The sequence below is a fragment of the Primulina huaijiensis genome, chromosome 4 (assembly GCF_012295235.1).
Source record: "Primulina huaijiensis isolate GDHJ02 chromosome 4, ASM1229523v2, whole genome shotgun sequence".
NCBI lineage: Eukaryota > Viridiplantae > Streptophyta > Magnoliopsida > Lamiales > Gesneriaceae > Primulina > Primulina huaijiensis.
Genome location: NC_133309.1, coordinates 17,630,308 through 17,702,396, shown reverse-complemented (window position 1 = coordinate 17,702,396; position 72,089 = coordinate 17,630,308). Strand labels below are relative to the sequence as shown.

Here is a 72,089-nt window from a genome sequence, read left to right as displayed (position 1 = left end):
CTTCATTCCAAATGAACTTTGAGCTCTTCTGAGTAAGTTTGGTAAGAGGAATGGCAATTGCCAAAAATCCTTCCACGAACTTCCTATAATAGCCAGCTAAACAAAGAAAACTCCTTACTTCAGTTACTGTCTTTGGTTGTGGCCAATCATTGATTGCCTCTACCTTCTTTGGGTCTACTGACACTCTAAGTTCAGAAATTATATGGCCTAGGAATGCCACACTCTTTAACCAAAACTAACTCTTTTTGAATTTGGCATATAGTTCTTTCTCTCGCAATGTCTGCAACGTGAGATGCAAATGTTCTCGATGTTCCTCCTCACTTGGTGAGTATACCAAGATATCATCTATAAAAACAACCACAAACTTGTCGAGATATTGTTTGAACACTCGATTCATCATGTCCATGAATGTTGCAGGAGCATTTGTTAAACCAAAAGGCATTACTGTAAATTCGTAATGTCCATATCTTGTCCTAAAAGAAGTTTTAGGGATATCCTCAGTTTTGACTTTCAGTTGATGATATCCAGATCTTAGATCGAGTTTTGAGAAAACCTTGGCTCCCTTTAGCTGATAAAAAAGATCGTCTAGTCTCGGGAGTGGGTACTTATTCTTTATGGTGATCTTGTTTACCTCCCGGTAGTCAATACATAGCCTCATACTCCCGTCCTTCTACTTGACGAATAGTACTGGGGCTCCCCACGGGGATGAACTGGGGCGGATCTGCTTCTTGTCCAGTAATTCCTGCAGTTGCTCCTTTACCTCCTTTAGTTCCGCTGGAGCCATTCGGTATGGTGCCTTTGAAATGGGTGCAGCACCAGGGACCAAATTTATTTCAAATTCTACTTCTCTATTGGGTATCTCACCCAGTAACTCCTCGGGAAAAACCTCTGGAAATTCCTGAACAATTGGAATATCTTCCAACTTTGGGACTTCTTCTCCCTTGATCTCAGTGATCATTGCCAGATAAATTTCTTCTCCTCCTTTTATGGCCTCCAGGCTTGTGAGGCAGATAGAAGAGATTTCCTTTCTCTAGATGTTCCGTGATATACGACTTCCTCTTGGGCCGGAGTCTAAAGTCTAATTTCTTTCTTTTGACAGTCTACCATGGCATGGTTTTTAGCTAACAGTCCATTCCAAGAATGATGTCAAACTCAACCATATTGAGTTGAATCAATTCCATTTCGAAAGTTTGTTTACTGATGCCAATTTTATAGTTTTGATACACTTTGCGTGTCTCAATTATTTTACTCGTTGGTGTTGCCACTCTTAATGGTTCACTAAGAGTATCATGTTCAAGTTTAAGCTTTTTAGCAAATCTTCTAGACACAAATGAGTGCGTAGCACTACAATCAAACAAGGTATATGCAGGCATTTCATTGAGTAAGATAGTACCTGCTACCACTTCATTGGTGTTATCAGCTTCTTCTTGGGTGATTGCATATACCCGTGCATTGGATTTGTTTTCATTTTGCTTGCTGGGCCCCGTTCTTTTGTCCTTGTTGTCTGGACAATCTTTAATCCTATGACCCATCTTTCCGCATTTAAAACAAGCGCCTGTCTTCCGATAACATTCTCCAACATGCTTCTGTCGACAAGTATCGCACCACTTCCCTTCCTTTTTGCCAGTATTGCAAGAATTTCCTTTGTAATGCCCTCCTGAATAATTTGGCTTCTTAAATTTGGGATCATTCTGAGTGGATTGATTGACCATCGGTCGTTTGTTCTTATTTTCTTCTTCGCGGCGTTTGATATCCGTTTCGGAGCTCATTGCAGCGCCCATCAAATCTGCAAAACTGTTTGGTTTGAACACTGCCAAAGCTGACTGAATTCTGCTGTTGAGTCCCCTTTTAAAACGATGCATTTTTAGCGTTTCATCAGGCATGATCGTTGGGACATAGGTTCCTAGATCATTGAACCGTGAAGTGTATTCCATCACCGTCATGTCCGGTGTCTGTCTGAAGTTTTCGAATTCGCTCAACTTCTGCAGACGAAATTCTGCTGGGTAGTATTGTATCAAAAATTCTCTTTTGAAAATATGCCATGTGATTTCTTCTTCTTCAGCTAGAGGTGGTGACAAAGTTTCCCACCATTTCCTAGCTCGTTCTTCCAAAAATGGTGTTACAAACTCCACTCTCAGCTCCTCGGGTATTTCCAGTAAATGCAGTTGTGTTTCAATATTTTTCAGCCAGTTGTGGCTGACTTCCGGGTCTGGGTTTTCATCGAATGTTGGAACTCGATTTCTTCTCAGAGATTCATAATGGTATTTAATTCCATGAGGTTGTGGTGCTTGGGGTGGTTGGATCACGTTAGGCAATGGGTTTACGAATTCTTGCAATGTCGCGGCTACGATAGTAGCTATTGCCATCATGTCTTCTTGACTGAGATTCACTCGTGGTTGTGGTGGATTTTCATTTTGGTTGGCACCACGAGAGTTACGGTTGTTTCGGGGTGGTCTGCCTGCCATATCCTATAAAAATGTAATTTATTAATTTGTTTGTCAAAATATTTAATCAAAGAAATAATTTCATTAATTTGTAAAAATTTTCATACAACCAAAAGTTTCTAATAAATGATTAATCAGATAGTTCTGGTTACAATTGATATTTAATCTATATTTCTCTTCCCTACTCGTCTATAACTTCAACGTCTCCTTCCGCTTCATTAATTTCTTCTTCCACGGGGTTTTCTTCTAGTTGTTCCATGAGTTCTTCCATGTTGATCATTTCATTTTGTAGGTGTTCGATGTGATTCTGCAATTGAGTGTTGTGGTGGTCGAGGTTGTTTACTTGCTGCTGAAGCTCCTGTATTGTTGATTGGCTTACTTTTTCATCAATTTCTTGCTCTTCAATCCGTTCTTCAAGACGGCGCTGTGTTTTGAGAAGGCTCTCATCCCAGATTTGGAGTATAAGAATCCTATCCTGAGCTTTGTTCAACTCTTTCTTGGTGATCTTGTGTCGACGTTTCGACTCTAGATGATAAGCAGCATAACGTCTAACGTCCTCGTGTAGTCTCTTCTCTTCCTCTCTGGCCTCGCGAAGATCCTCCATCTTGCATACGTTATTCCCATCCAGCTGGTAGTTGTCTCTCTCAAGTTTTTCATTTTTTCCTTTTACTGTTTTAATTTTTGTCTCTTTTTCCTGAAGTTGTTTTTGAAGTTCATTTGTAATGCTTTGAAGATCCATGTTTGTTTTCCTATAAAGATAAAAACACAATTTTATTGATAGTATACTCATCAAATTTTAAATATGCAATAAGATAATATGAAGGTTCATTTAAAATAATTTGATACACATAATATTTTCTTAATCGCAATTTTATTACAATCCAGATGCTTTTATCATAATCTTGATACTAATCTAATCTATCATCTCTCCTCCGTCGCTATCACTGTCAGTGTCGTCATCGGCCACCTCCATCGGTGCTTCTTCCTCTTCCTCCATGTTCTCTATTACTAGGTGCAAACAGTTCTGATCTTGAAGTCTGTCCATAGTGCCGTGGAGCTTTGAGATGTACCGCTCTTGCTTGGCGCTGAACTCCTCTTGACGCTGACGAGCCTGAGTAGCGCGCTCTCTATCTGTCCCAACTCTTTTCAGCAGATCCTTGTTTAGTGAGGCTAAGCGCGCAATGCGAGCCGAATCAGTCGGTATCTGTAGAAGTTGGCTCTCAGCCAAGTCCAAGTGATGAGTCAATCGCTGCACGTCAGTGTCCAGTATGAGCCTAATCTCACCAAGCTCCAGCTTCTCCAATCTTTCCTTGGCCAGTTGTTCTTTCAAGGTCTCTATCTCCCTAGCTTGATTATCGATGGTAAGCTGACGCATACGAAGGGCAGACTGTGCGCACGTTCGTGGAGCGGCCATTTCCTAGGATAAAGATCGAGGTAAAGCGTCAGAATCGTATAAAGGATAGAAAGACACAAATAATAGAAACAAAGTTGTCGTGGAAAATTTTCGATACTAAGAGTTTGCGGAACGATTGAAGGAATAGTTTTTGAGTTTCTCAGAAATTTAGGAAACAAATGAAAGTTGGATTCAGATTCGGGATACACTAGGCTTTTGCCAAAATTTGACTTCGCCAAATTTTGTCTATCAAAATCCCAGCGGGATTATGAACCTGGCGGCTCTGATACCACTTAAATGTCACGCCCCGTGTCCGAAGCGATGGTGACATCCGGCATTGTTTAACAATTATATTGAAAATAATAAAGCCTCGTATCAAATCAAACCAGTCTTTTTCATAAATAAAGTATTGTCTTACAATAACAATGAAATAAATACATCAGAGTTGCGAAATGCGGAAAACTAAACAAAAGGAATAAATTAGTTCTTGATCTTGATCATCGTTCACCAACCCCAGAAAGCTTCCTGCTCCTCCTCATTTATTTGTTCTTCATTTTTATCTGAAATTTGTAAGGGGTGAGTGTTTTGGGAAACACTCAGCAAGTGGGGGTCGATGGATTCCAAGATACATATAGAACTTAATCTTTAAAAATTTCCTTTAACATGCTTTCAAAATTTATATTCTTTTCTTAACCAGACGGAAATAAACCGAATAAAAGACGGAACTTATCAAATGATTCAGAACAGAACAGAAACAATTCAGATCATTTCAGAACAGACAAAACACAACACTGTTACTCATCTCATATTCATGGTCAAATTGTCCCCAATATGTTAGTCCTCTAAGGGGTGAGGCCAGAGCATGGTTTTATACCCACCAATGGGGGCCAGAACAGAACATGGTTTTATACCCACCAATGGGGGCCAGAACAGAACTTACAATTCTCGTCCCATTTCAATTTCAAATCGTAACAGTGCAAACCGAATTCGGAAGTCACAGACAGAACTTTTCAGATATTCAGATTTCAGAGTTTTCATACTGACACAGCAGAATCAAGAAGTTCGAAGCACAGAAGAGAACACATAATCGATCGTAATTTTAAATAGAACAGACTATTATTTTCAAAAAAAAGGGACACACCAACATGCATTGTCACGTTATTTATATCAATGTTTAAAAATACAACGAAATACGTAACAAAAGCCCACTTACCGTATCTTGAAGGTAGAACCGGATTTTTCGAAATTTATGTAGCACCTCGACGTATCTTTAACAAATACTGACTTTACTCCAACATCAACTCGGCACATGATGGCAATTCTAGACTGCACAAAATCTTCCCTTTCTTTTCTTCCTTTACTTCGGCCGAATGGTTTAGGGAGAGGGGGAGAGGACCAAAATTTTAGAGGTTTGGTGGTGTGTCATCTCTCAACCAAATGAGTGGTATTTATAGGCACAAAAAAACTCTCCACCTTGCCACCCCCTTGGCCGAATTCTTGGCCATCAAGAAAAGCTTGAATGTGATCAATTGTAGACCAAAATTCCATGTGTTCTCCAAATTCCAAGACTAGTTATAATGGTGGGTTCAAAGTTTCTTGCATTCCTCAAGTTCTAGAATGATCATCCAAACTCCCATGCATTCTTCACGTTCTAGAATGATCATCCAAACTCCCATGCATATTAAGTTTGTCTTAGCTCCTAGCTCCTTCATTGATTATTTCTTGCATACATAATTTGTCCAAACCTTTAGCTCCTCCCTTAGTTCCCTTTTTGGTCTTGTTAGGACAAGCTTGGTTGAGCTTCTTTGAGCTGACAGATCGAGTCGTTGAGCTGGGGTTTTTCTCCTCCCGTGACAATACTTCGATGGATGTGGTTACTTGTAGTTTGGCTTCCTGTTGAGCTAATTCCCGAGCTTTGAAGATGCTTCCTCGAGTTAAGTTAGTTGAAATCTTAAGTTAATATTCAAGTTATTTTGTTGGAATGAAAATTTTCGAGCTTAGTTTGAGTTAAATTTCAAGTTCGTATTACTTACTTGATTTGCTTTGGATCATAAAATCCCGGGTTCTCACACTCGCGACTCAAATAGAAAGAAATGGTACTTTCGTTTCCTTAGGCCACTGGCCATTTGCCGAGAGTTTCGGATTTAATACCAATATTTTAGCAACAAATCTAATAAATCTAAGTGTAGTGATTGGTGTATTGATCTTTTTTGAAAAGGGAGTGTCTGGCGTTCCTCTAGCATTTCGCTTAGACGCTCCGCCAGATAGCCCTCAGGAACCTTGGTGCCTAGGTCCCTTAAGAGTTCCTGAAACGTGTATGCATATTTCGTGACAAACGATGCAACATAAAAAAATATATGCATTCCTCATGCAAACACACACACATCAGCATATAATAGCGTGAATGACGAGAAAAGAGAGATTTATGGTGTGCCTTAGCAATTAAACGCTCGAAACCCTTGAATTATTCGCGTAGAATGTACATTGGAGCGAAGGAGGAGGATTTCTTGGAAAAGCTTGAGAAAATTTCGAATGGCTGTTGTATTTCTTTTGAGAGGTTGCTGCTGCTAAATGAGGGAGGGGGCGGCCAACATGTAAAAATTAGGTTTAGGGTTTTTAGTGTGGTATTAAATCCATATATTAAGTGCTAATGGGCAATTAAATAAAAATAAAGAGGTTCAAAGGATTTTGTGCCCATTAATCAATAAAATAATCCCATAAAGTCCAAGAACACTCCCGAAAAATATTTCTTTTAGATACGTTTTTGAAAATATTGCCCGAACCCTCAAAAAGTCCGACGACTCGCTAAATTTTGCGTACCGATTAAACAAAATGACCCGACGAGTAAAAATACCCCACCAATGCCCAAATTTGAACATCTAACTTATTTATAACATATATTAAATAATTAAAAATAATCACTTAATAAAAATATTATTCCTTAATTATCCCTGGTCTACGTTCCTCGTTCGAGCGCGAAAAACTACTAAAAACCCTTATGCATGAAACTTTAATAAACCATGAAATAAAACACATGTTCATGAAATAATCATGCTATAAGATAATTAAACACATATTGTGTAAAACTCTATATTGCATGCAGTCAGGTTACGTAGATCGAATTTCGTAGACCTTACATGTATTGTATATTCTAAATTTGTTCATAGTCGATTCAACCGTCTAAAATAAGGATAAAAGTCATCCGAGCTTGAAACTAACATATGTGATATTAACAACACGTTTGTTAAGATATTTCATGTTCGCAATCTTGATTTTGATGGTAACAATACTTGTTATTTTGTTTCTAATGATTTACTGTAGTGCGTAGGAAGCTGGAACTGATCATGCTTTGAACTGATCAGTTAATTGAGCCAAACCTGAAGCTATCGAGATGAAACTGAAAGTACCAGCTGATTGCCCAAATTGAATCAGCTCAACTGACATATCAAAGAATATTTCAGCTAATGTCCAGCTGATAGGTGGTTCAGCAGGAGAACTTCAGAAGCACGGCCAGCTGATGAAGAACTCAACTGGTGAAGAGTCCAGCTGATCAATTCAACTGAAAGAGTGAAATCAGTTCAACTAACGAGTAAATTGATTTCACCAGGCCAACTGAAGATCAGTTCAGATGACCAGTTAGGAGCATCAGTTAGGAATTAATCAATTGCGGATCAAGACAAGCTTATCTTTGTGGATTCCATCTACGCACAAGGGTACAAAGCATCTGTACTATTGATAGTACAATATTGGACGTTGCAGCAAAGCTTAAAGCCAAAATGTTCCAAAAGGCAGTCGGGAATGTCGAGACACAAATTCCAAGGAACACGTTCAAAATGCAATGGATACAATTATTGAATCTCACTGTACGATCTGTTTCCCGCCTATAAATAGAAGATCAGTGAAGACCAAAGAACAAGTGAGTAAAAAGAAGAGATTGCACGCTTACTGCTTATCAGCTTACAAGAAGAAATCAGCCAAGAGGGAATACAAAAAGTCATATCAGCTTAATTTAGAAGCTCTTTCCCTAAGTGTGTGAGAACACCTTTCCGGTGTATTCATTGTTCAGTTCTCACACACATTCACTCACCACCACCACTCAAATACAGTTTTGCACCAAGACAATAAACTTGTGTATGTAGTCTTTGACACAAAGATGTTAAACAAGTGTTGGCTTGGAGATGCTGCCTTCAGTGTAGTCTAGGAGTTCAGTTAGGCAGTGGGTAAGTCCTAAGCTGCGTGGATTTGTACAAGGTGTTGTATAAATCAAAATCTTCTAGTGTATCCTACCCGAGGAGGTAGAAGGGGTGACGTAAGAGCAGTAGAACTCTCCGAACATCCATAAACATATCTTGCGTTCTTTAACTGTTTAACTTTGTTTTCAACTGATTTGATCAGTTAGAGCATCCGTCAGTTCAGTTGTCAACATAACTGAACTGATATGTGCCACAATTGATTCCACGATTTTCAGTTATTCAGTTGCACATTATATAAAATTCATCAGTTTTTCTTAACGAAGGATTACTTCGAATGTTTTTCGCTTGATTCTTAATGAAACTCGATTTAATTCATCGGTGTAAACATTCTTAGAACACGAGCTATTGCATCTTTTGAAGAATATTTTGTTTGAAGCACCTAAAGTGCCCAACAAATGATCCTTCAACATTTCATTGGTATGAACATGAAGATGTCCAATAATACAAATGAGTGATCATATGATGATTTCACTGAACAACTCTTTATCAGAATTTTCAAGTGGTTATCACTTATCAAGTTGATTAATCCTTGTTGTAAACCATTATTCATCTGACCCAGTACAACAAACAGGCTCTGGTTACTAGTGCTGCACTCTAACTCGTTTACCGGCTCCGTGAAGGTCAATAGGTGGCGAGATTGAGTGAAATTTCGACATATGTAGGAGCCAATATATTGTATTTGGGGATTCACCGCTCATCTATGGGTATGGACAATGCAAGGAATATCTAGATAGAGTATGAGTTATGCTTTAAAGATAGTGTTTTCTTAGTTGCATAGACGATGCTACACTTATTACTCAAAGATATATCACATCGTTATCGAATTTATTTGCAAATTTCAAAATAATAATGGTTGTAGATTCGATAGTGATATATGATATGAAGGGACCATACTATATGCTAATCATAACTTACTGGTTTTTGTAGGCATATCAGTGATACCTAGGGGATCATAGGGCGATCTTACTAGACACTTTTACCATGATTGATGAGCGCAATCACACTTAGTTATAACATTCTTGATCAAATGATTTATGAAAAGAATTAGGCTAATTATGATAAGTACAAATAAGAACAAATGTTGTCTTGAATCACATGAAGTTGTGAACTCACGGCTAACTGTATCTCTAAACTATTGAGGGTCACACAAATATTGAATTTTGTTTTCCCAATGAGATAGTCTAATTCAAAGAGTTGAATATGATAATTAAATTTAATGGAGATCAAAAAAATAAATTATAAAAGAATTTATAAGCATTTCATATTTGGAAGTTGTTGAAGTTTGCTCGACTGCTAATTCTGTGAGGAGATTGCAATTACTTAATTTAGTGAAGAAGTTCCAAAATAGGCAGCTGCAAAAAATGAGTCAATGAATTTTGATCTTAGAAATTTCACTTTTCATTATGATAATAAAATTTATACCATTGTCACATCGACGATGTCTCATCATCGATCGAGATCATAATGGAGTCACAATTATTTAATTAGTAAATTGAAAATATATTAATTAAATATTAATTAACTAATTTAGAAAACTATGTAAAATTCTCATGAAATATTCTAACAGAGCATAATATTAGTTAATTAAATAATAATTATTTAATTATATCATGTATTATCAAAATTTAAAAATAATGCATCGGATATTTGACAAGAGAGAGACACTTATCTAGAAGAGTTCTAGTTATATCATGACTAAACCATGCATTATCTGATTAATAAGATTGAAGAATACTAATACAATTCTAACTAGTAGGAGTCCTAGTTAGATAATAAAACTTACTGGAGGTTTTTGACAAGGTGAAAAATCTCAAGTAAGAGAGTCTCAGTAGGATTTTAACTTAAGAGTCCTAGTAGGATTCTACTTAATCAATGAAAGTAATAAATACGACAATACATGTCAAATTTACATGCTAGATTTTCCTATCTCTCTCTCATCTCAAAATCGACCACCACCCTTGGAGTTCATCCCCACGGCCGAGGCCACCACAGCACAAACGTGCACCGGAGCTGTCTCATCAGAACGCCGTCGTACCGCCGCGGGAATCTCACAAATTTCTGATGATTGATTCTCAAAGGAAATTGTAAGGTCCAAAATTAAGACGACATAATCCGACTGCATGAAAATCTAGGAAATATGAAAAATGAGTAATTAATTGATTTTAATTGCTAAATTGATTATTTGACATGTTTATGTGATATTTTAGTAGTTTTCTACTTATATGCATGTGATTTTTAAGGGTTATTTAAGTTGCGATCGAGGAACGGAGACCGAGGGCTGAAAAACGTAAAATGTTTTTATTTAATAATTATTTTTAATTGTTTAAAATATGGTTGATGGTTTTTCATATTTTCGAAAATAAGGAGTTTTGATGTGATTTTATACGGCGAGACGTAATTTATATCGGTGTTTGTTTTTCAACAAAAAATACGAACTTTTTGGCAACCCGACTATTAAATTCACAAACTTATTTAAACAAAACTATTTATTATTTTAATTAAATTCTAATTAAGCACTAATGGGCCTAAATTTAGGCTTAATAGGCCTAAGCCTTAATTAGTGAATTAATAAGTATAAAATATGTTAAAACACCCCAAAACCCTACATTAGTCACTCCACTTCCAGAATAATTCTCTCCCAAAACACTCCAACACACGACACAACACATTTAATATTTTGAGAAGATAAATCGAGAATTTGTAAGGGAGTTTCAAGCCTAGGGTCTTGTCATCGTTCTTCACATTCGTCAACGAATAAACGTGCGTTAAATACGCAAAGGCACGCATATTTCCTTCCTTCAACATCTATCACACCATATTAATCACCTAAACGTATTTTTGAAGGAACAACATGACATACAAGTTTTATTTTCATAACTATGTGCATAGGTGTTCCAAACTTTTGTTTTTTATCTCAAAATTCATGTTTGTATGTGTTCAAGAGGGCTGCCATGATTAGGACATAATTAAGCAATGTTTTATACGAGTTTAGAGTCTTAGAACTCATCCAAAACACCACATACGATCATGAACACCAGCTGGAAGCAAGTTGCTATCATGGTGATCATGGGGGTTCAGTTTAAGGGGTTTAGCGGCTGGGCTTTGGTTCGGTTTGACCAGGGCCTGGCTAGGGGTGTGTATGAGTCATGGGTGGAGTCCTAGCCATGCTATGACTCGGACATTGGGTCTGGGAAGGAGTTCTAGCAAGCAAGGACTCCAACCCGAGAAGGCAGCGCCTTTGTGCGCGAGTGCGCAACAGCGCGCAGGGGAAGGGCTCAGCCTTGGGGTTCTGGGCTGAGTCAAGTCAACTCAATAGGGTCCTAGGAGGGTGCACATGCATATGGTTTGGGGGCTGGTCTAGTGGCTAAGTCCTAGAGGCTAGTTCGAAGAGTCCTAAGCTAGGAGGAGTCTCGGCTGGTTTGGTTGTTGGGTTAGGGACTTCGGTTTTGAGTCCTTGTTTGGTTCCTAGGGGTGCTAAGGGTCCAATAAGGTCTAGACGAGGGGTGGCTTGAGTTTGGCTCAGGGTGGTTCGAGCCGGACTAGAGAAAAACCAAAGATGGCTCGTGGGGTTGAAGTATGGCTCGATTAAGGTTTCTAGTTGGTAAATATTTTGAAACACGGCTCACGGGGGACGAGTCGTGGTTTATGAGAGCTAAAATAATATAAAAGTCAAAGTTTTAAATTTAGGAATTTTATATTAAAGTTTGAAATTTTTCGGGATTAAAACGCCATCAAAACGAATAATTACGAATTAATTAAAAAATCTTGTATTTAAGCTAAATAAAATTATGGGAATTTTAAATTAAGCTTAAATATTTATTTGGGACATGTTAGAGTCAAGAAATTAAGAAAAAATAAAAAAACGTGAAATTTTATGTCTAAGGGTAAAACAATGATTTTACACCCGAAAATTAGTAAACATCATGGCAGTGCTCTAATTGCTGATTTATATACTAATATGATTATTTCACATGTTTATGAACTTTTATATGTTAAATTATGATTTTTAATGGTTTATGAATTTTTATGGTTTAATTTGGACATTTAAAAGATATGTTGCATACTTATTTTAAAAGAAAAATGATATTATATGCATGTTTTTATTAAGTGATGGAAATACGACATGTTGAAGGACGTGAAGGGATTGTGACTAAATACGATGATATGTTCGAAATATCGTGAGGGTTATGGTCCCAGTGGGAGCCCGACGATCGTGTTTCCTTGTAAACGGATATGAATACGAATAAGTTAATACGTTGGCCAATTCCAGTTGACCGGTGAGAGAGTTGCTGGTGTCCCTGCCGCCCATTTCTGTGGTTTTCTCTAGATGAATCCATCGCCCAATATGATTAAGAATACAAGTCACAATCACGATCTGAATTCAACAAACACGAATATGAATATTAATATGTTAATATGAATATGGAGATATGAAAATATTTACGAAAATGTTTATGTTTAAAATTATGCATTATTATGAAAATGTTATTTAAGTACAAGTATTTTTCAGTGTTGTATGTGATATGTATATGTATTACTTGTTATCAAGGATATGATGTGTTGAGTCCTTAGACTCACTAGGTGTGATTGATGCATGTGATATTGATAATTATGATGTTGGAGGTCTTTATGGGTGACTTTGCTGGACTGTCGATACACATAACCCGAGGACCAGCGCTTCTATTTTCCGCATTTAAAGTTTATGATTTACGTTAAAGATTTTACGACAATTTATTTATGTTTTTAGAGATTTTTGATAGGTTTAGTATGTGCTAAACTTTATATATTTATTGATTTTTAGCTTTGGTAAAAAGTTTGATGATTTAATGTTTTGACTATTTCCTTTGGATTTTCAAATACTAGTTGGTTGTTTTATTTTAAAAATGGTATAAGGTATTTCTAAAGTAAATATATATTTGTATATTTTCCAATCGGCCAAATTGTGAGAAGTATGAAACAAATTTTTTTTTCTAGTACTTTTTAAGCAAAACGAATAAACAGACGTTTCAGTTGGTATAAGAGCAACGGTCATGTAAAGGGTTGTGCCACCATCAGCGCCGGAAAGGATCAGTCATCAAGCCTCAAATTGTAAGGTTTACATGCTTTATATTACTCAGTATGATGTTACCTGCATGATGACATGAATAAAATGTTTACGATACATGTTTACTAGCTTTTTTAGTATATATGTTTTGCATGCTTAAATTGCTAAATGAGTAAATATATGTCACATGATTAGAAAACTTAGATTTAAAATGCATGTTGGTTACGTTAGAATTTGGAAAAAATTCAGATAAAATGCCCCCTAGACGTGCCCTTGTTAATGAAAATCAAGCCGAGAACAGTGTGAACTATCAAGGGAATGCACCACCCCCACCACCTCCTTCAAGGGATGCTGCTACTCGTGCATTAGAGGGGATGGCTCGTTTCTTCGAGCAACAGTTACAGCAGCAACAGTTACAGCAGCAGCAGTTGCAACAGCAGTTACAGCAGTGCCAACAGGCACCTAGGCCACAGCATGACATATATGATCAGTTCCAGAGGCTAAGGCCGAAGGAATTTTCTGGCACCACCTATCCCTTTGTTGATGAGGCTTGGATTCGTGCACTTGAGGTACACTTTCGTTATCTGAACATGGGGGATGCTGACCGTGTGAGGTGTACCACTTATCTGTTTAGAGATGATGCTTCTTTATGGTCGGAAGGAGCCGAGCATTGTGTCAATCTTTCTAAACTTACTTGGGCTCGATTCAAGGAGATATTCTACGAGAAATATTTTACTGCCGATGTTAGGGGGCGATTGAAGAGGGAATTTATGACTCTCTGTCAGGGAGATGCTTCAGTTGCTGAATTTGTGAAGAAGTTCGATAGGGGTTGTCACTTTGTACCCCTTATTGCGGGGGATGCAGCAGAGAAGCTTAGACACATCATGGATGGCCTACGACCTACCATTCAAAATAACGTGATGATGATGCGTCTTGTGGATTATGCTACTGCCACTACTTATGCATTCCAGTCTGAGCAATCTTTTAAGAACATTGAGTTTGAGTTACAGCGCAAAAGGCAGCAGCATCAGAACAATAATCAACCAAATAAGAAGCCATATACGGGTCCTTCTAGACCTCAAGGGCCTCAAAAGCCCCAAGGTCAAGTAAAGAAACAAGCACCACAAAAGCCACCACCTACAGCACCAAAACCTGCAAAAGTACAACAATGCAAGAAGTGCGATCGAATACACTATGGATCATGCGTGTGGGGCACTACTAAGTGCTTCATATGCAAGGAAGAAGGGCACAAAGCTGTTGATTGCCCAAAGAAGAATGCACCTACTATTGGACGAGCTTACGTTATGAATGCAGAAGAGGCTGAATCCCCGCCAGACACGACTCTTATCATGAGTAACCTAGTCATTTAACATTTTTATATTTCTTATTATTGCATGAAATGTTAAATTTGTTATTAGATTTGAATTGAGAACAAGTTTAACCTAGTGGAAATTAGGTTGCATGTTCTACACTAGTTGGATTTAAGATATGATTCTAGGAACAATAGGAAATGGTATGTTATTTTGCGACTTGAATTATGTGAAGGAAATAAAAAGCTTTTAGGGCCAAAATTAAAGAAAAATCATAATTTAAGGGTGTATAAGGGTTCGAAACTATGGAGGGGCCTAAAATGAAATTTTCGATAATTAAAGGACCAAATTGCAATTGACAAAAAGATAAGGGATTTGAATGTAAATACCGAAAAAATTTAAGGGTCAGATATGTAAAGTTTTGAAAATATAAGGACTAAATTGTAATAAATCGAAAATTGGGTACTAAAATGCAAATTTCGAAAAATTGAAGGGCTAACATGCAATTTTTCAAGAAATGCTTAAGTTCAACACATAAATCTTCACATAACTTTGGGAGAATAAGGATAGAAATTTCCTTAAGCTTCAACCCGAAAAGATTTAAAATACGTTTTCACCGCAGGGAGGATTATCATTCAAGGGGTAGCCACCTATGCACTATTAGGTTTGGGAGCTACACATTCTTTCATCTCTGAAACCTTCATCAAAAGACTGAATATTACTCTTCAAGACATGGGTTTGGATTTCAAAGTTTCCATTCCTTCCGGTGATCAAATGCTCACGTCTAAAATTGTCAAGAATCTGGAGCTTCGATTATTCGAAGATGTGGTTCGGGCAGATCTTATTGTGCTTCATATGCCTGAATTTAATATCATACTCGGTATGGATTGGTTATCCGCGAATGGAGCGTCGATTGATTTTCTTCAGAGATCAGTGTCTATTCGACTGCCTAGTGGTAAATATTTTGTCTTTGAGGCGGCGAGAAACAAGCAATGCCGCACATTATCTCTTGTCTATGTGCGAGGAAACTTTTTAAGCATGGATGCCAAGCTTTTCTAGCTTGTGTCACTATCGAACATGCTCCTATCGGTCAGAAATTAGAAGATGTTGATATTGTCAGAGATTTTCCCAGCGTCTTTCCCGAAGACGTTTCTGGCATTCCACCCGATCGTGAAGTGGAATTCTCTATTGATCTAATGCGGGGCACCGTTCTTATATCTAAAGCCCCTTATCGTCTAGCACCTGCTGAAATGAAAGAATTAAAAGATCAAATCCAAGAATTGCTAGACAATGATTTTATTCACCCTAGTTATTCTCCATGGGACGTACCGGTATTATTTGTGAAGAAGAAAGATGGTAGTATGCGTCTTTGCATTGATTATCGAGAGCTTAATAGGGTCATTATCAAGAATAAGTATCCACTGCCAAGAATTGAAGATTTATTTGATCAGTTGCAAAGAGCATCGATATTTTCTAAGATTGATCTTCGATCTGGGTACCATTAGTTGAAAGTGAAAGAGTTGCATGTTCACAAGACGACATTTCGTACTAGATAAGAGCACTACGAGTTTATGGTCATGCCATTCGGTCTGACTAATGCGCTAGCGATCTTCATGGATCTCATGAATCGCGTATTTCAGTCGTATCTGGATCAGTTTATTATAGTCTTCATTGATGATATATTGATCTATTCGAGGAATAAAGAGGAACATAGTCGTCATTTGAGGACAGCACTACAAGTACTACAAGACAGAAGCTTTATGCAAAATTCAGCAAGTGCGAGTTTTGGCTTAATAGAGAGGCATTCTTAGGTCACATCATTTCTTGTGATGGCGTTGAAGTTGATCCAATCAAAGTTGAGGCAGTAAAAGAGTGGACAGTACCGAGGAGTGTTACCGAGATTCGCAGTTTCTTGGGACTAGCTGGCTATTATCGCAAGTTTATTCAGGGGTTCTCATCTATAGCGGTAACCATGACCGCCTTGACAAAGAAAAATGCAAAGTTTGTATGGGGACCTGATATGAATCCTTGTACGAACGAAAAACAAACACGATTTAATTGGAATCGCGCCCTCGATTCAATAATGATCAAGGATCGATGTTGTCCCGATCTTTTGATTCAAGCAATACGCGACCTTCACCCCTAAACTACGTGGTTTAGTAATAAACGATCACAAAGAAACAACCGGACTCAATCGAACCTTCAAAAAACTCGCCTTTGACAATCCGCTTGAGAAACGATCGACAAATGCCACAAAGTTAAAAACTTGGATAAGTTTGATTTGAAGAACAAAGCAAGGCTTTGAATGTTTGAGAGAAAACTCTAAAACTATGATATTCAATCAATAATAATCTGAATAATGTGTTCTCAATTCGTGCATATATTTTACATAATCCAAATATATAAAATCTAGTTGCTAAAATAATGAAAACTATAAACTAGGAAAATAAATCTGCATCGCGCGCATATGCGCGCCCTATTCCCGCGCATATTTGGGAAAGTTTTTGTCCTTCACATTTTCTTCCCCATACCCACGCATATGCGCGGATTCTTCTGTCCAAAATCTTCGCGGTCAGTACTTCTCGTCCATATGCGCGCCCTATACCCGCGCATATGCGCGAGACCTTCTGTCTCGGTCGTCAGGAAATTTTCGTCATCTTCATCATCTATTACTTGAATAACGTTCCTATGACTCCCAAACTTACTCCCATGCATCATAAAGCCTTCCGCATTCTGCACCTTGCTTGTAAGTCCTTCTTCTTTGCTCATAATCCCATGCGAAGCGTCTTTGAATTTCTTCATCCGCCCCCTCGTGATTGGTCCTCCCGACAACTCTAAAGGACCCCATGATTCTCTTGGGGCTTGACATACCATGATCGCATCGTCCTCCCCTTCTTGAAAATGATTTGTCCTCAAATCTTTGCAACCTACACAAAAACGAAGCAAGTTAGTAATAACAAAGATTGTATTACCAACATGCTTACCTTCAAACTCAAGTTTGTAGGTGCTATCGCCCACGTGCTCCTTCAATGCTTTGAGTCCTTACTCCATGGTTGCCTTCACTGTCAATGTATCAACCTCAACATACACCAAAATAACAAGTGAAACCAAATGATAAGATATCATTAAATATCACAAAGATCAGATTTCTCCCCTTCTTAGACCTAGTTAACACACAAATGAAATCCATACGCGTGTACGACCGTAGCTCACTAGGAATAAGATATAACTGAGGCATGATATAGGAATACGGTAGACATTTCATTCTCCCATATTCAATGTATGTATCACAATGACACTCAACATGTCGTTTCATATGCAACCAACACATATAATCATGCATTTCATTAACAATTAAACCACCACAATATGCCTCACTAGCACGTAACTCATGCAATGGATATAAAGTGAATAATTTATTATCTATAAAATTGTATTCATTATGCACATAAAAATTCTCATATTCATTCATGCTTTTTCTAACGCCATCGTCAAACAAATATGAATCATGTAAATAGAACACACTAAATGTTCTACCCATGCCATCATTTAAATCTTCACCTGAATTTAATTCTAACGCACACAAGTTGTGGGGACTCGGACGCTAATCATCTTCTTAATCGTCATTGGGACTAATTAATCAATTATAATAAACAGGGTCTAAATTTTTTTTTTAAATATAATATCAAATGCGGAACGTAATGGAATCACTCTACTATACATATCAGTATAAAAGTAAAGTACAAGTCTTGTACTATATACAATCATTTACAAACTAAGGTTCAACTACTAAATATCAAGTGTTCAACCCTATCTCAGATCAAGTCCGCAGTCTCCACTCTAATCACGATCTCTCTTTTCATCTCCTCGACCCTGAACCTGTCCCACCTGTTGTCATGCACACATACAAACACGACAACAGCCGGATAACTCCGGTGAGAATAAATCCCAGTATAAATCAACGAAACATGCAATCATATAATTAATATAAAGCATGAAGCAGATATCAGATATATATCAAAACCTGAAACATAATTAATATCAAACTATCAATCATACTCGTGACTCCACGACTCAGACTAGACTCAATCCTAGTCTAGGGATCCCGGTTTCCAGACGTTGGTATTCCTATATCGACCAACAGTAATAGAAGAAACTCCGATTCTATCCACGTCGATATAACCAAACATCCAGTGTCTTGACCTATCCGTCACAGACTGTGGCACTATCGCCAATACACTACCTTGTGACATCGTGCAATGTGCCCGTGGCGATCCCGCCACTATCAGGTACTTCTGTCACAAGATCACTCGTCTAATATTCGTCTAACACATGCTCTCTATACATCAATAAAACAAGCATATCAAATCAAATCAATGCAAATAATAACAAATAGTATGTGATTTAGGGAAACACAAGTATATCCTACTTGTGTCGATCTCCCAATACCACATTGACTTATACCTTTCGTTCGTAATCTCGATCTGAAGCAATATAAGTTCTGAACTCAATACTGTCTCTGTAAATCTGAAATGACACATCGAGAATAAGAATATCACCATTCCATTCCCAATTCAATATTGAATCTGATTACTCAGAATTTAATGCAAATCAACGGCATAACGGCACAATCCCGATATCCCCGTCAATACAATATCAACAGATATCAATTACAAATCATAACCCATATCCGATACAATCTGTAATAATTTCAATCGATATATTCAGAAATTCATAACAATTTCATAATCAATTTGTTCTTCAATCTGACTTCGATTCTACGATGTTTAACATGTCCCGAACACCATATATGAATCATATCAAATTCCTACAACATCATATTTTCAAATGATAACAGAACACAATCAAACTTACGTCCAGTTGTAGCTGTCGACGAGAGGATCACAGAACTGAAGTCGGATTAAAATTTGGATAACCGAGTCAAACAAACTCACAATCCAAAGCTTGGAGGAACTTGAAAGACTTTGTAGATGAAATTTCGATTCTTGCTACTGGTCTCAAAGGGGAATGAAGACTATACAATATATATCTAACAAATTGCATGTGTGACAAGTGTCCACTCAAGTCATAATTGCATTTTAGCCCCTGAATTCTTCACTATTTGCAATTTTGTCCTCAAAACTCTTTTTAATTCTATTTCAATCCTAATTAATTACAAAAACCGTGGAATCTAATTCCTCATTCCAAAATTCTTGAATTAAATAATCTCGGATTAAAATGATATAATCTCGGGCCTTACAATTCTCCCCCTCTGAAACATGATTTCGTCCTCGAAATCTCAAGCAGTCATATCACTGGCAATCAAATCAGAAATAACAGAAACTGAAATAAGAAACTCACATCAGTGGAATAACTCTGGGAATTCTTGTCTCATATCTGATTCAGTCTCCCAAGTAGCTTCTTCAATACCATGACGAGTCCACTGGACTTTCACAAGTGGGATGGTTTTCGTTCTGAGTTTCTGTTCTTTACGATCAATAATCTGAATCGGCTTTTCTACATAACTCAGACTTTCATCAAGTTCTGCCTCATCTGGCTGAATAATATGAGAATCATCGGGGAGGTACTTCCGTAATATTGATACATGAAAGACATCATGTATTCCAGATAGAGAAGGCGGTAATGCAAGTCAATAGGCACGGTCTCCTATCTTCTCGAGAATCTCATACGGCCCAATAAAACGTGGAGACAACTTCCCTTTCTTGCCAAATCTGACAACTCCTCTGAAAGGTGAAATCTTCAGGAATACTTGGTCTTCTGCCTCAAATACCAATGGTCTGCGTCGAACATTGGCATATGTGGCCTGTCTATCTTGAGCTGTCTTCATTCTTTTCTGAATCAGCTTTACCTTTTCTGTCATCTCTCTGATCATATCAGGTCCAGTCTCAGGAACTTCAGAGATATCATCCCAATACAGAGGGGATCTTCACTTCTTACCGTACAACGCTTCAAATGGTGACATCTCAATACTCGTCTGATAGCTGTTGTTGTACGAGAATTCACAAAGTGGCAATGCATCTTGCCAACTAGTGCTAAAATCAAGCACTACGGCTCTCAGCGTATCTTCCAATGTCTGGATAGTCCGCTCTGACTGTCCGTCAGTCTGTGGATGATATGCGGTACTCAGATGTAACTTCGTACCTAGAGCCTGCTGCAAACTCTGCCAAAAGTGCGAAGTGAACCGAGGATCACGGTCTGATACAATCGACTTCGGCACTCCGTGCAGTCTGACCACTTCTCTGACATAGATTTCAGCCATCTGGTCGTACCTGTATGTCATCTGATACGGAATAAAGCATGCTGATTTGGTCAATCGGTCAATCACGACCCAAATCGCATCACAACCTCGGGAAGATCGTGGTAACTGCGTCACAAAATCCATGGAAATGTGATCCCATTTCCATTCAGGAATAGACAAGCTGTGCAGTAGACCTCCTGGTTTCTTTCTTTCTGCTTTTACCTGTTGGCAATTCAGACACTTTGACACAAACTCTGTGACATCAGATTTCATCTGTTTCCACCAAAACTGTGTCTTCAAATCATTGTACATCTTTCTGCCACCAGGATGAATGCTAAAACGACTGCGGTGTGCTTCTGTCAATATCTGTTGTCTCAATTCTGAAACATTCGGCACAACAATACGATTATTCACGTACAGTACATCATCACGTATCTGATACTCTGACTGATGATCTGCTCTGACCATCTCAATCGATTCCTGTACTTTCTGATCAACTTTCTGAGCCGCTTTAATTTTCAAAATCAGCTCTGGTTCAGCTCGAATAGCATATAATCTCAAAGGCTGACAATCTGTTTCAAATACTAATCCAGACAAACAGCAATCTTCTATCAAATTTGAAGCACCTATAGTCGATAAGGACAAAGAACATACCTTTCGACTTAGGGCATCGGCTGCTGCATTCGATTTTCCTGGGTAGTATTTGATTTCACAATCAAAATCTTTAAGCAAATCAAGTCATCTTCGCTGTCTCATATTCAACTCAGACTGTGAAAACAAATATTTCAGACTTTTATGATCAGAATAAATCTCAAATTTCTCACCGTAGAGGTAGTGTCGCCATATCTTCAATGCAAATACAATGGCCGCCAATTCAAGATCATGAATTGGGTAGCGAGTTTCATGTGGCTTCAACTGTCTCGAAGCATAGGCAATGACATGGCCTCGCTGCATCAAAACACAACCCAAACCACTGTGAGAAGCGTCACAATATACAACAAATCCACCAGTACCTGAGGGGATAGTCAGTATCGGTGCACTGGTCAATCTTTTCTTCAATTCCAGAAAACTGGACTCACAGTCTTCTGACCACACAAACGGAGCATTCTTCTGAGTTAACTGATTAATCGGTTTGGCAATGCTCGAGAAATCTTTAATAAACCGACGGTAATATCCTGCCAAACCCATAAAACTGCGTATCTCTGGCACAGATGTCGGTCTAGGCCAACTGATCACGGCCTCAACCTTGCTAGGATCCACAGAAATCCCATCTCCAGATATAATGTGACCCAGAAATACTACATGTCTCAACCAAAACTCACATTTCGACAGTTTAGCATATAATTTCTCAGCTCTCAGAATCTTCAACACAGTTCTCAAATGTTCTGCATGGTCAATCATATTCTTTGAATATATCAGAATATCATCAATGAAAATAATCACGAAATCATCGAGATACTTCTGAAACACACGGTTCATCAGACCCATAAAAACAGCTGGAGCATTCGTCAAACCAAACGGCATGACAATAAACTCATAATGTCCATACCTGGTTCTGAACGCTGTCTTCGAGATATCAGAATCTCTGACTCTCAACTGATGGTATCCAGATCTCAAATCAATCTTGGAATATACAGAAGAACCCTGCAACTGATCAAATAAATCATCAATACGAGGCAAAGGATATTTATTCTTTACCGTAGCCTTGTTCAGTTGTCGATAGTCAATGCAAAGTCTCATAGAACCGTCTTTCTTCCTCACAAATAATACTGGAGCACCCCAAGGAGATACACTTGGTCTGATGTAACCCTTGGCCAGTAAGTCCTCCAACTGTTCTTTCAACTCTTTCAACTCAATTGGTGTCATTCTGTACGGAGCTCTGGAAATCGGAACTGTACCTGGCATCAACTCAATGCTGAAGTCTACCTCTCGAATCGGAGGCAAACCAGGAATCTCATCTGGGAAGACATCAGCAAACTCGCAAACCACTGGCAAATCTGCCAATGATGGACTCGATTTCAGTAAATCAACTGAATAGACAAGGAATCCATCTGCTCCTTTCTGCAATAATCGAGTCATATTCATAGCAGATATCAAAGGAATTCGGGCTCGAGAACCCTTATCGTAAAATTTCCATTCCTCAGCTATCTCAGGTCTGAATCGTACAATCTTGTGGAAACAATCAACTGTAGCTCTGTACTTGGTCAGCATATCAATACCGATAATACAGTCAAAATCAGACAACCCAAGTACAATACAGTCTAGCTCAATCTCATGTCCGTTATACTGTAGCACACAAGATCTAACCGAAGTCACGGATATCAAACCTTTCCCCAAAGGAGAAGAAACAGATACTACAGTAGATAGGGACTCAACAGGCAATGCATGCATCAATGCAAATCTCTCAGAAATAAATGTATGCGATGCACCAGTATCAATCAATACATATGCAGGATAACCAGAAATAAAACCGTTACCTGCAACAACGTCATCAGGTGCGTCCTGTGCCAGCTCCTCAGTCAAAGCGAACACCCTGGCCTGCTGTCTAGGAAGCTGACTCACTGTCTGGCTTCCTCCTGGCCTCTGCTGTGACTGGGTAGATAGTGCTGGCTGGAAAGAATGAACAACTGAGGGTCGTCTCCCTGTCTGAGCCACTGATCCAGATGACTCTGCTCCCTGGGACCCCTGAGAACCTCTCTGGGGACATACTCTAGCAAAATGTCCCTGCTGTCCGCAAATACTGCAACTGCCAAACACTCCTCGGCACTGCTCTGTGGAATGTCTCCCTCCACACGTGCTGCAATAAGGTCCTGTATAACTTTGGCTCTGACCAGTCTGTCTCGAGCCACTGGACCTGGCAGAACTGCTGCCAGACTTCTTAAACTGTCTTCCTCTGGCTTTCAAATAGTCCTTCTTTCCACCACTGCTGCTACCACTCTCAAATCTGGGAGGGGGTTGCTGTGGTCTCGGTGCTGGGGCAACATACGAAGCTCCTCTATGTCTCATCAGACCAGCTTCTGCTCCCTTTGCTCTGTTCAGGGCGTCAGCAAAGTTGTTTGGTCGCCCAGTGTTCGCCAATGTAAATATCTCCGGATTCAAGCCATTGATGAACTGATCAGCCACCGCTTCTTCATTCTCGGCCACATGTGGAGCAAATCTCAGTAGTGTAGAGAATTTAGACACATATTCCTCAATGTTCAACTGCCCTTGTCTCAGATTCGCAAACTCAGCACCTTTATCATTTCTGTATGACACAGGGAAGAATCTCTGATAGAATTCAGTTTTGAAGACATTCCAGGTAATAGGCGTACCTCGTTGCTCCAAGGCCCTCTTGGTCGTAATCCACCAGTTCTTGGCAACATCATGCAACTGGTGTCCTATCAGTTTCATTCTCCGCTCATCAGTGTAGTCCAAAGAGTCAAACAACATCTCAATGTCATCTAACCAACTCTCGCAATCAACTGAAGTCTCAGTACCCTTCAGAGTCGGTGGATGGAACGACTGAAATCTCTTCAGCAAGGTTTCCATTGGTGTGGCTGTCACATCCATCGGATTTGCAGAGGTACTGCCCTGTTCTGCGATTCTTCGAGGAGGCATACCTGATTATCACAAGGGTTAGAAATCACATAATAAATATGTCCCAGTCCCTTTCTGATCATCTTACCTCTGATCAAGAATCGGTTCTGATCCATTTCAAGAATACATATCACCGTATCAAAATCAGATAATTCAGGTAAACATGTATTAAGGCAAGGAATCATGCTAGCAATCACAAACAGGAAAGAAAACACATTCTACCCCGCTCACTAGCTCCAATCGCAATCTAAAAGATCTATCGCTCTGATACCACCTGTTGTGGGGACTCGGACGCTAATCATCTTCTTAATCGTCATTGGGACTAATTAATCAATTATAATAAACAGGGTCTAAATTTTTTTTTTTAAATATAATATCAAATGCGGAACGTAATGGAATCACTCTACTATACATATCAGTATAAAAGTAAAGCACAAGTCTCGTACGATATACAATCATTTACAAACTAAGGTTCAACTACTAAATATCAAGTGTTCAACCCTATCTCAGATCAAGTCCGCAATCTCCACTCTAATCACGATCTCTCTCTTCATCTCCTCGACCCTGAACCTGTCCCACCTGTTGTCATGCACACATACAAACACGACAACAGCCGGATAACTCCGGTGAGAATAAATCCCAGTATAAATCAACGAAACATGCAATCATATAATTAATATAAAGCATGAAGCAGATATCAGATATATATCAAAATCTGAAACATAATTAATATCAAACTATCAATCATACTCGTGACTCCACGACTCAGACTAGACTCAATCCTAGTCTAGGGATCCCGGTTTCCAGACGTTGGTATTCCTATATCGACCAACAGTAATAGAAGAAACTCCGATTCTATCCACGTCGATATAACCAAACATCCAGTGTCTTGACCTATCCGTCACAGACTGTGGCACTATCGCCAATACACTACCTTGTGACATCGTGCAATGTGCCCGTGGCGATCCCGCCACTATCAGGTACTTCTGTCACAAGATCACTCGTCTAATATTCGTCTAACACATGCTCTCTATACATCAATAAAACAAGCATATCAAATCAAATCAATGCAAATAATAACAAATAGTATGTGATTTAGGGAAACACAAGTATATCCTACTTGTGTCGATCTCCCAATACCACATTGACTTATACCTTTCGTTCGTAATCTCGATCTGAAGCAATATAAGTTCTGAACTCAATACTGTCTCTGTAAATCTGAAATGACACATCGAGAATAAGAATATCACCATTCCATTCCCAATTCAATATTGAATCTGATTACTCAGAATTTAATGCAAATCAACGGCATAACGGCACAATCCCGATATCCCCGTCAATACAATATCAACAGATATCAATTACAAATCATAACCCATATCCGATACAATCTGTAATAATTTCAATCGATATATTCAGAAATTCATAACAATTTCATAATCAATTTGTTCTTCAATCTGACTTCGATTCTATGATGTTTAACATGTCCAGAACACCATATATGAATCATATCAAATTCCTACAACATCATATTTTCAAATGATAACAGAACACAATCAAACTTACGTCCAGTTGTAGCTGTCGACGAGAGGATCACAGAACTGAAGTCGGATTAAAATTTGGATAACCGAGTCAAACAAACTCACAATCCAAAGCTTGGAGGAACTTGAAAGACTTTGTAGATGAAATTTCGATTCTTGCTACTAGTCTCAAAGGGGAATGAAGACTATACAATATATATCTAACAAATTGCATGTGTGACAAGTGTCCACTCAAGTCATAATTGCATTTTAGCCCCTGAATTCTTCACTATTTGCAATTTGGTCCTCAAAACTCTTTTTAATTCTATTTCAATCCTAATTAATTACAAAAACCGTGGAATCTAATTCCTCATTCCAAAATTCTTGAATTAAATAATCTCGGATTAAAATGATATAATCTCGGGCCTTACACAAGTCATTGTCATGACAAGGCCTCATCAATTTGACAGTCTTTGAACACTCAAAATAAATAACATTTGAATTTAATTCATGCATTATATCACCATTCTCAACTTTGTGACTACTCGACAAAATCGTTAACTCATAGTTAGACCATTTGGACATCACACTTTCAACACTCACTCAAAATTTTTGAATACAACACAACAATGAATTAAGATAAGGACGAAAGTCATACCTCATGGTGGTTACGTTGGCAACTACGCTTACCTCACAGTGATTGCTCTCAATGTCACATGGATCATCCCATTGCATTTTTATACCATCAACATTTGCTCGCCTCCTCATCACGACTTCATCATAATCCTGCAAATAAGAAATAGAAATGCTCGGGATTGAACCAGCTATATCATCACAATAGGAATAAACCACTTTGTACAAAGGTACATCAAGGAGTTTATGCAAGAATAAACGACTCTCTATCTCACTCTTTTGGGCCATAAAATTATTTTTCCTTTTCTTTTCTTTGGACTCTTTTTCTTGTCCTTTCTCTTTTATTTCATTATTTTCTCTTCTTCTCTTCTTCTCTTCTTCTTTCTATGGTCATCTCACTCTTTTGTTCACTATTTCTTTCGACCATATCTTTTTCTCTTTCAAAGGCCATCTCACTTTTTTAACAATCTTTTTTCCAGCCTCATCTCTTTTTTTCTTTTTCAATTGGTCCTCCAACACTTGCTTTGGGGACAAGAGAAGCAATAAAATCGGCTTTGTGTTTAGGACAAATGAGTACCTATTTTTGAAACCATCATGTGTCACCTTCCTATCGTATTGCCAAGGTCTACCCAACAAGATATGACAAGCATGCATTGGCACCACATCACACAATACCTCATCAACATACTCACCAATCGAAAACAACACCAAAACTTGCTTGTTCACTTTCACTCCTGCACAGTAATTCAACCATTGTAGCCTATATGGTTGAGGATGTTTTAAAGTAGGCAAACTCAACTTCTCAACCATCTCACAACTCGCTACATTGGTACAACTTCTTCCATCTATGATAACATTGCAAACCTTTTCGTTTACAAAGCACCTAGTATGGAACAAGCTCCCCCTTTGATTGGTCTCTTCCTCCCTGGATTGGGCACTCATTATACGCCTAGTCACCAATGCTTCACCTACAACCGCCTCATATCCCTCAACAGGATCCTCCAATTCAGACATCTTATCATCACTATCATCGTCATCCCCATCACTTTGAGATTCATAATCCCCATAAGCGTTCATTATCATTACCCTCTTGTTAGGACATTGCCTAGCGATATGGCCAACTCCTTGACACCTAAAATACTTGATATCTCTAGAACGATTAATAGGAGTTTCATACTTACCTTGCACTCCTTGTCTAGGTGTCTCTTGCTTAACTTCCGCTTTGGGCTTGACCACCACCATGCCTCCTTCACGTTTTATGTTGGATTGCCAAGACGTTGATGCACTCCCCACTTGGGTGGTGCGGCCAGCTCCTCTCCTCTTGATTTTTTGCTCGACCTTTATGGCCATTTGCACCATCTCCTCTAGATCCAAGTAGTGCCTAAGCTCCACTTGATCTTGAATTTCTCTGTTCAAACCCCAAAGAAAACGTGCCATCGTCGCCTCGCTATCCTACTCTATATTTTTCTTAATCATGACTACTTCCAACTCCTTATAGTAGTCCTCGACACTCCTCGTATCATGTTTCAAATTCTGCAACTTCTTGAACATCTCCCTATAATAGTGGTTGGGTACAAACCTCTTCCTCATGACCCTTTTCATTTTATCCCAAGTTTCAATGGGTCTCTCATTATATCTCCTCCTAGTGGTCACTAGTTGATCCCACCAAATGAGAGCATAGTCTAGAAATTCAACCACCGCCAACCTAACCTTCTTTTGTTCGGAGTACTGGTGACATTCAAACGCAAACTCTACCATCTTTTCCCATTCTAAGTAAGCCTCCGGGTCAGATTTCCCATGGAATGATGAAATTTTCATCTTAATACTACCTATATAACCATCCTCCCTATTCCCATCATTGTGCCTACCCCGTACGGCTTCTTTTCTTCCTCTACCTAATCCTCTACCTCGTTCGTTCCTACCCCAATTTTCATTTTGGCTCTCCTCGTCTCCTCCCAAATCATACTCTTCATCTTCTTCTCCTCTACCCAAATCTTTAGGCTTATATTTATCTCCACTAGTACTAACTTCAAGCCTACTCATCCTTTCATGTAATGGCTCTAACTCAACCCTCATCATCCTAGTGAAATTCCCAAACAACGCCTCCATTTGAACTTTAGACAACCCTTGGTTTGAACTATCTCCTACCTCCCTCTCCATTTTATTTTTGAACTTGTACCTGCAAGAAAACGTTCGTAGAAATAAAAGATATTCCTCACCCAAATTCTCACGGTCACTCCAAGAAAATTCACTCGTCTCTCCTCTCTTATTTTTTTTGCTCACAACAAATACTCACCAGTCACTCCAAAGAAATAATGCTCACACTCAAGTGTTTTCACTCGAATTTGATAGTTCTCTCGAAAGTGTGCTCAAGCTTTGTATTTGTATATATCAAAAAATCAAGTTCAACTAGTGAACAAATATGATCGATTCACTTGGACTGCGTAGACAAGAAATTTGAATATATAATTTTTTTTGAATGTAAGAGACAATTGAATATGACTCTCCAAAGGGAATAGAACAAAATACCAAAAAAATAATGGTGAATTTTCGTAATTTTGTACTCTTTTTTTTTGGGGCTGAGTGCTACTCAAAAATCCCAAAAGAAATAAAAAAAATTCACCAAAATTTCGAGAAACTAGACGAAGAACGACGAACGAAAACAGATCTGAAAAAGAACGAAGAAATAACAGATCTGAAAATTTAAGAACAAAATAAACTTACTTGAATTCAATGAACCTAAGCTCTGATACCAAATGATATGAATCCTTGTACGAACGAAAAACAAACACGATTTAATTGGAATCGCACCCTTGATTCAATCACGAACAAGGATCGATGTTGTCCCGATCTTTTGATTCAAACAATACGCGACCTTCACCCCTAAACTACGTGGTTTAGTAATAAACGATCACAAAGAAACAACCGGACTCAGTCGAACCTTCAAAGAACTCGTCTTTGACAATCAGCGTGAGAAACGATCGACAAACGCCACAAAGTTAAAAACTTTGATAAGTTTGATTTGAAAAACAAAGCAAGGCTTTAAATGTTTGAGAGAAAACTCTAAAACTTTGATATTCAATCAATAATAATTTGAATAATGTGTTCACAATTCGTGCATATATTTTACATATTCCAAAGATACCAAATATAGTTGCCAAAATAATAAAAACTCTAAACTAGGAAAATAAATCTGCGTCGCGCGCATATGCGCGCCCTATTCTTGTGCATATGCGCGAAAGTTTATGTCCTTCAATTTTTGACGCGCGCATATGCGCGCCCCATACTTGCGCATATGCGTAGAGTCTTCTGTCCAAAATCTTCGCAGTCAGTACTTCTCGCGCATATGCGCGCCCTATACCCGCACATATGCGCTAGACTTTCTGTCTCGGTCGTCCAGAAATTTTCATAATCTTCATCATCTATTACTTGAATAACGTTCCTATGACTCCCAAACTTACTCCCATGCATCATGAAGCCTTCCGCACTATGCACCTCGTTTGTAAGTCCTTCTTCTTTGCTCATAAGCCCATGCGATGCGTCTTTGAATTTCTTCATCTGCTCCCTCGTGATTGGTCCTCTCGATAACTCCACAGGACCCCATGCTTTTCTTGGGGCTTGACATACCATGATCGCATCAGGACCCGAGTGTTAAGACAGTTTTGACAAGTTGAAACAAGCCTTGATTTCAGCGCCAACGTTATCTATGCCATCAGGGCAAGGAGAGTATGTTCTATATACCGACGCTTCTAAACTTAGTTTGGGCGCAGTCCTGATGCAAAATGACTGAGTTATAGCTTATGCGTCGAGACAGTTGAAAATTCACGAGAAAACTACCCTACTCATGATCTCGAGCTTGCAGCAATAGTTTTTGTCTTGAAGATTTGAAGACATTATCTTTTTGGGGAGAAGTGCAAAATATTCACCGATTATAAAACTCTGAAATACTTCTTCACCCAAAAGGAACTGAATATGAGGCAACGTAGATGTCTTGAGTTAGTAAAGGACTACGACCGTGAGATTAGCTATTATCCGGGAAAAGTTAATGTTGTGGCAGACGCATTGAGCAGAAAAGCAGCTGTTATCACCCAATTATCACTCTGAAGACCATTACAGTCCGAGATACAGCGGTTTGAGCTTACAATTTATGCTAGGGGCGAGGCTCCTAATCTTGCCACATTATCAGTACAGTCGACTTTGAGAGATAAAATCCGTGATGGGCAGTCTACTGATGAGCAGTTACAAAAATGGAGAGCTAGAGATGAATCCAAGGGCCGGAAGTTATATTCTGAGGTGGATGGTATAGTTCGATATCGAGATTGTTTATGGGTTCCTAGTGATGATTCTTTGAGAGATCTCATTATGAAGGAAGCTCATGACACGCCATATTCCATTCATCCGGGAGGCACGAAAATGTACAAAGATTTGCAGTTGTTATATTGGTGGCCAGACATGAAGAGAGACATTATGAGATTTGTATCCGATTGTTTGACGTGTCAACAAGTTAAGGCAGAGCATCAGATGCCAGCAGGGAAGCTTAAGCCACTTCCAATTCCCAAGTGGAAATGGAAAAATAACACGTTAAAATTCCCAAATTTAAAAACTTAGACTTTTAATAATTATTTTAGCTTAAATATAATTTTATAAAGCTTGAAACTAGGCGTTTCAATTAACTCGTTAATTAATGTTTCGTGTTCTGATTAAATCCCGGATAAATCCAAAACTTGTTATTTTGATCCCCAATTTTAAACATAGCATTTTTATTATTTATTCTACCCTTCCAAGTCATGAGCCACACCCGTGGACCCATGGATTCAATTTTGGTTCTAAAAATCTCGAAATTGACACATTATCGAACTACCCGAGCCATCTCCCAATTTACTCGAGCCACCTCAAGCCAAACCCGATCCAACCCACCTAGGGACCCTCCTAACCAGCCCTGACCCTTGGACCTAGCCCCTGACTCGCTCAAAACCCTGCTGGACAGTAGACCACTTGTATGAATGTGTGTACGTGAGGTGTCCTAGCTTGTGTTAGGTTTCCTAGTTGCCTAGGACTCTTCCAGCCATCTAACCACTGACCACCCATGACCCTTACTGACCATAAAACACGCTTAGACCCGTGCCAGCCCAGGCCAAGCCCTTGGACCAGGCACAAGCCTCCTGGATCAGAAGCACCACCTGCGCGCTATGGAGTTCCCTCACGCTTCTCTCATTCTGCTCGAGCTAGCAGTGAGCCCAGCTGCTCCAGCCCCTGGCCCGACCCCTGCCCATCACCTTAGGACCCTGATGGACCACCTAGCCCAGCCCCAAATGGAGCCACTCTCTGAAACTCTAGGCCACACCAGAAATCCCTTCGGGAAGAGCCCTGTCCACCGAGGACTCTTCACCAGCCCTACTGTGCGAGTCCTAGCCCACTAGGACTCTACTAGACCCTCACCACTGATCCTCCTTGAGCCCCAGCCAGCCTTGGACGAGCCCACTTGCCTCCGTGAAAAAAAAAAAAAAAACAAACCTTGAACCTAAGGCAACCCACAAGAAGACCCATGACTCCTCTTTTTCTTTTCTCTCTTGTTCTAGCTTGTGTTCTTCGGTGTGTGCAGCGCATTGGGTTGTTCTAGGACTCCTTAAATTTGTATAAAACTTGACCCTAACACATCCTAATCATGGCAGCCCCTTGGGTACAAGAATTTCATGGTTTTTGAGATCCAAACACATGTTTTAAAACCACATAAGATGCATGTGCGAAAATATTAAGATGTGTGGTTGTTTTCTTAGAAAAACATGATCAAATAAATACTATAGTGTGATAGATGGTTGAAGGAAAGAAATATGGCGTGCCTTTGCGTTTAGTACGCACGAAAACGTTTGCGAATCGAAGAACGACGGCTTGAAGAACCCTTGGAAACATTTATGCTTTTCCCTTGGTATTTTGAAACTTTCCTCTTGATACTGTGTGTGTTCCGTGATATTTGTTGAAAGAAAGAGTTTGATTTGTGTTGGAGAAGTGGGCGTGTAACACCATGGGGTTTTGGGGTGGATTTTTTATTTTAAATACTAATTAACACACTAACAATAACTTAGGCCCATTAACAAAGTTAATTAGGCTCAATTGGTCCATTAGTGCTTAATTAAAATATTAAAAATTATTTTGTTTAATAAAATATGTGAATTTATTAGCCGGAATGCCAAAACGTTCGTATTTTTTGTTGAAAAACCAACACCGATAAAATTTACTTCCCGGCATATAAAATCACCTCAAAACCCCTTATTTTCAAAAATAAGAAAAGCATCACCCTTATTTTAAATAATTAAAAATAAATAACCAATAAAAACATTTTCTATTTTTCAGCCCTCGGTCTCCGTTCCTCGATCGCTACTCGAATATCCTTTAAAAATACATTTTATTGCATCATGACAAATAAATCCTTTTTAACATATAATCATGCATGTCACATAATCAATTAAGCATTTAAAATCAATTAATTAGCCATTTATCATTTTTCTTAGATTTGCATGCAGTTGGATTACGTCGTCTTAAGTTTGGACCTTACATCCCCGATGCTTAACTGGATTCTTACCTAGTCTCGCTACTCAACCCGAGCTCCCTCGAGGCTATAAGCTTGAAGAGCCATATGTTAGGAGTCAAGAGCTAGTGGGGGAGCGAAAGTTTTCTTCTTCCGCCCCATTGTTCGATGAAAATTTAGTAGCTTTGGGGTTGAGAGCCCGGGCTGAGGACCCTATCGACCTGGTGATTGATGAAGTGGCTGGCTCGGGCGCTCAACCTGGTAACTTTCAACTCCGAACTTTTTTTTTACTTCTTATTCTTTACTTTGTTGTTGTCTTTATCATTTTTTCTTTTGCGTAGATAATTCGGAAATGCAGGATGCTTTCGCAAAAAGATTTGTTGCCAAGAAAGTGGCTAAGGAGAAGAAACTGACAGCCCTGAATAAAAAAACATGGTCTAGCCCACTCTTGCTGAAACTCAATCGATTCCTTTGGCCGAGGAGGAGGTGGCTAGGAAATGGACTCCAAAGGGGAGCAACTACTCGGCCTGATTCCAAGAAGGATTATGTAGATCATGTTCCTTTTATCCCAAGGAAAAGAAAGGAGGTGACGAGCCCAGAATTGGTCCTTCTTGAGGAAAATGAACAAGGAGATCAGGGCACCTCCCGAGCAGCCCAATTCACTCCTCCTCCATGGACTCAACCTCTCACTAAGCCCCGCCTCTCCAGCCAGCCCATGGCCAGAGGTAATCTTTTCTTGGAGGGAGCCTCCTCCACCGGATTTAAGCTTCTCAAGCAGATGATTCTTCGTGCTGAGGAGGCGCATCTGAAGGGCTCTCTCCCAACCCCGAAGCTCTTCGAAGGATATAACTGGATCCTTTTTGTAAGTTCTGCCTTCTTTTCTTCTTCTTCTTTTTTTAATTAATTTTTTATGAACAGGGTGTTCAAATGCTGGTCTTGGCTTTTGAAGAGATATCAGCGGTGGCTACAAAGGAAGGTGGTCGAGCCCGGGCCTCCCAAGAACTTTATGAGCAATTACAAGGGGAATTGTCCCGGGTTCGATCAGCCCAAGAAGAAATGGTCACCAACCTCTGTGCTGCTTTGGATATAGCAAATCAACGGCTCACTCATATCTTTCAAAGGCTCGAGATGATGTTGAAGCAGGCCTTGCCCGAGAAGAAGCATTACAGGGGCATATCTCTATCTTTGAATCCAAGATTCATTCTTTGACCGAGGGGATAGAGAACCAAGTGTCCCGGACAACTGCTGATGAGACTGCCCTGGCTGCCTCTCAAGATGAATGGAGAGCTTCTTTCCTTCAGTCTGCCAAATTCAAGATAGCGGTTGAAGATCGGGCTTATTCTTTCTTCCGGACCGGCTTTGACAAAGGCTCTGAGCAATTTGAAGAGGCCAGGCTTCTACCGGAGGATAGGGAAGACTTTCTCGACTTTGAGAGAGCCATAGCGTCCCTTCCCAAGGACTCTAAGGGGAAGAAAGATATAGAAGAAGAGGAGCGGCCGGGCTCGAGTCCAACAAATTTAGAATAGGATTGTAAAATTTTCTCCTTTTTCCAGCTCTTTTAATGTAATCTTGGCCTTCACGCTTTTATATTAACGAAATATTTTTTTATCACTTGTCTTATTTTTCGTAGATAGACTAAGAATATTTTGAAAAATACCTTGTCTTAAAAATAATCGGATTCTTCTCACTTGTACACTTCTCTTTGAGAAATGTTAAATCTTAAAAATTTCTCTAATTGTTGAAAAATAACTAGTATTTTTAAGAAGTGATCGGGGACTCCTGCCTTCGAGCCAAGGTATGAGTCCTTGGTTTTAATAAATGACCAAGGTACTGAGTCCTAAGGCAGGGTACGTGTCCCTGGACTTAACAAATGATCGAGGTACAAAGCCTCGAGCCAGGGTACGAGTTACTGGACTTAATAAATGATCGGGGTACGGAGCCCCGAGCCAAGGTAAGGTTCCATAGACTTAATAACTGATCGGGGTACGGAGCCCCAAGCCAGGGTACGGGTCCGTGAACTTAATAAATGATCGGGGTACGAAGCTCTGAGCTAAGGTACGAGTACCTAAAATTAATAAATGATCGGGGTACGGAGCCCCGATCAAGGGTAGGGGTCCCTGGACTTTCTGGATAACCAGGATACTGAGCCTTGGGCCAGGGTACGGATCCCTGGACTTAATGAATAGCCAGGGCCTCGAGCCTCCTGGGTTTAGATATAACATTTCACACATTTTTTGAGAAGAAAAGAGATTCATTATCACACTATAGGTACATTTCAAGCATAATATTTTTTCAAATGAAAGATATTCCATAGGCTTTTAAGAGAGCGTCCCTGAGCAACTTCTAGGTAAAAGGCTCTCGAGCTAACTTTCGAGTAATTTTAAACGGTCCTTCCCATTGAGCTTATAGCTCGCTCACATCTCCGACTGGATTTAATTTCTTCATTACTAGATCTCCTATCTGAAAATCTCGGATCCAGACCCTCTTATTGTATGATTTCATAACTCGGCCTCGATAAGCTTCCATTTGAACCATTGCCCGATCTCTTTTTTCTTCCACTTGATCTGGTTCCATTGCCCGGCTCTGATCATTATTGTCCGGGTAAGATTCTACCTGGGCAAAAGATTACCCAATTTCTGCAGGTAGTACTGCTTCAGAACCATAAACCAAATCGAAAGGAATTCTTGAGTGGTTGCTCGTGGTGTAGTCCTGTATGCCCAGAGAACACTCGGTAACTCCTCCATCCAGTCTTTTCTTTTTCCTTGTAGCCGAGTGGTCAAGGCTTGCACAATAATTCTATTTATTACCTCTGTCAGGCCATTTGCTTGGGGGTAAGCAAGTGAGGTGAAAGACTGAGTGATCTTCATTTCGTGGCACCAAGACGTTATCTTCTTTCCTCGAAACTTCCTTCCATTGTCTGAAATCAATTTTCTGGGGATTCCGAACCGACATATGATGATTTTCTACAAAAACTTCAGCACTTCCTTCTCGGTAATTTCAGCAAGTGGTTCAGCCTCGACCCATTTGGAGAAGTGGTATACTGCTACAAGGAAAAACTTATTTTGAGCTAGAGCTACCGGGAAGGTTCCCACAATGTCCATTCCCCATTAGTCGAAGGGATAGGATGCCCAATTAGGCTTCATAGAAGTGTCCGGTTGTGCTGAAAGTTGGAATGATGTTGATACCTTTCACATGTTTAGGCCACCTGGAAAACTCCTAGCTTATGCTGGACCACCAAAATCCGGCCAACATTGCCTTCTGGGCCAACGTTGTTCGCCCGAGATGCTCTCTGCAACATCCTTCATGTATTTCCTGGAGGACATGTTCTACTTCTTCCATAGATAATCACTTCAACAAAGGTCCCTGGTATGATCTCATGTATAAGATTTTATTCAAAACAACGAACCTGGGAGCTTGTTTTTTGATCTTCTGGGCTTGAGCTAGATCTTCAGGCAATATATTATGGGCAATGAATTTGATCAGAGGTGTCATCCATGAATCCTCTTGCATTGGTAGCACTTCTTCCTCAGTAGATGAAATCAACGGGGTGACATGTAATACTTCTCGAGTATTGACTTCTGCCAAGTAGGCGACCATTTTAGCCAAAGCATCTGCTTCACCGTTCTCGCTGCGAGGGATCTGCTCAATGCGAATGTATAAAAGATTCTTCCTATGTTTTAATGAGTCTTAAGTATTTGAACATTCTGTCATCCTTGGTTTCATAAACTCCCTTTATCTGTTGAGTAACCAATTGTGAATCAGAGTAAAGCACGACTCGAGAGGCTCCTATTTCTCGGACAACACGTATGCCAGCAAGAACTGCGTTGTACTCTGCTTTGTTGTTGGTGACTCGAGAGTCAATTCTCAGAGCCAATTTAATCTTTTCTACTGGGGGTGCTATTATCACCTATCCGACTCCACATCCGGCTAGACTTGTTGTTCCATTACAAATACTTTCCATACTTATTCCTCATCTGGCTGAATCATTTCCGAAAGAAAATCTGACAGAGCTCGTGCTTTAATGGCAACCCAGGGCTTGTATTCAATATCATATTCTCCCAGCTCTACTATCCAATTTACCATTCTTCCATAAACCTCCGAGTGAGTCATGATCCTCCCAAGAGGACTGTTGGTGAGCACAATGATCGGATCTGAGAGAAAATAAAGTAGCAATTTCCGAGCAGTGATGACCAGGGCCAGAGCTATCTTCTCCACTTCACTGTACTTGAGCTCAACTCGCCTGAGAGCGTGGCTGACATAATACACAGGTTTCTGGTCGGATCTCTCTTCCCGTATAAGCACCAAGCTGACAGCATACTCTGTGGTGGATAAGTAAACAAATAGTTTTTTCCGGGCTTTGGCTCTACCAAGACTGGAAGCTCTGCTAAGTGACTCTTGAGATCTTTAAATGCTTTATCACACTTCTCATTCCACCCAAATTTTTGCGCCTTCGTAGGATTTGAAAGAAAGGATAACCTATATGCACAGATTGGGATATGAACAGGGAAAGTGAAGCAATCCTCCCGGTTAGTGTAGAACCCGTAAATCAGACTACGTATAAGCCATGCATAATTCCTAGTATTTAAATTAAAATGATTTTATTGCATGAGTATTTAAATTCTTTTCTTTAAATGTATTTATTTCATGCAGTAGTTTAATTACTACCCTTTTTGTTAAATATGTGAGGCCGGACCGGAGTTGGAGTAAAGAGATAAATTTTTAATGTTAAGAAAATATTCCTAGAATTTATTTAAGATAAATAATAATTTATTTTAAGGAAAAAAAAGTTTAAGAACTTATTTAATTAACTTGAGATAAGTAGTAAATAAATTCTTTTAGGTTCAATAATTTAATTAAAAGCCTAAAATAAATATGTGACCAATTGAGATAAGTTGATCTAGAATAATTTTAATTATGAAATTATAATTTGACATGATAGTAAATTTATCTTTAAAATTTAAAGAATTATCCATGCATGCAAGATAATGTCATTCCCTAATTAATTAATTTATTCACTAAAATATTTAATGGGTAGATCAAACTCTAAGGAATTAAAATACAAGATTTAAGAAATATTTCCCCTCCATTTTTATTCTAATTTTCGGCCCTCCTCTTTAGTTTTTTTAAAAGATTTTAATTAGTGGGACAAATTATTCTTTAAGTATCTTTCCTTATCTATTTTCTTGGGAGTTAATTCCATCACACTAAATCATCAATAATTAATATTTAAGCAATATTTTTACCTTTATTCCATTGAAGATTTCGACCCCTCCATTTAAAAGATTTAAAATATTTTGACCAATCATTTTCTTATTTCTTTCCTTACCTTTTACTTGTAGATAATCCTTCACCATTTTTAAATCCTCATTAATTATTAAATAAGAAATTTCCCTACCCTACTTGGTTTAAGAAAAATCGGCCACCCCTATGGTAAAGGATTTAGTTTTTGGTTAACAACTCATTCTTTATTATTCTCTCCCTTAAATTTTCCTAGGTAGATATTCTCCCCACTTTTAAATCTCTACCAAATAATTAATTAAGCAATATTTTCTCCTTGTTCCTAGACATTAAATTCGACCATGTGCATCTCTAATTATCCCTCAAAAATCTTTTGATATCATATTACTCCCTTATCTCACAAACTAGATGATAGAAAGATTTATTCTTCCCCTTGAGCTTGCAACTTTCCCTCCACTTCCTAGACTTCTCTCCCTCTCCATATTTTTGAAAATTCCATAGCAAAAAAAAAAATAGAGAGAAAACGTGAGAAGCAAGAGGGAAAACAAGAGAGAAAGTGAGAAAAGAATAACACTCCGTCTCCTCCGCGCCGCTTCGTTGTTTCGTTTGTTTTTCTTGCAAAACAAACCAAGGCATGTGTATATTTTCTTTTTCTCTTTAATCAAGTCATATACTGATTTTTAAACATCACATGTTCATGATTTTGATGGCAAAAATTCGAAAACTTCGTTACCCATTTTTGAAAACATGTGAAGAATTATTCGGCTCTCACGGGTTCGGCTTGTTTTGGTGTTTCAGGTGGTTGGCTCGTGTCCAGGCTCCCAAGGCGGCATCTAGACATGTATTAGGACATGTTAGGATCATAGTGGTCCATTCATTCAAGCCCCATACCCACTGTAAATTCAGAAATGAGAGCAACACTTCCATAGTGTCATATTGAGTCTCGAAAATTTTGTGTTGCTATCAAGGGTGAGGTTCTTGATCTTGGCTGCCCTAGGGGCCTATAGCCATGGTTAGAACACTCCCCTATCATGTCTAAGACGTGACCAAGTTGCCCCTTTGAGGCTTGGTCCATGGTTTCATCGGCTTTTAAATCAAAACATGAACAGCCCCTTCGACCCCTTTGAGTTCTGCATGTGTAACTTTCGGTTGGTGGTGTTGGTATGGATCTTGGTTGGCTTCTTGGCCCTTAGCCATGGTTCATACCATACCCCTTGATGTATAGATTGAGCCATGGTCAATCGATAGCCATTGGAAAGGTCCATGACAGCAAGAACAATTGCAACACCCCACGCGCAGAATTAGTGCTCGGTTGGGACGCTTGATTGGTTTCTGGTGTGATGCGAATTGTGGCTGGCCTAGGGTCCTTAGCCATGGTTCAAATAATTCCCTAGGATGTTGGTAAGAGGTTCTGGTTGGTGGTTCAAGCCCCAATGGCCATTAGCCTTGCAAACGACGCAAGGAAACCAAAGCACAGCTGCTGTATTTTGTGACAGCAACTTGCTGTGGCGGTTCAGTGGCTCGTTCGAGTTCTTGGTTGGATTTTAGCCTATGGCCTTGGACTGGACAGTGTCTCATTGAGTTAGAAAGGTCATGTTTTTGGTCGTTTGTTATTCGGATCATTTTAGAGGTCGTACGAGAATTTATGGTGCAATGTGCCAAAGTGACTCTCAAAAGAGCGTTTCACGTTTTTGGCCTCCATTCACTAAATTTCGAGTACCGTAAATTTAGGAGCATTATTTCATCATTTTTAAGAGTATTTTAATCATGACTAAAAGTTGGTTCGGTATTGGTTAGGGTTGGTTCGGAGTCATGATTAAATATTAAGTCAGTGGGCGTAATTGTTCGTTTTTGGATTCAATTACAAAGTTTGGTCAAAAAAATCAATTGCATATTTTTCATGTTAGATTTAAGTTGCAGCGAGCCTGGGAACAATCCAACTCATTTGGTAAAATTAATACAAGACATTTAATTACGTTATTTAATTATATTACGTGCATAAAAATAGAAATTATTCATTTTTGAGATTATTGTGATATTACTTGTGGCCATTGTACTATTGTGGGATTGTTACTTCACCCGGTCTCCAGTTACCGGTCAGTTTAGTTTTGTACCACCCAGTATACTGTGGCATTAGTCTGATCAGACGATTAGTATTTCACCCCGGTCGTCAGTTGCCGGTCAGTTCAGTTCAGTTCAGTGCAGCTCATGGGGCCACTTGCGTAGAACATAATCTCGACAAAATTATGACAGGCTATTTTATTACAGAGCTCTATTGGACAAACAGTTCACTTATGATTTTCACTTCAGTTATGCACGTATTTATAATTATCCATGATAAGATATTTACAGTTCAGTTATGCAAGTACTATAATTCCTCATGACATGATATTTTCACTTCGCATGCAATTTTATTATTATCTATTTACTTGTTATTTACGATATATGCATGCTGAGTCTTTAGACTCACTAGACTTGATTGTTGTAGGTACTGATGATGTCGGGATCGAGGCCGGGGACCAGTGAGCCAGCTCGAGTCGGCATTAGTGGGACCCGAGGACCTCATTTATCAGTTTATTTGTTATTTTTGGTGAAAACTCATTTTATTACAATGAATTATTTTAAGCTGTCGTTTTGAAACATTATTTACTTCCGCTGCTATTTTTGAACATTAAACTTTATTTATCAGTTTATTTATGAATGAGGCATTTTATTTAATTAAAGAGAAAATTTTTAAATTTTTCCGTAAATTTTTAAGCACGAATTTAGAGGCTTCTACAGTTAGTTTCTGTACTTCTCGGACTGATCAAGGGGATGACATGTCTAGTATTGACTTGACTTTTTTCGGATTTACTTTGATTCCTCGATCAGTAACCACAAAACCCAAAAACTTATCACTCTTCACCCCAAAGATGCATTTGGCCGAGTTGATCTTAATCTCATAATGCCTGAGAGTGGCTGATCGAGAAAAACTAGCACTGTAGAATCCTTGGGCAAAATTAATAATGTTCAAGCTCGAAATAATCGCAAGTGCACCATTTCAAGTAATAATATAATGTACAAGAGTACAAGTATCGTTCCACTAGAGACTGAATTTCGCAATTTTTATTCTCAGTTATTAAAACCTTTAGCAAAGAAAATTTGAATGATTGTTTATACTACTATGATTAAATAAAAACTCCAAGAAATAATTCACAACTTAAATGATGAAATAAATAAGAGAAATGATTGATTAAATATTCGATGATAAATGAATTTGATAGGAATCTCGGTTCACCTACCCCTCGTCAATTAATTAATTCGTTCGACAGTGATCTACGCGTCCGACATGATTTCTTATCCAATTGAACACCCTTTTTCAAGCTATGCTAAACTAATTCTACTCAATAAAGTAATTAAATCTTTTTAATTATTTACCAAAGGTGAATTGCATGTCGTTCTATGAAATCCCCTAGCTTTCGCCCTACCGGACTATGACTATCGACGCATATCCGACTTCATATTTCTATGTAAATTGTAAATCTACGAATTATGCTACCCGATCCTATCACGGGCTATTCTCTCGAACTCACTAGCAATATGAAATCGTTATAAAAGTTAGCTATGATTCAACAACGCAATAAAAATAATAGCACAATCAAGAATAAATCAAAAGTCGATATGTGAATTAACTAAACTCGGTTTCGGAGTAGGATCCCCTTAAATCCCAACAAATAATGTAAATTAGCTACTCGAATTCATGATTAAAATAATCAAACAATGTTTAAACTGGAAGAAAATAAATTAGAAATACAAGTCGTGTGAAAATGCGAAGAACGGTGTCTGAAAATCTTCAAATCTTCACTCCAAGCCTTTCTCCAAGTTTTTTCCTCTCTTCCCAAGCTCCTTGGCTGCTGAATAATCAATGAAAAAACATCCCTAGGGTTACTTGTTGCAGCCACACTTGGCTACTTCTCCCGGAAGGCAAGAAATAATCTTCCATATTTTCCCCAAATTTAGTACCTCTCGAGCAGTAAGATTCTACCGCTCGAGCGCCAACCCTTCTGTAATTCTGCTTGTGAAGTGTGGCACTCGCGCTCGAGCGGTAAGATCTTCATGCCCGAGCGCCGAGTCTTCTGCTCGAAAATCCATCTTCGCGCTCGAGTGCTAAGATTCTACCGCTCGGGCGTCAGCCTTTCTTCCAATTTCTTATGGCTTGTACATTTTTGTTCCTATTTCAGTTTTCCGATCATTTTATCTGCAAATTCATCACGTATGAATGAGACACGATCATATGCATATGCTAATTCTAAAATGAACAAAATTTATATGAAATGCACGCATATACAATGCAAACACACACAAACTAATGCAATAAACCACGTAAAAACATCTATCAACCCCCTCATACTGACCTTTTGCTTGCCCTTTAGCAAAATAGGTAATAGACCACAACTAAGACACAAAATAAGAAACAAAATATTAAGTACTAAACCAATCAAATCGATGGCGAAACTGCAACTAATGTCTCATGTCTCAGCGGGTTTTTGAACTACATCCAATTAAACAAATCACAACATCCTTTAACACCCCTTTCAAAGCACCACATAACATTTTTATTTGGAAAGAAAATGTGTTCGTGTGTGTGCTGTGAGTTCTACTAGCTTGTGCTTCAGATAGTTTTATTCGCAAATCATGTGAGTCACTAAATCAGCCATGCAACACAAGTTTCTCTCTCCTAAGTTCTGTTTCTATTTGGGACCAACTAGTAAACACAAAGTGGCAGAATTTCATAGTTGTGCAACGATATTTAGGAAGTCAATGTTTATAAGTGCTCAAGTAGTTCAAAATGAGGAGGAGTACACCAATCATTTTCATTATGCACTTGTCAGAATTTTCATCTAACATTCCTCAACGCCTTACATCTCCATCTTTTTAGCCTAGGGATAGGATTTCATCCCTTTTTGGCTCCCCCAGACCTTACATCCCAATATTTTTTTTTTAATAAGTGCATAATTTTCTCATGTATACTCCCTAGGCTCTGAATATAAGGTATGTTCATTTATTTGGCCTAAGGACGAATTTTCAGGTTCTATGCACGATTCGGAAGAAGGTTATTCCATTTTATTAGGTTTTTCTACTCGAGCTCATGCTACTAGTCAGTCACTCTTTTCAACAGACATTCATTCAAGTTCTACTCGCATCTATGCTTTTCCAGTTTCCCCCACATATTTTTAATTTTAAACTCGATTATCATTCACACCACTACCGAAACAGACTTTATGTGCTTATTAAAAATTCACAGTTCATGATACAGGGGTATTCATAACGAGTGACAAGAATAAGAAACATGTAATTCATTAAGCTCAAAATCATCATCGGCTACCGACCTATTTGTTTCGCCATCAATTGACAACGCATGCGACCCACCCCTTCATACCTAGTGTGTGAAATGTCTCCATTGCACAAAATACTGAAACACATAAACGAAACACAGATGCAGAACACAAAAACAAATGCAATGTAAACTACATAATGCAACAATGATGATAACAAACAACACAATGCAGCATAAAATAAAAACAAAAAGAAGGGAAAACAGTGAACTCCCCTGATCGATGCTCGTCCTCATCGTGCTCTGATGGTGGTATCCCATGTGCATCCCCCTATGACAAGAAAAAAAACTCAGCTGCAGAACAACCAACATCTAATTAAAAAAACTCAACTAAATGAAAGAAAAAAAATTAAAAAAGAGTAGGAAGGGAAAGAAAATAGTTATCAATTTATAGCCGAGAGCTAGACTATAGGTTCCCCTCAGCTCTGACTGTTTTGGAATCGAGCGACTCCAATTTATGGCTCCATTGTGCCACCCAAATAATGCTTCAGTCGTTGAGCGTTGACTGTGAACGGCTCATTTTTCCCATCTCTCATAGTTATTGCTCCCGAGGGAAACACTTTGGTAATCATGTAAGGCTAAACCACCTTGACTTGAGCTTGCGAGGAAATAAGCGCAACTTGGAGTTGTACAAGAGCACCAGTTCTCTTTCTTTAAATTCCCTCGGTGTAATGCGCTTGTCGAGTGCTATCTTTGTACGCTCTAAGTACACGTACTTCAGGTGTGGAGGCAGTAGGTTGAGCTCATGTGTCGGCGGTTCTTCAATGCTTGAATTCTGAGGGATCAAGTCTCTTCGATCTCCCAAATCATCAAATTTCATCCTTACTGGCTTCTTCCATGGATGGTTGGAATTAAAGTATGTTACTCTTTAAGATTTTTCTTCATCCAGTTCATCCTTCTTCACTTCAGTGGTGAGAGTGGCTTCCAATGGATCTGTCATAGCATCCTGCACAAAATGACACACACGTGAATCCAAAGAATTAACTATAAAACAATCATTAGTGTGCAGTGTGTGCTTAAGAGCGTTAAAAACATTAAAAGTGATTTCCTTCACTCCCACTCTCAATCTCAACTTCCCTTCTTGCACATCAATCACGACCTTTCCAGTTTCAAGGAACGATCTCCCTAAAATCAAAGGCGCCTCCCTATCCTCTTTCATGTCAAGTACCGCAAAATCTGTAGGAAATATAAACTTTCCCACTTTCACCAACACATCTTCTATGACAACTCGTAGATATTTGACGGATCTGTCACCTAGTTGCAAGGATATCCTTGTCGGCTTAGGCTCTCCCAATCCAAGTTGCATGAATACATATAAAGGAATAAGATTAATACTCGCACCAAGATCACATAAAGCTTTATGAAAAACAAAATCACCAATCATGCCAGGAATAGAAAACTCCCTGGGTCTTTTAGTTTTGTAGGGATCTTGTTTTGTACCAATGCAGAGCAATTCTCAGTCAAGTTTATCATCATATGATCCTCCAACTCCCTCTTATTAGCTAAGATGTCTTTCAGAAATTTAGCATAGCTCGACATTTGCATCAAAGCATCAGCAAAGGTAATATTAATGTGCAATTTCTCGAATATTTCTAAGAACTTACCGAATTGCGCATTCAATTTTGATTTTTTTAATGCTACAGAGAAGGTTGGAGAGATAACAATTTAGATTGTGCAGTGGGTGCGGGTGTAGAGTTAGAAGACTTACATGTTCTTGGCTCCCTTCTTGTTCAAGTACCTTTCCATTCCTCAATGCTACGGCCTTCACTTGCTCTTTCGGATTAGTCTCGGTGTTGCTTGGCAGGGTGCCCGGATCTCTGCTAGTGATCATTTTAGCCAACTGACCTATATGATTCTCCAAACCCTTTATCGATGCATCCTGGTTCTTTAGTCTAGTCTCGGTGGATGAGATGAATTTAGAGATCATTAGCTCCAAACTAGACTTCTCCTCTCTAGGCTCAGGTCGATACATCGGTTGCTTACCATACTGCTGTCCTCCTTGGGGTTGATTATGATTGCTTTGCCCACCCCATGAGAAGTTGGGGTGTTGCCTCCATCCAAGATTATATGTGTTCGAATATGGATCATTCCTAGGACGATTTTGAATCCCCACTTGATTATTGGTGCCTCCTCATGCACATAGAAAAAACCAATGTCTTGAAAATCCTTAACATAGTGTTCTCTTCCGTATTTATCACAGTATATCTCTTGCAGGCGCATCGCTGTCCCGTTTACATTCAAGCTGTCTATTTTCCTATTAAGTGCATCTAATTCTGCAGTGACAGCAGAAAAATCAGTTACCTGGTGAACTCCTACATTCCTCCTCTGATTGTTCCTCTCTGATTGAGGGTGATAGCTGCTAGCAGCCATCTCCTCCAGTAATTTGAACCCTTCTTTGGCCGTTTTCCTCAACATATTCCCACAAGCTGCAACATCTATCATGGTATGGTTAGACGAAATTAACCCATAGTAAAAGGTTTGCACAACTAACCCAAGAGGCAACTCATGATGTAGGAATCTCCGCAATAAGTCTTTGTAGCGCTCCCAAGCCTCGTAGATTGACTCCTGCTCAAATTGAGCGAAGGAGGTTATGTCCGCTCACAGCTTCATGGTTTTTGATGGAGGAAAATATTTCAAGAGGAATGCCTTGGTCATATGAAACGTCTGCAATTCGATTTGCTTAAAAAGTACTAGAAATTTTTTAAAACCTATACTATTCGGCCAAAACATATACATACATATATATATATAAATATTTTTGCACTGTTTTAAAAATAAAACAACCAACTATATTCGAAAATCAAAGGAAATAATTCCAATCGTAAAATCATCCAACGTTTTACCAAACATAAAAAGCAATAAATTTGAAAAGTATAGCCTCAACTATAAACCTCTCAAAAATCTCTCAAAAGCATAAATAACAAGTCGTAAAAATCTTTTAAAATAAACATAAACATAAATGCGGAAAATTAGAAGCGCTGGTCATCGGATTATGTGCACCGACAGTCTAGCAAAGTCAACCATCAAGACCTCCCACATCATAATTATCAATCTCACTGGTATCAACCACACCTAGTGAGTCTAAAGACTCTACACATCATATTCTTGATAACAATAATACGTATACATGCCACATACAACAATGAAAAATACTTGTACTTAAAATAACATTTTCATAATAATGCATAAACTTTAAACATAAACATTTTCATATCAACATATTCTTATTCATATTCAAATTCGTGTTTGTTGAATTCAGATATTGATTGTTACTCATATTTGTATCCGTATTGGCGATGGATCCATCTAGAGAAAACCACAGTACTGGCGGCGGGGACACCCGCGACACTCTCATCCGTCAACTGTGCCTTGGCCAACATATTAACATATTAACGTATTCGTATCCGTATCCAAGGAAACACGGAAAGTCAGTCTCCCACTAGGACCATAACCCTCACGATATCTCCAACATATCATCGTATTAGTCAAAATCCCTTCACATCTTTCGACATTTCGTATTTCCATCACTTAATAAAAACATGCATATAATATCGTTTTTCTTTTTAAACCAAGCATGCAACATATCTTTTAAATGTCAATGGTAAATCATGAAAATCCATAAACTTTTAAAAATCATAATTTAACATATAAAAATTCATAAACATTTAAAAATAATCATATTAGAATATAAAACAGTATTCAAGACACTGAAATGATATTTACTAACTTTCGGGTGTAAAATTAGCGTTTTACCCCTAGACGTAAAATTTCACGTTTTTGACTTTTTCTTAATTCCATTGACTCTAACATGTCCCAAATTATTATTTAAGCCTAAATTAAAATTCCCAAATTTTTATGTTGCTTAAATACTAGGTTTTTTTAATTAATTCGTAATTAGTCGTTTTGAAGGCGTTTTAATCCCGAAAAATTTCAAACCTTGATAAAAAATTCTTAAATTCAAAACTTATACTTTTATAGTATTTTGGCCCTCGTGAACCATGACTCGACCCCCGTGAGCCATGTTTTGATTTATTTTCCATTTAAAAAACCCTAAGATCACATCTAGCCTTCTCCTCGAGCCATCTTCTATTTTTGTCGAGCCATGCTCGAACCATCAAGAGCAATCTACGAGCCAGACCCCGTATGGACCCTATTGGGCCCTTAGCACCCCTAGGTCATGACCCCAAGCTCGAATCGAAGCCCCTACCTCAACAGCAAATGCCACGGCCGAGACCTCATGCACTAGGACTCTACGTTTTACCAATTAGGGCTCTAACCACCTAACCACCACCGAGCCCTCCTTCACTGGACCCTCTCAAGACACTAACAGACCCAACCCAGCCCCCTGGTCGAGCCCCTTACTCCCGGCAAGCCCGCACAACCCTGCGCGTCCCTTGATGGCCCTTGGGTAGGAGTCCTAGCCTCCCAGCCCCTGGTGCTCAAGTCCTAGCGTGGCTAGGACTCTTCCATTGACTCAACCATGACCCTAGCTAGCCATTTTCCCACGCCAAGACCAAGCCAACCTTCAATTCCCAAATACCGAGGCCCCAAGACACACACACGCACGATTGGTTTCAACTTTTATTTTTTCATGTTATGCTGCATGTTATTTGTGTTCTTAGGACCCTAACTTGTGTAAAAACAACCCCTGAATGTCCCCTAATCATTTCAGCCCCTTCATGTGAGTAATCAACAAGTTTTTGTACAAAAATCATGCCTTAAATTCATGTTGATGCATAAAAACAAAAATAATGATAAAGGGAACTTGTTTTTCATGCAATTCAAACATAAATACATATTATGGTGTGATGATGTTTGAAGGGAAGAAATATGCGTGCCTTTGCATTTTAAACGCACGAATAAACGTTGTCGAATCGAAGAACTAGACGAGAAGACGTTGGCTTGATTATCCTAGAAGTTTTCGAAACTTGCTACCTTGAAACCCTTGTGTGTGTGTCGTGTAAATTGAGTTTGAGAGAAGAGTTTTTCAATTCAAGGGGTTGGGGCGTGGGGTTTGATGGTTATGGGTAGGTGTTTGTATATGAAATATGTTGTCACTTTGATTGTTGCACTCCCAAGAGCAGGTTGTCCACAAGTAGTATAATTCGGTGAGTCCGATATCGTATCCACAGGGAAGCTAATGTAATTACAAGTCCACTACAATGTCTTTTTGTTTTGTTTTTGTTTTTGTTTCTTTTTAATTTTAATTGTTTGAATCTTTAATGGGTAAATTTTAATTGTTCAAATTTTAATTTAAGTAGTTGAGATTAAAGGATCCACTCTTGGTATTTTAATAAAGTTAACATTAACGAACAATATTGAAATCCACTTAATAAAATGGTTCCAATATATTAAATAATCATATTTATATTATGTTATAAATTATTATCTTATAAGTATATAATATATACCAAAACTTATAAATGTGGTCAAGTATTTATTGTGCTATATATATTTGTAAACACTAAATCAAGGTTCCCACTTTAAATGGTTGGTAAAACCAAACAAACATTTAAATGGTACCAATAAATTAATACTATGATATATTCATATATAATAAATCAAGGAATCCAAGTTAAATGGTTGGTAAAACCAAACTAACATTTAAATGGTTCCAAGAATTTAGTGTAACATATAGCAACAATAAATCAAAACTCCCACTTATAAGTAGGGTATAAAAATGCTTAAAGAAATAAATATAACATAAACAATAAATAATGATTAAATAATATAAAACATAGATTCTTACCTTTTAATAACCTTATTATCATGCCAAGAGTTTCACCTTATCATCTCAACTTTAGGAAGTTAGCTATTCATTATTCAAAGTGTAAAACTTTGAATATGAAATTAACATGCTAATTGTATTTAAATGAAGAAATAAAGGAAAAATATAGAGAGAAATATTATGAACTCAAAGGTTTGTTCATAGAATGAGGGATATCTCAATACATTACAATGCACCCCTATTTATAGCCAAATTTGGGGAGACAACCACAAATAAAATATTATTTTTTTACACATAAGTCTTCATTGGTGTTCCAAGATATTATATTATATTACACATCACTTTTGAAAATCTTCTTCTCCGAATTTGCTTCTTCACATAAAAAGAAACATGTGGATAATTGAGTTGTCTAGTTGTGGTATTTTTTTCAAACCATTTGACCAAGTAATTTGAGAGATATGGTCAAAATACTAGAGCATGGTAAAACTGCCACTCCTTTGGTAACTTTATTTGTTGCTTAATTTGATCCCAATTGTGAGAGGATTTTTATCTCATGCTTGTCAACAATATTGTAGATATTATAATCAACTTTCTACAGGTCCAAGAATCATCTTAATCCCATTTGCAACGCCAAGTTTATTCTTGTTTTATCGAACCTGTAAAAAATAGTAAAAACTTGTAATTACACAACAACTTATATTTTATACAATTTATTATAAAACATATAATATTTAAACATTTAATAAAACAAAAACTATATATTTATATTATAAAACATTTAATTAATGTACAATTTTTATGTTTATCACACCTCCCAACCAGCTTATTGCTAGTCCCTAGCAATTTAAGCGTTAATAGCAATACAAAACATATTGATTAATTTAAATAGAAATGTAATCAAAACTATCTAAGTGTTTAAATTAAATTTGAAAACTGTCAAAGTTATATCAAGATCATCATAATTATAATTTATGAAATAATTTGAGATGATCAATTCAAAGCTTATTTCAGGTAGTTAAATGTACACGGCCTTCAGAAATTCCTAGTAAGAGTCTCAACTCCATATCCTCACAGGTTAATAAATGTTTCAATTTATGGCAACGATTTCTCTCATGGAGTTGGAATACAGATAAATGCTCAGAAAAATGGTTTACAGAATGCAGACAGACAAACGAGCCAAACTAATCAAAAGATAGAAAATCCATTGATTCAAAATCTAGTTGTTCTTATTATATATTTTTTCCTGATTTTTTTTTTTAATTACATCATGGAATCAGACTAAGTTTATGCTTCTTGACCACATATTTATTTAATTTGTACAATAAATTTCTCTCTTTCTTTTTTTTTTTTTTTTATTAGATATAAATGTTTCGTATTATATAACTTAAAAATTACATAGATCTTCAACATCTTTTTTTTTTGTTTTTTTTCTCTTTTTTTTTTCTTCAGGAAATATCATTTTTTTTTCAAAATAAGAACTCAAGATCTAAACAATAGATAGTCTCTCTCATGATCAATAAAGGCTCGAAAGCTGTTTTCTCAGTCCTCTCCACTCACTCACAAAATATGTGTGAGTTTAAAATTTTAGGCACTCTTATAAGGTATATCTTGGGCCATATACTTTAATACCTGATTTTATCACAATGGTTAATCACTCAAAAAGATTTCATAAATCATATTTTTATATTGATCAGAATATTAAAATTGACTTTTTTTTTCAAATAAAAATTTAAACATTCTTAAATAGATTAATGCATGTTCTAATTTAAATCTTTCAAACATGTAATGTATGACATTTTTGCAAAAATTACTAAGATACAAACAATAAACATGATTTTATTTTAAAATAATATATATAAAAAAAAATTTAATTTTTTTTTTTATAAGTTTGCTCTCCCCCCAATCAGAGTATGACATTGTCCCTAATGTCAAAATAACTATTAATAAAGAGTACATAATGAAAGAGATATCACCTGGAATTTTATTGAAGATAACAAACTGAAACAAACGCAAACCAATCCACGACTTTTGAATCAATGATCCAACTTCCTTTTCTTATTGCTTGATTGCGACCAATTGCTCTTTGTTATCATCGGATCAGGCTTATGATCAAAAGCTTCCAAATGATCAATTAATTGGTCGGCAGTCGAAGCACAGATGAGCCTCCGTCGTGAATTTTCTGAAATGAAATTCTGTTCCATGGCTTTATCAAGAAATGTCAACAATCTGTCATAATAATTATTGATATTCAACAAGCTCACAGGTTTATTATAGATATTAAGTTGTGCCCAAGAAACAGTGTCAAAAATTTCTTCTAATGTACCAAAACCACCTGGTAGTGCGATAAAAGTATCATAATTTTCAATCATTTTTGTGATTCTTTCATACATAGAAGAAACTTTTAATTCCTCACCAATCGTAACACCTGTAATATTTCCTTCAGCTAAAGCTGTAGGAATAATACACAAAACTTGACTACCTCCAAGATGAGCAGATGTTGAAACATATCCCATTAACCCAATATTACCTGCCCCATATAACAAGTGAATTTTTCTCTCAGCCAATATCTTTCCAAGATTATTCGCTATTTCTAGAAACACTTCATTTTTTCCAGGACTCGACCCACAAAATACACAAATATTTTTCAATGATTGTGCAGAGGTTCCAGCCATGTTTTTTTTACTTTCTTCTTTTTTTTTCTGCTAAAATAGAGAGAAAGATGAGAGATTTTATAGAGATAATATGTTATCAGGACAAAACTATGGGTTACAGTTGTAAACAGAATAAACAGTAAAAACAATAATTACACACATGCATGTAAACAATAGTGTGATTGTGGCTCACAATTTTCCTCTGGTTCTACGTCCAGAAACGGCTTCAACGCCTTCTATGAGTCGAGGATATGCTTCCCATCCAATTTTCTTATAAATTCGCAAACAGGGTCTTTTTTAGTCGGATTCCCAAGACTATGACCCTCATCTTGGAATTGTTTCCATAAACGGAGAAGTTCAATATGCACATGTCCACTAGAATGCGTCTCAAGAGTCAATAAGATGTTATCTAAAGACTCCTTACTCAGCCCATTCTTAATGAAACAAATTTTATCTTCTCTGTTATTGGAAACACATCCCAAAGGTCTGTATTGTTTGTCACAAGTCCATCTTGCACACTTATGACAAACCCCTAAACTTTTGGCCCTTAGTTTTTTCGCATAAGTGCTTTTTCCTAATCCAGGCAAATACCGAATGAGCAATGATTGTGGAACTTCTCCTCCTAATCGGACCTTAGCTTCTATTACAAGACACATATCTTCTGGAATTCTTTTTCGCATTAGCAATCTCAATCTTTCACACCTTCCTGCATAATTTTTTTTAGAACATTTTCAGAAACAGAGGGAAAATATTTACAAATTTTTGAGAGAATTTCATCCATTTTGAAAAGAAAAGAAATGATTTTTTTTTATTTTTGTATCAGCAATTATGGGAAACTGATTAAACCGACTATGAGAGTCACGGACTACCGTTATCCGCCATTTAACCGGGAAAATAAAAAGATTAAGGAAACCTGAAATAAAAACAAACAAAATTAAATGCAACACAAAAAAATCAAGGATCGGAAAAGGAAATAAACCCTTCTTGAAAAATTTCATTTTCTAAAAATGGTTTAAGCCTTTGTCCATTTACTTTAAAAACATCACCATTTTTAGGATTTTCAATATCCACAGCTCCATAAGTATACACATGCTTTACAACATATGGGCCTGTCCATCTTGATCGTAATTTTCCTGGGAATATGTGAAGTCGAGAATTATAAAGCAAAACTTTTTTACCAATCTCAAAAGATTTTCTAAGAATTGTTTTATCATGAAATGATTTGATTTTTGCTTTATAAATCCTTGAATTCTCATACGCGTCATTTCTGAGTTCATCAAGTTCATTAAGTTGCAATTTACGCAATTTGTTGGCATCATCCATGCTTGAATTTAAAGTTTTGATCGCCCAATAAGCTTTATGTTCCAATTCCACAGGCAAATGACAATGTTTTCCGTAAACCAACCTATAGGGAGACATATTCAATGATGTTTTAAAAGCTGTTCGATATGCCCAAAGTGCATCATTAAGTCGCAGAGACCAATCTTTTCTATTTGAGTTAACAGTTTTTTCCAAAATTTGCTTTATCTCCCTATTAGCTAATTCAACTTGTCCATTTGTTTGAGGATGATAAGGAGTAGTTACTTTGTGAGTAATACCATATTTTTTCATTAATGAAGCAAATGGTTTATTAACAAAGTGAGTTCCCCCATCACTTATCATGGCTCGAGGAATTCCAAATCTACTAAAAATATTTTCTTTTAAAAATTTGATGACGATTTTATGATCATTTGTTCGACATGGAATTGCCTCTATCCATTTGGAAACATAATCAACTGCAACTAAAATATACAAGTATCCAAACGACGGTGGAAAAGGTCCCATAAAATCTATTCCCCAACAATCAAAGATTTCAATTTCAATAATAGGATTCAAAGGCATCATGTTTCTTTTTGAAATCGCACCCAATTTTTGACAATTTTCACAGATCTTGCAGATTTCGTGGGTGTCTTTAAACAAAGTGGGCCAATAAAATCCACACTGCAAGATTTTTGCAGCTGTTTTCTTTGAAGAAAAATGTCCTCCGCATGCTTCTGAATGACAAAATTTAATGACACTACTTACCTCATTGTCGGGTATGCAACGTCGAAAAATTTGATCCGGACAATACTTGAACAGATACGGATCATCCCAATAAAAGTTTTTTACCTCATTCAAAAATTTTCTTTTATCTTGAGAACTCCATTGCGGTGGCATTTTTCCTGTCACAAGAAAATTTACTATGTTAGCAAACCAAGGTGTAGTAGTAACTGAAAATAGATGTTCATCAGGAAAATTATCGTTAATTGGTGTCATTTCACAAGATGATCCTGTTACTAGTCTCGATAAATGATCGGCTACGACATTCTCGGTTCCTTTTTTATCTTTGATCACAATGTCAAATTCTTGGAGCAACAAAATCCATCGTATCAGTCGTGGCTTTGCATCCTGTTTGGTCAACAAATATCTAATAGCAGAATGATCAGTAAACACGATAGTTGTTGATCCAATCAAATAAGAACGAAATTTATCTAATGCAAATATTACAGCAAGTAGTTCTTTTTCAGTTGTGGAGTAATTCATTTGAGCATTGTTTAAAGTTCTACTTGCATAATATATCACATAAGGCTTACCGTTTCTTCTTTGAACTAATACTGCACCGACTGCATAATCACTCGCATCGCACATGATTTTAAATGGTAAAGACCAATCAGGAGGTTGCATGATAGAAGCTGATGTTAAATGTCGAATGATTTTATCAAAAGCATTTTGACATTCTTGAGTCCACTCAAATGCACTGTCTTTTGTTAAGAGGTTACAAATGGGTTTAGAGATTAAACTAAAGTCCTTTCTAAACCTCCTATAAAATCCAGCATGTCCCAAAAATGAGCGAATTTCTTTAATGGTTTTTGGAGGGGGTAAATTGGCAATGACATCAACTTTTGCTTTATCTACTTCAATTCCATAAGATGACACGACATGTCCCAAAACAATTCCAGAAGTAATCATGTAATGACATTTTTCCCAATTTAAAATAAGACCTTTTTCCTCTCATATTTTTAAAACTTTTTCCAAATTTTCAAGACAATTATCAAATGTATTCCCAAAGACAGTTAAATCATCCATGAAAATTTCCAAATAATTTTCAACCATGTCATAAAAAATGCTTAGCATACATCTTTGAAATGTTGCTGGGGCATTGCATAATCCAAATGGCATCCTTCTAAATGCAAATGTTCCAAAAGGACATGTGAATGTAGTTTTATCTTCATATTCGAGTGCAATGGGAATTTGATAATAACCTGAATATCCATCAAGAAAACAGTAGTATGGATGACATGCTACTCTTTCTAAAATTTGATCCAAATATGGTAATGGAAAATGATCTTTTCTAGTGGCGTCATTTAATTTTCTATAATCAATACACATCTGCCAACTAGATGGGACTCGACTTGTTAACAATTCACCTTTTTCATTTTTTATCACTGTGATGCCAGATTTTTTCGAAACTACTTGTGTTGGACTTACCCACTTTCTATCAAAAATAGGGTAGATAATCCCAACATCAAGTAGTTTGAGAACTTCAGTTTACACATCTTTCATGTGTGGATTTAATCTCCTTTGTGGTTGTTGAGATGCTTTTGTATTTTCTTCTAAGTGAATTTTGTGAGTGCAAATTAGTGGATTAATGCCTTTGAGATTTTTTAGTGTCCAACCAATTGCATTTTTATGTCTTTTAAGCATATCATCTAATTTACCTTCTTCATCACTTGCTAGTTTGGGAGAAATTACCACCGGATATGTTTCATCTTCTCAAAGAAATGCATACTTCAATTCTTATGGCAAGGGTTTTAATTCCAATATGGGTGGTTCGTCTTTGTTCTCATATTTTGCATCAAATTCTTTCTCTGATCCTGGTAACGAGTGATACCTGATAAAATCATCAAGATCAATTTCAATATTTTCTTTAACAGTTTCGATTGAAAAAATATCTAATTGGTCACGAGTACTCCCTTCTTGAATGTTTTCTTCCACAAGAGTTTCAATAAGATTTTCATCTTCACTTTCATCTCCTTTGTCATGTGGTTGCTTACAAAGATTAAATACATTAAGCTCCAAGGTCATGTTACCAAATGACAACTTCATTATTCCATTCCTGCAATTTATAAGAGCATTAGAAGTTGCTAAAAATGGACGACCTAAAATTACAGGAATTGCATTACAAGCTTCGATAGGTTGTGTATCTAAAACTATGAAATCGACAGGATATACAAAGTTATCAACTTGGACCAACACGTCTTCTACCATACCTCTTGGCACTTTAACAGATCTATCAGCAAGTAAAAGTGTTACCGAAGTAGGTTTTAACTCGCCTAGATTGAGTTCTTGATAAACTGAATATGGAAGTAAATTCACACTAGCTCCAAGGTCAAGCAAGGCTTTTTTAATCTTTCGTTCTCCAATAATACAAGAAATAGTAGGACAACCAGGGTCTTTGTATTTCAAAGCATTATTATTTTGAATGATTGCACTTACTTGTTCGGCTAAAAATGCTTTCTTTTTCACATTCAATTTTCTTTTCACAGTGCACAAGTCTTTCAAAAATTTGGCATATGATGGTACCTGTTTTATTGCATCTAATAAAGGAATATTAACTTTTACTTGTTTAAAAATATCATATATATCAGAATTCAAATTTGATTTTTTTGTATTTTTCAATGCATGAGGGAATGGTGGTGACACTGTCTGTTGAACCTCCTCTTCGCAAGTTATGGGTTCCACTTCCTTACCCTTTGGAGTTGATTTATCATCATCTTCACAAGGTTCAAGAATGGATTTTTCCACAACCTTACCACTTCGAAGGGTAATAACAGATTTTACCTGATCCATCGGTTGAGTTCCAGAAGTTCCAGTTTGTGAATGATGATCCTTGGGATTAGGCAGAGGTTGTGAAGGAAATTTACCTTTTTCATGAACATTAAGTGCAGATGCAAATTTAGCAAGAGTATCTTTCAAATCTGTCATGGTTTGAGCAGTTTGAGTATTGATAGACTCTTGCTTTGCAATGAAAGAATTCAATATATCTTCCAAATTCCTTTTAGGTGGAGGAACATAAGGTGCATAATTTTGAAAATTTTGTTGATTTTGGAAATGTGGTTGTGAAAATTGTGCAGCATTATCATTCCTCCAACTAAAATTTGGATGATTTCGCCAACCTGGATTGTAACTTTGAGAAAATGGTTCAAAATTTGGCCTTTTGAGATTGTTTAAAACATTGGCTTGTTCATGGAGACATTCTTTAAAAGAAGGCAAAGTGGGACAATCTTTTGTAGAATGATCACTTGTATCACAGATGTGACATGCAATTTCTTGAACAGATTTTAATTGACCATTCTTTTTCAATTCAAGTGCCTCAACTTTTCTTGCCAAAGAGGTAAATCTAGCTTGAAGATCATGTTCATCTTTGAGAGTGTACATACCTCCACCAGATGTAGGAGATTGAATCTTGTTTGATGGTTCGATTGTACCTATAGTGTCCCAATTTTGAGCATTTTCAGCTAATGAATCGAGATACTCAATTGCCTCATTTGGATCTTTATCTTCAAATGTTCCATTACACATAAATTCAACCATTTGCCTATCTTTAGGTGTTAAGCCTTCATAAAATTGAGAAACAACTCTCCAAATTTCAAAACCATGATGTGGACAAAGATTAAGCAATTCTTTATATCTATCCCAACACTGATAAAAAGTTTCTCCTTGTTTTTGAGTGAAAGTGATGATTTGCCTTTTGAAAGAATTTGTTCTATGAGATGGAAAAAACTTTTTCAAAAATTGTTGTTGCAATTCATCCCAAGTTCGAATGGATCCCGATCTAAGATTTTGTAGCCAAGTTTTAGTTTTATCTTTTAAAGAAAAAGGAAAAAGCTTAAGTCGAATGGTGTTCATGCTACAATTTAGATCATTATATGTGTTGCACACTTCTTCAAACTCTCGTAAATGCATGTATGGATTTTCAGAATCTAAGCCATGAAAATTGGGTAAAAGTTGGATAATACCAGGCTTAAAATTGAAATGAGATGCATCGGGGGGAAAAACTAGACATGAAGGTGCACTAGTACGTGTAGGATTCATGTGATCTCTAAGTGTTCTTCGTCTATCATGATCATGTTGAGATTGAATTTCATCTTCATTTTCTTGGATGGGTTCTTCCGCCATGTTTTGTAAAAATAAAGGGTTATTTCGAATGAGTCGACCACTAAGTGTACGTGACCAAATAATGCTCATGCAAATGCAAATGCAAAAGAATAAAAACACACAAAAGCAATAAAAATTCAAATAAAGAAAAATAAACTATAAACAAAATTAAATAGACTTGAAATTAAATTATACTTCCCCGGCAACGGCGCCAAAAACTTGTTGTCACTTTGATTGTTGCACTCCCAAGAGCAGGTTGTCCACAAGTAGTATAATTCGGTGAGTCCGATATCGTATCCACAGGGAAGCTAAGGTAATTACAAGTCCACTACAATGTCTTTTTGTTTTGTTTTTGTTTTTGTTTCTTTTTAATTTTAATTGTTTGAATCTTTAATGGGTAAATTTTAATTGTTCAAATTTTAATTTAAGTAGTTGAGATTAAAGGATCCACTCTTGGTATTTTAATAAAGTTAACATTAACGAACAATATTGAAATCCACTTAATAAAATGGTTCCAATATATTAAATAATCATATTTATATTATGTTATAAATTATTATCTTATAAGTATATAATATATACCAAAACTTATAAATGTGGTCAAGTATTTATTGTGCTATATATATTTGTAAACACTAAATCAAGGTTCCCACTTTAAATGGTTGGTAAAACCAAACAAACATTTAAATGGTACCAATAAATTAATACTATGATATATTCATATATAATAAATCAAGGAATCCAAGTTAAATGGTTGGTAAAACCAAACTAACATTTAAATGGTTCCAAGAATTTAATATTATAATATATTTATATATAATAAATCAAGGCATCCACTTTAAATGGTTGGTAATACCAAACTAACATTTAAATGGTTCCAAGAATTTAGTGTAACATATAGCAACAATAAATCAAAACTCCCACTTATAAGTAGGGTATAAAAATGCTTAAAGAAATAAATATAACATAAACAATAAATAATGATTAAATAATATAAAACATAGATTCTTACCTTTTAATAACCTTATTATCATGCCAAGAGTTTCACCTTATCATCTCAACTTTAGGAAGTTAGCTATTCATTATTCAAAGTGTAAAACTTTGAATATGAAATTAACATGCTAATTGTATTTAAATGAAGAAATAAAGGAAAAATATAGAGAGAAATATTATGAACTCAAAGGTTTGTTCATAGAATGAGGGATATCTCAATACATTACAATGCATTCCTATTTATAGCCAAATTTGGGGAGACAACAACAAATAAAATATTATTTTTTACACATAAGTATTCATTGGTGTTCCAAGATATTATATTATATTACACATCACTTTTGAAAATCTTCTTCTTCGAATTTGCTTCTTCACATAAAAAGAAACATGTGGATTATTGAGTTGTCTAGTTGTGGTATTTTTTTCAAACCATTTGACCAAGTAATTTGAGAGATATGGTCAAAATACTAGAGCATGGTAAAACTGTCATTCCTTTGATAACTTTATTTGTTGCTTAATTTGATCCCAATTGTGAGAGGATTTTTATCTCATGCTTGTCAACAATATTGTAGATATTATAATCAACTTTCTACAGGTTCAAGAATCATCTTAATCCCATTTTCAACGCCAAATTTATTCTTGTTTTATCGAACCTGTAAAAAAATAGTAAAAACTTGTAATTACACAACAACTTATATTTTATACAATTTATTATTAAACTCATAATATTTAAACATTTAATAAAACAAAAACTATATAATTATATTATAAAACATTTAATTAATGTACAATTTTTATGTTTATCAAAATACTTAATTAAATCATTAACAAGGCTTAGGCCTATTAAGGAAGTTAATTAGGCTCAATAGTACTTAATTCAAATAGTTAAAATTATTTTATTTAATAAAGTTTGTGAATTTATTAGTCGGGTTTCTAAAACGTTCGTATTTTTGTTGAAAACCAACACCGATAAAATTTACGTCACGACGTATAAAATCACCTCAAAACACCTTATTTTCAAAAATATGAAAAAGTATCACTCATATTTTAAATAATTAAGAACAATTATTTAATAAAAACATTTTCTGTTTTTCAGCTCTCGGTCTCCGTTCCTCGATCTCAACTCGAATAACCCTTAAAAATATATTTTTAATGCATGTAAGTAGAAAAACTACGAAAACATCATATAAACATGTCACATAATTAATTTAGCAATTAAAATTATTTAATTAGCCATTTTTCATATTTTCTTAGATTTACGTGCAGTTGGATTACGTCGTCTTAATTTTGGACCTTACAATTCCTATCCCCCTTAATTAAAATTTCGTCCTCGAAATTAGAACTTACCGAATAGCTCTGGATAGCGATTCTTCAAGTCCCTCTCGGTTTCCCAAGTAGCTTCTTCTTCCGAGTGATTCAGCCACTTGACCTTGACCATTGCAATGACTTTGTTTCGCAATCGTCTTTCTTGCCTTGCGAAGATTTGGACAGGTCTTTCTTCATATGTCATATTTGGAGTCAATTGTAGAGGTTCATAATTTAGCACATGTGATGGATTCGACATGTATTTTCGCAGCATCAAAATATGGAACACATTGTGAATTCCAGAAAGCATTGGTGGCAATGCAACTCTATAAGCTAGTGTCTCAATCCTCTCCAAAATCTCAAACTGACCAATAAATCTTGGACTAAGTTTGCCTTTCTTGCCAAATCGCATAGCACCATTCATAGGTGCTATTTTCACAAACACATGATCTCCCACTGCAAACTCTAAGTCTCTTCGTCTCTTATCAGCATAACTCTTTTGTCGACTTTGTGTTGTCTTCATTCTCTCACGAATTTTTACTACAAGCTCGGCAGTCTCTTCAATCACATCTGGACCAATCTCTCTTCTTTCCCTAACCTAGTTCCAATGAATAGGAGATTTACATTTCTTTCCATAAAGTGCCTCAAAAGGAGCCATCCCGATTGATGATTAATAGCTATTATTGTAGGTGAACTCCACTAGAGGTAATTTTGGTTTCCAATAGCCTTGGAAATCAATAACACAAGCTCGCAGTAAATCTTCTAGAATTTGTATACCTCTTTCGGACTAACCATCGGTTTGAAGATGGAATGTTGTACTGAATAATAACTTGGTCCCCATCACTGCATGCAGACTCTTCCAAAAAGATGATGTAAATCTTGGATCTCTGTCAGAAACAATAGATACAGGAATCCCATGAAGACGAACTATCTCTTAAATATATAACTATGCATACTGAATCATGGTGAAGGTAGTCTTAATAGGCAGAAAATGTGCAGATTTCGTAAGACGGTCCACTATCACCAATATAGCATTAAATCCCTTAATAGTCTTCGGCAATCCCACAACAAAGTCCATCGTAATATTTTCCCATTTTCACTCGAGAATAGGAAGTGGCTTAAGTTTCTCCGCTGGTCTTTGATGCTCTGCTTTAACTTGCTGACAATTCAAACACTCGGACACAAATCTCAGAATGTCCCTCATCATGCCTGGCCACCAATATAATACTACAAATCTTTATACATCTTCGTGCTTCCCCGATGAATGGAATATGTTGTGTCATAAGCTTCCTTCATAATAAGATCTCTCAAAGAATCGTCACTAGGAACTCATAAACGATCTCGATAACGAAATATACCATCCACCTCAGAATATAACTTCCGGTCCTTGGCTTCATCTCTAGCTCTCCACTTTTGCAATTGCTTATTGGTAGACTGTCCATCACGAATTCTATCTCTCAAAGTCGACTGTACTGATAATGTGGCAAGATTAGGGGCCTCGCCCCTAGCATAAACTGTAAGCTCAAAACGCTGTATTTTGGACTACAACGGTCTTTGGAGTGATAATTGAGTGATAACTGCTGCTTTTCTACTCAATACGTCTGCCACAACATTAGCTTTTCTCGGATGATAGCTAATCTCACAGTCGTAGTCCTTTACTAACTCTAGCCATCTACGAAGCAAAATTACACAGGTACCAAAATGACAGCAAAAACTTTTTTTTTAAATCTAAAATGTTTCCGAAATCGATTCAATGCATAATCGCTCAAACTTTGCTCATAATAATAAAACTTTCACGCATAACATAAATCAAAATATCTGCTATGACGAGATCGATCCGATGATACCGAAGCGGAACGAGTGCGGGGGTTGATACGGGACGAATGTGGTTGCAACAAAATCACGTAAAGTTGTTGGAAAAATATTTAGAGAAGAGGGTGGTGGCTAGAGAGAATAACAAGAACCCTAGGTTTTACTTAAAAATGAAATGAATGCTAATGAAGAGTGTGTGTGTGTTAGCCGATGTGTGTGTGTGTATATGTGTGTGCGTGTGTTTGAGTAAAATGATTAGGGAAAATTTAGCTTAACTAAAAAATTAAATGATAATTAAAAATGTTAAACCCCATTAACTTTAAATAAAAATCTCCTAATTTAAAATAAAATGCACAATTACTAAATCTTTAAATTTAAATTATAAAATCACCAAATAAATAAATTAGGCTTTAAAATGCTAAAAACTTAATAAATCATTTAAAATTCCACATTCTTAACTTAAAATAAAATATCACATTTTAAAATTACCAAAATCGTCGTCGGTCTCTTTTCCTCGATCCCGCATCGAATAATCGCCTGAAACATTTAACTCAAGAAAACATTTAACGTGCATCACATAAACATAAATAATTTAAAATAATGCAATTTCATAAATCATGCATCTCAAAAATCATTTTAAATTTGATTAAATAATTTAACCATTAAACAAATGCATGGATTTTATGTGTACTGATTTGGAGCTCTACAGTCCTTCCCCACTTAAACAAATTTTGTCCTCGAAATTAAATCTTACCAAACCGTTCCGAATAGTGACTTATCATATCTGCTTCAGTCTCCCAAGTGGCCTCCTCCACTGCTTGATTCAGCCACCGGACTTTGACCATCTTGGTCACCTTGTTCCGAAGTCTCCACTCCTATCTGTCTAGGATTTGGACAGGTCTTTCCTCATACGATAGATCTGGAACAAGCTGTAACGGCTCATAGCTCAAAACATGCAAAGGATTTGCTAGGTACTTCCTCAGCATTGAGACGTGGAACACATTGTGTACACCGGCCATATTCGGAGGTAGGGCTACACGATAAGCTAATGTCCCAACCCTGTCAAGAATCTCGAACGGTCCAATAAACCTCGGACTAACTTGCCTCTTCCCAAATCTCATAACACCCTTAATGGGTGCTATCTTCACGAAAACGTGATCACCTACGGCAAACTCTAAATCTCTCTTCCTCTTGTCAGCATAACTCTTTTGACGACTCTGTGCGGTATTCATCATGTCTCGGATCTTGACCACCACATCTGCAGTCTACTGAACAATCTCAGGACCAAGTTCTGATCTCTCACCGAATTCATCCCAATGAATCAGCGATCTGCACTTCCTCCCATACAATGCATCGTAGGGAGCCATAGCTATAGACAATTGAAAAATGTTGTTGTATGTAAACTCCACTATTGGTAGCTTCGATTCCCAATTCCCATGGAAATCAATCACACCGGCAATCTGAATTACTCGTTCAGACTGGCCATCTGTCTGAGGGTGGAAAGCTGTACTGAATAGTAACTTCGTCCCCGTGGCTGCATGAAAACTCTTCCAAAAGGACGATGTAAACCTCGGGTCCCTGTCAGACAAAATAGAAACCGGGATCTTGTGCAATCAAACTATCTCCCTGATATAGAGCTCTGCATATTGTGTCATGGATAAAGTCGTCTTTACTGGAAAGAAGTGTGCCGACTTAGTAAGTCGTTCCACTATAACCCAAATAGCATTGGATCCTCTGACTGACCTCGGCAAACCAATAACGAAGTCTATTGTGATATTCTCCCACTTCCACTGGGGATAGGGAGTGGCTTAAGCATCCCTGCTAGCCTCTGATGCTCTGCCTTCACATGCTGAAAAGTGAGACATTCAGATACAAATCGGCGGATGAAACGTCTGCCTTTCGTTTTCTTAAAATGTGCTAGAAATTTTTTTTTTTTAAAACCTTACATAGCATCGGCCGAACCATGCACATTTGCATAAANCACCTGCATCAATCACACCTAGTGAGTCTAAAGACTCAACACGTCATATCCTTGATAACAAGTAATACGTAATACAGTTCACATACAACAGTGAAAAATACTTGTACTTAAAATATCGTTTTCATGAAGATGCATAAATTTTAAACAAAACCATTTTCATGATGCATAAACTTTAAATAAAAACATTTTCATAATGATGCATCCTCTTTAAACATAAACATTTTCATAAACATTTTCATATCAACATAAACATATTCATATTCATATCCATATCCATATTCGTATCCATATTCATATTCATGTTCATATTCATGTTCGTGTATGTTGAATTCAGATCGTGATTGTGACTCGTATTCTTAATCTTAATGGGCGATGGATCCATCTAAAGAAACCACAGTACTGGGCGGCGGGGGACACCAGCAACACTCTCACCGGTCAACTGGGCCCTGGCCAACGTATTAACATATTCGTATTCGTATCACGTATTCGTATTCATATCCGTATCCAAGGAAACACGATCGTCGGGCTCCCACTGGGACCATAACCCTCACGATATTTCCAACATGTAGTAGTCACAATCCCTTCACGTCCTTCAACATGTCGTATTTCCATCACTTAACAAAAATATGCATATAATATCGTTTTTCTTTTAAACCAAGCATGCAACATATCTTTTAAATGTCAATGTTAAATCATAAAAATCCATAAACATTTAAAAATCAACGTTTTAACATATAAAAATCATTAAAAGCCATAAACGTTTTAAAATCAACATTTTAACATAATAAACATTTAAAATAACTTTTTGACATTTAAATCATAAACCTTTAAAATAACCATTTTAACATTTAAGAATCCTTAACATTTAAAATAGACATATTAACATATAAAAATTCATAAACATCCATAATCATTGAAAATAATCATATTAGCATATAAAACAGCATTCAGGACACTGCCATGACGATTACTAATTTCTAGGTGTGAAAAGACCATTTTACCCCTAGACGTAAAATTTCACGTTTTTGACATTTTCTTAATTCCATTGACTCTAACATGTCCCAAATAATTATTTAAGCTTACATGAATTTTCCCATATTTTTGTTTAGCTTAAACAAGGACTTTTAAATTAATCTTTAAATGTAACATATTAATGCGTTTAAATCCCGAATTAAACCAAAACTTAATATAAAATTCCCAAATTAAAAACTTAGACTTATAATAATTATTCAAGCTTAAATATAATTTTTCATAAATTTATAAAGCTTAAAACTATGTGTTTCAATTAATTCGTTAATTAGCGTTTCGTGCGGCGATTAAATCCCGAATAAATTCAAAACTCATTATTTTGATCCCAAATTTTAAACATAACATTTTTAAGATTTATTCTACCCTTACAAGTCATGAGCCACCCCCGTGGACCCATGGAATCAATTTTTGCCTTATAATTTTCGAAATTGACACCCTAACGAACCCACCGAGCCATCTCCCAATTTACTTGAGTCACGCCCAAGCCACCTTGACCCAAAACCTAGCCAACACATCTAGGGACCCTACTGTGCAAGCCCAGCCCGTAAAAAAAGACCTAGCCCGCTCAAAAGCTCCCTGGAACTTGACCCAAATTCTGCATGTTTTTGTGTGTGTGTCTCCTAGGATATTTAGGACTCCTAATTGAACTAGGACACTTCCAGCCCCTAACCACTTGACCCCTTATGACCCTAACTTTCCCTGGACCATGCCCAGACCATACCCAGACCAACCCAAGCCCCTGGACGTGAGCAGCAAACCACTGAACCAGTAGCAGCAACTTCACGCGCAGCACTTACTGCCATGCATCCCTCACGTCTTCTTAAACCAGCAGCTAGCCAAGCCGCCACAGCCCCTTCCCAGGCCCTTAAGCACCCTCCTAGGACCCTAAAGAGTCTACCTAGCCCAGCCCAGAACCCCCAGGCCAAGGCCCTTCTTCCCTGCACAACAGCGCACCGGCGCTGCCCCCATTGAAGCTCTCGGGTGGAGCCCTTGTTGACAAGGACTCCTCCCAGCCCCTGACTTTCGAGTCCTAGCGTGGCTAGGACTCCTCCGCNGTGCCTTTGCGTTATATACGCACGAAATATCGTTGACGTCGAAGAACGGAACGAGGAGACGAAGGCTAGGCGGTTTCCTTTGAAGCTATCACAAATTTTCCTTCAATATTTGAGTTTGTGGGCGTCGTGTATTGGGGATGGGGGAAGAGTTTTCTTTTTTTACAAATTGAGTGGCCGAGAGTTTACTTGAATTGTGTAGGGTTTTTTTGTTTAATAAATACTTTAAATACTAATTAAACAACTAAATAGGCTTTAGGCCTTTTAAGCTTCAAAATTAAGCTCAATAGTCCTACTTAGGATTTAATAAAAATAATTACAAAGTTTTTTGTTTAAATAGATTTGTGAATTTATTAGCCGGGTCGCCCGAAAGCTCGTATTTTATTTGAAAATCCAACACCGATAAAATTTATGTCCTAGCGTATAAAATCACCTCAAAACCCCATATTTTCAAAAATGATAAAAAAAAAAAAACAACACCCATAATTTAAATAATTAAAAACAATTATTTTATAAAAATATTTTACATTTTTTCAGCCCTCGGTCTCCGTTCCTCGATCGCAACTCGAAAAACCTTTAAAAATATATTTTAATGCAACCGTGCAGAAAAATATAATTTAAACATGTAAATATGCACAACATAATTAATTAATGCAATTAAAACAATTAATTATAATACAAGGAATTTAATAATTTGCGTGAATGTAGTTCGCGTGGACCTTTAAATTTTCGGGACGTTACAATCTTCCCCCCTTAAATTGAATTTCGTCCTCGAAATTCGTTTATCTTTAACAACCCAAAGTTTAGACTTGATTCTAGTATCCCAATTGAATTTTCCTTCTAAATCCTTATTTGGAACTTCACGACTTAAGAAAACCCATAATGACTTAGTGCTATACTATTATAACCTCGAATTTCAATTTTTCTTACGATCCACAATATTAAAAGATGGATGACCATACTTATCGTATATTATTTTTCTTATTTTATACCTAAAATGTTCATCAACCTATCCAATTTCAATCTTAAAATCCCAAACGCATCCGCTAACGCTTAAATTTTCAAGCCTAGTATTGTTTCATCCTTAGAAACCCTTGATTCAAATTTCTTATAACATTATAACCTAAGATATCCCAAGGTTCCAAATATTCTTAAAAGTCTAAATCCTCAAAATTCTTACCATTTAAACCATTCAATTCTCACTGATTGCTAAAATAGTTCCCAAATTCTTTAAAAATCACAAAAATCAATTCTTCATTTCCTCAAAAATCATCCTAATTGGTCCTTAATTTCGAAAATCTTACGATTAACCCATAAATTCTCGGTATTCTTAATTTCCTGCTACGAGTTTCCCATAACATAATTTCGATAATTTTTAAACTTATTATCCAAAAATCAATTTCTATAATCAATCTTATCTTTCATCAAAACTTAAAATCCCAAATTATACATTTTCTTACTCCCAAGTCGTTGCAAATCCTTAAATCATTATTCCTTACGTCTAATTCCCCAAAATTAATTCGACTAGTAACCATGAATCGTAAATATTTTCTTAGAAAATCTACGTGTCCCAAAGCATTTTAATAATATTCATGATTAGCTTATAGCCCAAAAAGTAGAACGTCAATACTAAAACCCAAAAGTCAACATAGTTCAACTCCACCACAAAACCAACATTCGTTGAAATCAAATAATTTCTTATTTCATATCGTATCACGTATAAAAATTCTAATGCATATAAAACATTTGTTATTATAAAGCTATGAAACATGTGACGTAAACATATAATTCATATAATTACGCAGGTAACATCATAAAATCATATAAAGCATTTAAACTTACAGATTGAGGCTTGACGACTGATCTTTCTGGCGCTGAAGGTGGCACAACCCTATACAGGACCCTTGGCTCTGATACCAACTGAAACGTCTGCCTTTCGTTTTCTTAAAATGTGCTAGAAATTTTTTTTTTTTAAAACCTTACATAGCATCGGCCGAACTATGCACATTTGCATAAAAATATTTTAGAACCATTTTAAAATTAAAACAACCAACTATATATTTGAGAAATACAGCCCATACTATAACCTCTCAAAAACCTCTCAAATCATAAATATAAGTCATAAAATATCTTTAACAAAATCTTAAAAATCATAAATCATAACTAGTGCGGAAAACTAGCGTCGGTCCTCGGGTTATGTGCACCTTCAGTCCAGCAAAGTCAACCATCAAGACCTCCCTTAACATATTCATAATCAATAGCACCTGCATCAATCACACCTAGTGAGTCTAAAGACTCAACACGTCATATCCTTGATAACAAGTAATACGTAATACAGTTCACATACAACAGTGAAAAATACTTGTACTTAAAATATCGTTTTCATGAAGATGCATAAATTTTAAACAAAACCATTTTCATGATGCATAAACTTTAAATAAAAACATTTTCATAATGATGCATCCTCTTTAAACATAAACATTTTCATAAACTTTTTCATAAACATTTTCATATCAACATAAACATATTCATATTCATATCCATATCCATATTCGTATCCATATTCATATTCATATCCATATTCATATTCGTGTATGTTGAATTCAGATCGTGATTGTGACTCGTATTCTTAATCTTAATGGGCGATGGATCCATCTAAAGAAACCACAATACTGGGCGGCGGGGGACACCAGCAACACTCTCACCGGTCAACTGGGTCCTGGCCAACGTATTAACATATCATGGCATTGGAAATACGATCGTCGGGGCTCCCTCTGGGGCCTTTTCCCATAAATGGGCTCCCTCTGGGGCCTTCTCCCCTCACGACATCTCCAATCATATTCATCGTATTCGTATTCGTATTCGTATCAACGGAAACACGATCGTCGGGCTCCCACTGGGACCATAACCCTCATGATATTTCCAACATGTAATAGTCACAATCCCTTCACATCCTTCAACATGTTATCATCACTTAATAAAAATCCTGTATATACATATCGTTTTATTTTTGAAACCAAGCATGCAACATATCTTTTAAATGTCATTGTTAAATCATAAAAATCCATAAACATTTAAAAATCAACTTTTTAACATATAAAAATCATTAAAAGCCATAAACGTTTTAAAATCAACATTTTAACATAATAAACATTTAAAATAACTTTTTGACATTTAAATCATAAACCTTTAAAATAACCATTTTAACATTTAAGAATCCTTAACATTTAAAATAGACATATTAACATATAAAAATTCATAAACATCCATAATCATTGAAAATAATCATATTAGCATATAAAACAGCATTCAGGACACTGCCATGACGATTACTAATTTCTAGGTGTGAAAATACCATTTTACTCCTAGACGTAAAATTTCACGTTTTTGACATTTTCTTAAGTCCATTGACTCTAACATGTCTCAAATAATTATTTAAGCTTACATGAATTTTCTCATATTTTTGTTTAGCTTAAAACAAGGACTTTTAAATTAATCTTTAAATGTAACATATTAATGCGTTTAAATCCCGAATTAAACCAAAACTTAATATAAAATTCCCAAATTAAAAAATTAGACTTATAATAATTATTCAAACTTAAATATAATTTTTCATAATTTTATAAAGCATAAAACTATGCGTTTCAATTAATTCGTTAATTAGCGTTTCGTGCGGCGATTAAATCCCGAATAAATTCAAAACTCATTATTTTGATCCCAAATTTTAAACATAACATTTTTAAGATTTATTCTACCCTTCCAAGTCATGATCCACCCCCGTGGACCCATGGAATCAATTTTTGCCTTATAATTTTCGAAATTGACACCCTAACGAACCCACCAAGCCATCTCCCAATTTACTTGAGTCACGCCCGAGCCACCTAGACCCAAAACCTAGCCAACTCATCTAGGGACCCTACTGTGCAAGCCCAGCCCGTAAAACAAGCCCTAGCCTGCTCAAAAGCTCCCTGGAACTTGACCCAAATTCTGCATGTTTTTGTGTGTGTGTCTCCTAGGATATTTAGGACTCCTAATTGAACTAGGACACTTCCAGCCCCTAACCACTTGACCCCTCATGACCCTAACCTTCCCTGGACCATGCCCAGACCATACCCAGACCAACCCAAGCACCTGGACGTGAGCAGCAAACCACTGAACCAGTAGCAGCAACTTCACGCGCAGCACTTGCTGCCATGCATCCCTCACGTCTTCTTAAACCAGCAGCTAGCCAAGCCACCACAGCCCCTTCCCAGGCCCTTAAGCACCCTCCTAGGACCCTAAAGAGTCTACCTAGCCCAGCCCAGAACCCCCATGCCAAGGCCCTTCTTCCCTGCACAACAGCACACCTGCGCTGCCCCCTTTGAAGCTCTCGGGTGGAGTCCTTGTTGACAAGGACTCCTCCCAGCCCCTGACTTTCGAGTCCTAGCGTGGCTAGGACTCCTCCCCTGACCCAAGCACATCCCTAGCCCAGCCCTGATCCCAACCAAAGCCAAGCCAAGCATCCAAGTCCATAACCCGTGCCCCTCAAACCCCATGTTACCCGATGGCATCCAGCTTGTTCTTATTCACGTTTGCAGCATATTGGGGTAAATTGGGGCTCTCTAAAACATGTAAAATCAACCCTCAACCCTATCCTAATCATGGAAGCCCCTTTATATCATATTAAACATGATTTTGGATGAAAATACAAGCTTTAAAATTGACATATGCCACAAAAACGAAAATTGTTTCATGATGCACTTGTTTTTCATGCAAATTCAATTAAATAAAATACTATGGTGTGATAGATGTTTGAAAGAAAGAATATGGCGTGCCTTTGCGTTATATACGCACGAAATATCGTTGACGTCGAAGAACGGAACGAGGAGACGAAGGCTAGGCGGTTTCCTTTGAAGCTATCACAAATTTTCCTTCAATATTTGAGTGTGTGGGCGTCGTGTATTGGGGGTGGGGGAAGAGTTTTCTTTTTTTACAAATTGAGTGGCCGAGAGTTTACTTGAATAGTGTAGGGTTTTTTTGTTTAATAAATACTTTAAATACTAATTAAACAACTAAATAGGCTTTAGGCCTTTTAAGCTTCAAAATTAAGCCCAATAGTCCTACTTAGGATTTAATAAAAATAATTACAAAGTTTTTTGTTTAACTAGATTTGTGAATTTATTAGCCGGGTTGCCCGAAAGCTCGTATTTTATTTGAAAATCCAACACCGATAAAATTTACGTCCCGGCGTATAAAATCACCTCAAAACCCCATATTTTCAAAAATGATAAAAAAACAACACCCATAATTTAAATAATTAAAAACAATTATTTTATAAAAATATTTTACATTTTTTCAGCCCTCGATCTCCGTTCCTCGATCGCAACTCGAAAAACCTTTAAAAATATATTTTAATGCAACCGTGTAGAAAAATATATTTTAAACATGTAAATATGCACAACATAATTAATTAATGCAATTAAAACAATTAATTAAAATACAAGGAATTTAATAATTTGCGTGAATATGGTTCGCGTGGACCTTTAATTTTTCGGGGCGTTACAGCGGATGTCTCGCTTCATACCTGACCACCAATACAGAATCTGCAAATCCTTTTACATCTTGGTACCTCCTGGATGGACGGAATAAGGAGATGCATGTGCCTCTGTCAGATTATCCTCTCTGATCGAATCAACACTAGGCACCCACATTCTCCTTCTGTATCTCACAATACTATCGGACATTGTGTAGAGTACACTGCCCTTGGCCTCGTCCTCCAGTCTCCATTTCTCTGACTGCTCATCCGAAGGCT

At 37.1% G+C, this 72,089-nt stretch overlaps 1 protein-coding gene across 1 annotated transcript; it reads right to left on the bottom strand.

The window, feature by feature from the left end:
* Positions 1 to 44,438: 44,438 nt before the first annotated feature.
* Positions 44,439 to 70,493, bottom strand: LOC140974928 (uncharacterized). The gene is given in 7 exon segments (XM_073438420.1): positions 44,439 to 44,926; positions 45,559 to 46,005; positions 46,062 to 46,135; positions 53,208 to 53,402; positions 54,015 to 54,150; positions 55,687 to 57,225; positions 70,412 to 70,493. Coding segments are annotated over 7 exon segments (2,961 nt in total).
* Between the last annotated feature and the right edge of the window lie 1,596 nt (positions 70,494 to 72,089).